We start from the raw sequence: 72,089 nt of genomic DNA on the forward strand, positions 1-72,089 counted from the left end.
ACACAAACCGTCATTATGGGGGAAAAAAGAAATGCATATGATGCCGCTTTTAAGCTAAAGGCAGTCGATGTTGATGACATTGTGTTGCGGCACCCTTTTCTTTATTTCGTGGTCCCGTCTACTCGTGTCGCTCGCAAGTTTAATGTAATTTAGCGCTTCGTGCATGAATAAGATGAGCATGAACAGACCCTCATCATGGAAAATGCCAGAAGAAATGGATAAAAACGACGATGAAAGAGATATTGAGAAAGTGTGTGGCGAAGGATATCTAACGCTATTCCAATCGGAAATTGAGGAGGAAGACTTCGACGGTTTCAGTGCACAGGAGGAAGATGAAGACGATGAAGCTCTTTTTTTTACTTTTACTTTAACCAGCCCTGTTAGTGCTCTGCTACCGTGTTGCTGCTGTGTTACCGCCGCGTCTCAGTGACTTTTACCGGTATGTTTTATTTAATCAAACCCTATTAGTGCTGTGTTACTTCCGTGTTGCTGCGGTATTACTGCTGCGTCACAGGCAGTGTTTGGAAAGAAATGTTAAGGTATGTTATTAAAACTTTAAAAAAGCTTTCTGTGTCCAGTATTTCTTTGTTGATAACTCAGGTGCACACTCCCGTGTTGCTGCGATACTACTGCTGCGTCACAGGCAATGTTTAGAAAGACATGTTAAAGCATGTTATTGAAACTTCAAAAAGGATTTCTGTGTACTGTCTTTCTTTGTAAAAAACTCGTGTGCACGTGCGGCTTATGTAAGAAAAAAAATAAATTATCCCCGAATTTTAGCTGGTGCGGCTTATTCACCGGTGTAGCTTATACACCGGAAATTACGGTATTCAATATCGGCTTGGCAAATCGGGCTTCATCTCCCCGACGCGGAGTTTATTTCTTTGTATGAAAAAATAGTTTTTGCTGGCACACTTTTGAAAAGTAAATCAAAAAGTTCACAAGTGCCTGCTTTTTTCTTCACTCACTTTTGTTGAACTTTTGCCGGGCTTCTCAAAATGCTTTAGACGTCACAGCAGTTTCCATAGCGTAGTAGTCATCGTGTTCTTCTCAGCTGGAAACACCCCCTCTTTGAGACTGAGTGGAAACAACATTTTCTAAATATATTTGTCAGTGCTGTCTGCTTTGCAAAGTGTGCCAGGGACACTTCGGCAAGCAGGAGCCAGAAGGTCTCTGAGTCAGCAACAGCCAGGTGTGCGACACTCCGCTACAATGGTCACCTGACCACATGTCGGACGAACCAGGCTCTAATCTGTGTTTGCATTTTTTTTTTCCTTCAACTGTCAAGCCAACTCTTTACTTCTTGGCTTGGCTAGCTGATTGCAGACCCACTCCAGAGCTGCCTCCAGTTAATCCAACCAAGAAGACATTCAGTGAGTGCATCTTATCAGAGCCTCATGCAGCGCTTTAGCACAATCCTAGCTGCTACCTGGAGCTTTTGCAAAAATGCATGAAAATGGAAAAATATGGGGTTTTTTTGTTTTTTGTGTTTTTTAAATATGGTTTTTAGATGGTAATCATGACACAAACATTCTTATTCTGTAGAAAATGTATGTAGTTGTGAATATATTAAAAATACTGAATATCAGAATGGCGCAAAATTGCGTCATACCAAGCGACACAGCACAGGCGAGTTGTAAACAAACAGGTGTTTGAGTGACGGGCCATGGATTCTAAAGGCAAAAAGAGAAAGATTGCTGATAAGAACAGAGGGTTTAAGAAAGAATGGACTCAACCATTTGCTTTCATTGCCAATGCTGAAGGATTGCCTGAATATTTGATTTGCAATGAGAAGTTGTCAAATATGACAAAAAGAGCAATTTGGAGTGACATTTTCAGCTAAAGCATGCTAAATTTGCTTCTGATCACCCAGTTGGAACTGAGAGGAAAGGTGCAATTTGAGGAACGAAAAAACTGTTTCAAGAAGAGGATTGCATCTCCAAACTCTACTACTGCTGCAAGTTTTGTTGCAGCCCGGTAGATAATAAAGCGCGGAATGTCATGCGGTCACGTTTATTTTCCGGATTTCTGTCTTGTCGGTGTCGTAACTTCACTTCCTGTTTTATTTTGTCATCCCTTCAGTTTCAGTTCGTGGTCCCTTCCTCTGTTTCTGTTGTCTTGTATTCCCTGATCCCAATTGTGTGCACCTGTGTGGTTGACGCTAATTGTCAGCACCTGTGTCCCAGCCCTTTTGTGTGTATTTAGTCCGTGTCTTCCCCTTGTCTTGTGCCAGTGTGTCTTGCCTCGTCCCGACCACCAGCGATTCCTTGCCGTCCTAAGTCCTAGTAAGATTCCTCTTTTCTGTCTCGCCACAGAGCGACGCTTTTTGTTAGTGCCTTGTTCTCCCTAGCTCTTTTTGTCTTGCCCGAGTGCGACGCCTACACTGCCATCATCCAGTCTGTCCTCTGCACCTCCATCACTGTCTGTGATGGAAATGATATACTTTTTATCATTGGATTCTATGTAACTACTTTTGTGTGCAAGAATCTGGCCTCGTGAAAATGACTTGGGGGCATATGGCCGGCTAATGACTGGAGTCATTAGCCACGCTATACAATAAGCCCCATAGTTAGCTAGACATGTTCAGATCATGAGATTGTCATGGGATGGCTGAAGCAGACAGAGGTCTCATTTAAGTTGAAGTCATGAGTACGACACCGGGATGTATTCCCAGGGCCACTAAAGACTACGTTTTTGTTAAGCTAATAGTCATGAGACGTCCAATACTGCTCCGTCCACGAGAGTATCCCCTTTGTTCTGTGGTAATGAGATATAACTTTGGAATGTATTTCCTGCCTGTGAACCTACCCGATCATGTACACTTGCCCAATTGTTTCTTTCTCAATAAAAAGGTCGGCAAAACTCAGAGCAAAGCGCGAATCTCAGCCACACTTGCTGTGTCCGGGATCCGCCCTTCTGCGCAGGAGAAAACGCTAAGCCAAGAAAGACCTACAGTCTCCGAGATTGATTTCAGATAAATGTTGTCAACCCAACATTTTTGGGGGCTCGTCCGGGATTTCCTGAAAATCTGCTCGCTGATCCGAAGAGTGTTGAAGACGCCGAATCCGTGCACGGCAGAGGTCACAGGACGCCTGAAGGAAAGCCCTGGGGAACAATGTTCATCCACCAGGCCGGCGTCCGGTTCAGCACCTCTCGGCAGCGAGGATTGACGGAAACTTCAAAAGAAATCTCTCGGAGACTCGGTGAGACCTTTTTGTTGGCTGCGTGGTTGGGGTATTTTAATCCCCAGAAAAAGGGTACCTGGGTAAGGACGGCGGAGTCCTTGTTGTGAATTCCAAGTGATAGGAATTCGGTCTACAGATGGAACTTGTAGACGGAAATACACCTCGTTGTGTTAAGAAAATTCCGCGGTGTGAATGTGTGTGAATGGTAGCACGTATCACTCGCTATTGTGCTGCATGTAACATGGTGGGAAGAAATGGCAAATTTCTGTGGAATTCCTCACCAGAAAACTGGTCAAAGCAGGAATTACCACAGAAAGTTGTTATTGCACTAAAGAAACATTCCATCTTTAGAAATCCCTATGATTTAAATGTTGAACTAAATTGATTACAATGGGGGGGCCGTCAAAGTGTTACTGACAATGTATCAGGGGATGAGAAGTATACGTTAAATAAGTTACCAAACTTGAGGCTGCAAGTATGATTGTCAGACAATGAAGCTATAGTGCGTAGGCGCACTGTTAGGCGTGGCTCAAGAAGAGGAGCCTGAGGCAGAAGCTCCTTCTGCTCCTATGCAAAACATGCATCTAATTTAAAAGACCTGAACCCCCCCCCATATGATAGCAAAATATATTATGGTCAGTCAATAAGAACTCCTGTACAAACAAGAAGCATGACCAAGGCTGTTAAATTTCCCCAAAGTATAAATGACGCTGATGTATGCGAATGATACAGTTGTCAAACCTTATTGAAAGGCCAGTAATGTGAGAAAAAATAAATAAAAATAGTAAAACCAAAACATCAAATAGAGGAAGACGTTTGCGCAGCATTGTTTGTTGATGTTGTTTGTGCACTGTGTTTTGTTGTGGGCCTTTGTGTTGTCCTTGTGTTCTCTGTGTGTTTATGTGTGTCTATGTGTTAAAATTTTGAAATTGGCTAAAATAGTGTGCAAGGAAAGTTACTAGACTGGGGTCTATTCGATTTGCACTGCAAGAAAAAATAAAATAAAAAAGGAGACATTAAAACTGGAAAATGCACTTTTTGGAGAAATTGGGGTAAATACTAAATAAATATGAATATCCATAATAAAAAATGAATAAATACTTAGGAGATGCAACAGAATGATGTTCGAGCAGAATTGAATCAGTTGAAACATGTAGAACTTAGAGGTGAAATATGAATTTTGTAAAATTTTGCAGAAATTTTAATCAATCTTTTATTCGCCAAGTTTGAGCATGCCATACAAAGAAGTAATAAGTTAACGTGAAAATATGAATTTTTTAATTTTGCAATTTCGGGAATGTTTAAAAACTTTCCCAGTGTGATTTAAATGGGCTGAATGATGTGAATTTCAAACTGGGACAATGTAAAGGTGAAATGTAGAATTTGCCTTTAAGAATGAGTGGAAGGAAAATTGCCCTAAATTTGCAAATTTTGTGGAAATGAAAAGCTTATGGAATTAATTGAATGCAAGCATCTCTTGAGTGAATTTTTGGAATATGTCAAAATCGGAATGAGTGGGTTGTTTTACCAAGAACCTTGAGATAGGACAGATTCAAATGAGGACTGTGAATTAAAAATGATGTAGTATGACTGTGTGGACAGCTTGAAGAGAGCTTGAGGAGAGTGAGAACAGTGCATGCGTGCGTGCCTGTGTGTGTGTGCGCGTGTGTGAGATGCAAATGAGCAGGAATGAATGACAAGATTTGACTTAAAAAGAAAAAAAAAGATACAGCTTGACTGGTTGACGTTGTTGGAGACTACTATGTGAAAAGTAGTAGAACAACTTTGAAGAAAGAATGATTTTGAGCATATTTAATGCTAAGAAAAGAAAATAGGGCTTATTTCACAGTGGTTGACTGATTATCATGAATTGAATGGCTCGTTTTAGGCTTTCATCTAAAAGTCAAGTCAAGTTTATTTGTATAGCCCTAAATCACAAACAGTCTCAAAGGGCTCCATATAGAGAAAAATTCAAGTTTTCGTCTACAATGATGATAATTGCTTTTGAAACAAAGGAAGTGTAAGGATGAGATTCCTTTCTCCTCATGCAACATTTAGGCCAGAGAGGAAGTGAAGTCAAGTAACAGAAGTTAGGATGGGTAAAAACCAGAAGCAAACTATCTTGGTTTACTCTCAGCGAAAGGGAGAGCAGGGAACAGGTTATATTAGACACACCACGACCTGTCACGAAGAACAACTGATGTTTTTTTTTGTCATTACTGCAGAGTTTGGGCTCCATGCTATGCTGAAATTGCTAAGCCACTAACAGGAGTGGCTCATGGACAGCCGTTAGCAGTCAAAGATACATTCGCATGGACACCAAAAGTAGAAGAAGGATTGACAAGGTTGAAAATGATATTAGTTCAAACAACAAAGGGTGTGATAATGGATAAGGTGCTATTGACGATGTCAATAACAAAACTGTTTTGCCAAAATGACTTTTAAGGCAACGCCTGTTGTGTCACTTATGTGACAACAGGGGGGAGATGAGTTATTAGTTACCTATTAGTTACCTTTGGTTTAGATTCTTAAAAAAAAAAAAAAAAAAAATTTTTAAGCATGCCCTGTTTGTGTGAAACATGATCCACACAGGAACCTAAAAGAAACTCTATATGAAAATTCGAAGATTCGAATAGTGGAGCCTAACAGGAACATGGAAAAAGTGAACAGCTGAGAAATGGCCTTCGATGTACTGGCAGTGAATTATAAATTCAGGACAGTTCAGTAATATCTGTAAAGTGAGCATAACACCATTAATACTGAGGTCAAAATAGAGATGATACTAGGCAAAATTTGGAAACTAGATCAGAAATTGAAGGCTCAAATCAGGAAAGGTGGAAAGGTAATAGAGAGAATGGCATAAAATCAAAGTTAGGAAAACAAAAGATAGATAGTAGCCTGGAAATAGGAGGAGTTTCTGGAAATTACAGTATAATTGAGAGAAATCACAGTTAAGACTTGCAATTTAAGTTTAGGGTAATCTGTCAATTTAAAATGGTTCAAATGAGGTCCATCACAATACATCCGAGCGCTCATGAAGGAAAGGCGCTGTCCTTCTCAGGTAGATTAGATTATTGATAATAGTAGAATTTGAAGTTTGATTAACAGAAGGCACTATGGAATTTATGTCAAATTGGAAGATGATAATTAAGTTTGGTACCCCAGTCTGTTTTTTCAGTATCCATCAGTGACTCTGAAACTCGATCCCGAGACTCCACCGACAGCTGAGAACATCAAGAAAAATGGTGCATGGCTCTAAGGCACCTTTGACCTTTGCAAGAGCAAAGAAGGACTAAATTTGTGCTTTGGGGGGAGCACAACGCTTCTGGAGGAGAACGACATCCTCGGCGGCGGAGTACAAAGAGTGAATGGACTCACAAGATGAGAATGGACTCAGTTGAAAATGGACTCATCCAAGAGTGAGGGATGAGTTGACTCTGAGACTACAACCAAAGATAACAACCTGACAATGAGGTGCGGCGAAAGACACACAAGACCTGAAAGATGCATCAAGACGTTATCAAACTTGGTGGAGCTTGGGTCAGAGTGGATGGAAGCTTGCTTGGGCACTGAGTTTGACACAACTGAGGAGTCTTGCTAAAAGATAAACAAATAAGGAACAAATTGTGTAGTGTTACGAAGAAAGAAGAAGTATCATAGTCAGAGGATAAATTTGGATGAAACAGATAGGCTAAAATTGTAAGAAATAAGAGTAGAATCACATTTAGCCCATCCAGCTTAACAATTAGACATTTAGTCATTAACAGTTCGGAGAAGGAAAAATAGGGCATTAGGATCTACTAGGATGCAGTCAAAAGGTGATTAGATTATTCAATGGAGGTAATTAATAAAGTAGAAGTTAATCACACCTCATAGGGAAATTCTGGTGTCAAAACAAAAAGTTTGATAAGATCAAGGAATAACAGCCATGAAAACTTTTGACAGTTAAGAATAACACTGCATGAGACTCACACCAAGTGACAGTGAACGCGATGACAAATGTGATAGGACTCGGAAAACAAATGCCTTAACATGGCAAAGTGAAAATAATGTAGTGGAGTGGACTGTTGGAGGAAGACTTTTGAGTATCTTTACCCAGGTGCTCGATCAGAACGATGGATTAGGACAAGATTATTTAAGGACCTACTGAGGCTGCTTCTTTCCCCATGCTCACCCATGAACATGCTCAGCAGTACAAATGACTGAATTTTTAGGCATTTAATTGGCAATTTTACAGTAAAGGTCCGGTACGAATGTACGAAATATTCACTTGGGAAGAACATCCAGAAATGAAGGGTTTACCGTTAATATTCGCTGATTGCCTGTTCACTTACACATACTAAATTTGTTTGTTGTTGTATGAGTGATAGATGCAAATGGATTGGCGCTTGTGTGGTTACGAATATGTGTGTGTGTGTGTTGAGGGCAGTATGAAAGGCCAAAGTATTTTGTGGTTGGTATGAAAGGGTCACAGTTGAGGGTGAGATTCCTCTCACCTGAGACGGGAACACCCAAGCGTGATGACTAACAGCCGATGGTTAATCAAAGGCACCATGAACAACAAAAATAGTTCATGGAGAAGGCCGAATTCAGCAACACGGATGGACAAGACAGGACTGATATCGAACACTAGGACGATGGACATATGACATGACGAACCTGAACTCACCCGACAAGGTGACAGACTATGTAGATGACAACCATACATATGGAACTTAAGCTTGCTTGTGGCAAGTGCGAGCTTGGCTTTGTTTCTGTGTGTCACTTGACTTATTGCAGCGTCAACCGACAGCCAAGGAGCAGATTGCTGGTTGTTTTATAACTTGTATTACTTTTGCAGGTTGTCGATTGCAGTCTTGGAAAGTTTATGTTGAATTCACGTGAAAATGTTAACCCTAACCCTTTTGATTTTTATGATGATTGATGATTTTCAGGACGGAATCCCCGTGCGCCATGATTCATGGTGTGTCTATTTTCATTCAGTAGATACTCGATGCCTGTGTAGTTTTGTGAGCACAAGTGTCCGTTGTTGGTATTGCCGAGTGTGAGGTGCACAGTCAATTTTCAGGAACTTGGGGATGACGATCCTGGATGACTGCAAGATTCGACAGGACTGGCTGCAAGACGTGATGATGTGGTAGGACGTTTGCCGGTTCCTTTTTAAAATACCTAATGACACATTGGCCGAATGTGTCAAAGGGGGGTGGAGTTACGTTTGAGTGCGTAAGTAGATACATATAAAATTTAATTGTGACATTCAATGCTTTTTTGGATTCACTTGTTTTGGAGGCTTTAACAGGACGTGCCAGAATTCAACAGGCAGCAGTCACAGGAGAAATCGTGCGAGACTGACAGCACGATGAGAAATAAGGAAGATAATTCATAACTCCTGGGGGGAGTGTTGTTGTTTGTTTGTTTGTTTTAGGTTCACGCGGGCCTCTGGATCGTAGGAGTAGATGCAGGGACGCTTGGAGGTTCTATTGAACACTCCGATGAGACAACGACCACCAATCACCCCCGTGCCCCGAACAACCACAAAGGAGAAGAATTGTTTGCTGACGACTGGTTATGGAGATGTCGATTACTAGGGAACTCCTGAACGCTGACCGGGGCCTGGGAAGAGACTCTGAGGACGGTGAAGTGGACATAAGGATCTTGGATGGACAGCAGGCCCTGGGCAGTGATCCCAGAGCAATTCATCGACAGACACATACATATGCAAGGGGGGCAAAACTAAGAGCATTTCAACTTTGCGGTATGCTGTGATATTGTGTCAATATTATGTCCTTCATTACTTTATCAAATGACCACATGCGGCATTATTTTAATTAGTCACATGACTAAAAGGCTGACATCAGCATCTGCTGTCCAGAATATCATGTTGGCCCAGTGTGAACAAGATGAATGGGACCGCCTTGCATAAATCGCCTACCTGTCTATTTTTCTTGACGATCCAGAACAAAATACATTCCATTATAACGAACATAGCCAAAGCCGGATGAAGGGCTGTAGTTCTGATAAACTCTGGAATGTAAACTTTCATGCTTTTTGATGGTACTATACTATATTGTGTAAGCATATACTCATTTATACACATATGTAGTTATTAGTTGATGTTTTGTTTTCCATGAATTCCAATGTTAAACAGGGGGGAATGATGGAAATGATATACTTTTTATCATTGGATTCTATGTAACTACTTTTGTGTGCAAGAATCTGGCCTCGTGAAAATGACTTGGGGGCATATGGCCGGCTAATGACTGGAGTCATTAGCCACGCTATACAATAAGCCCCATAGTTAGCTAGACATGTTCAGATCATGAGATCGTCATGGGATGGCTGAAGCAGACAGAGGTCTCATTTAAGTTGAAGTCATGAGTACGACACCGGGATGTATTCCCAGGGCCACTAAAGACTACGTTTTTGTTAAGCTAATAGTCATGAGACGTCCAATACTGCTCCGTCCACGAGAGTATCCCCTTTGTTCTGTGGTAATGAGATATAACTTTGGAATGTATTTCCTGCCTGTGAACCTACCCGATCATGTACACTTGCCCAATTGTTTCTTTCTCAATAAAAAGGTCGGCAAAACTCAGAGCAAAGCGCGAATCTCAGCCACACTTGCTGTGTCCGGGATCCGCCCTTCTGCGCAGGAGAAAACGCTAAGCCAAGAAAGACCTACAGTCTCCGAGATTGATTTCAGATAAATGTTGTCAACCCAACAGTCTGGTTTGGATCGGCCTACAAACAAGACAAGCACAGACTGCAACGGACAATAAGGACTGCAGAAAAGATAATTGGAATCAACCTCCCATCTATCCGAGACTTGTACCTGTCCAGGACCAGGAAACGTGCAAGTAACATCTCAACAGACCCTTCGCACCCAGGTTGCAGCCTGTTTGAACTACTCCCCTCCGGATGCCGTTATAGAGCTCTGTACACTAAAACCAGCAGACACAGAGACAGCTTCTTCCCCCAGGCTGTCGCTCTGATGAACTCACACCACTCTTAGAGTCTCAGAGTCATTACTGTGCAATAACATCCCGCTTTCCACACCTTTTTGTCTACACTGTTTGTACTATGTGTCCTCTCTGCATCCATTGCAGCCTGGTCATCCTAGAAGAGGGACCCTCCCATCTGTGGTCTCTTCTCAAGGTTTCTCATTTCCCCTAGCTGGAGTTTTGAGTTTTTCCTTGCCCTCTTGGGAGTTTAAGATCAGTTTAGGATCAGGGGATGTTTGAGAATATCTTTCATTTTTCACATGTCCTGAGTGTTGTTGTTAGTCACCTAATTGTTGAACAGAGGCTGTGATTTACCGAAGTCAAATTCCTTGTTTGGCACGCTCAAACATGGCGAATAAAAAACTCTTGAATCTTGAATCTTGAAGAAGAAATTGATACCACTAAAAGGCCAAACACGGGGGGAGGACATCTGCGAGGCTGTGCTGCAGTGTTTAAATGACAGCGATACACACTGGCCATCTGATTTCAGACCCTACAGACGGCACACCAAGTTTGAGAGGGTCGCAAAAGTTTGTGACCTTACGACAGAAAGCATTGGATCGAAATTTGTTTGCATTCCATTGCATAGTGCACCAAGAGGCGCTGTGTGCGTAAACATTCCCACCAGATTGTATGGAGGTAATGAACCTTGTCATCCAAATTGTGAAGAAAACAATCGCAAAAGCATTAAACCACCACCAGTTCCGTGAATTGCTAGATGAAGTTGAGAGCGAATATGCCGATCTCCTGCTGCTCAACAAAGTCTGCTGGGTATCCAGAGGCAACGTCTTGCGTCGCTTTGTTGCTTTGTATTTGTAGCCTACTTAATAATTTTAATAGTAGGCATACAGGTCATGTATTGACAGTCTATATTGCCTTATAAAAAGTTTTTAGATTTTTGCCGCTCTAGACAGGTATGTTTTTTTTGGGGGGGGTGGGTCAACATGGCTTTTTGAACATTTTGGGTTGCCGACCACTGGCCTAACACGTGAACGATCCCCAGTTTGAGACTGGGTGGAAAAAGCTTCTTCTACTATTTCTTGTCATTGTTGGTTCCTATGCAAAGTCCATGACACATTAAAACGATTTTGCGCTGCAATTATGTTGTGGTACCTGATTTGAGACTGGGTGAAAATTGGCTTCTTTCACTAATTCAGATGGAACCATGCTGAGTCTGATACATTCCATTTGGTAGTTCTTAGCCGTGTCTAAATTCAAAGTCAAAAGTCAAAGTCTGCTTTATTGTCAATTTCTTCACATGTCAAGACACACAAAGAGATCGAAATTACGTTCCCACTATCCCACGGTGACAAGACATAGTACACAATATACATACAAGTAAACAATGAATAAATAAGAGTGATGATGTCATGCTGTCATGTGTCGTCCTGGTCACTTCCTGTTTTATTGTGTAATTTTCCTCTCGTTCCAGTCGGTGTGTCCTTCCCCTGTGCGTCCGGTCACGTGACTCCCTGATTCCAAGTGTGTGCACCTGCGCCAATGACCAACTGTCTTCACTTGTGTTCCCCTCCTGTGTCCATATAACCCGCGCCTTTCCCTGTGTCCAGTGCCAGTGCGTCTTGCCTTGCTCAGAACACTAGCGATCACGAAACCCTCGAGTTCCACGTAGAAGCCTTCTTTGAACGACTTTGATCACCTATGTTAACTTGGTTACATAGTTATCTTCGTTATAGTCTTTCCCTCGGTTCGAGGCGCTTTGATTTCCCCTTTTTCTCTCTCGGTTCGAGGCGCCTTAGTTTCCCCCTTTTTTCCCTCATATTGAGGCGCTTTTTGTTACTACTGCCATTGGAGAAAATAAACACATCTTTGGACTTTGGAAACTCTGCATTCGAGTCCTCTCCCTGCTCCGCGCCTGACAGATGAATAAATAATAAATAAGCAAATAATATAATAAATACGAGGAGCAAAATTGGAGCAAGTGTGCATACAGCAGACAGTCAGAATATAGCGCAAAAATACAGGACGCTACGCAGAAGGGGGGAGAGAGTTCAGGATCCTAACGGCCTGAAGTATGAAGCTGTTGGTGAGTCTGGTGGTGCGGGAGCGCAGGCTCCTGTACCTCTTCCCAGAGGGCAGAAGATCAAACAATGAGTGAACGGGGTGACTCACACCACTCACAATCGTGGTTGCCTTGCGGGTGAGATGGGAGGTGTAAATGTCCTTCAGGGAGGGGAATGAAGCACCATTAATCTTACCAGCCGTGTTCACTATGCGCTGCAGGGCCTTCATGTTGTATTCAGTGTAGCTACCACCCGAAACATCACGTGTCACACAAATGCAGCCTGTAAATGATGCGCATGTGACATTGGCCTGTCGAAAATGGCAGAGAACGGGAGACAGCTGTGTTTCAAAGTAGGCCTCATTCGATAGTTGAATCCGAGACCTCTCCTACCCTAAGCGAGAATCATGCCCCTCGACCAACGAGCCCTGTATCAAATTAGCTGACGCCGTTACATTCCGATTGGTAGCGAATATGACATTGACCTGAGGACTGCATTTCGGTGATTAACGAATTTTGATAAATATCATGGCGTGGGTTTTCTCCGGGCACTCCGGTTTCCTCCCACATTCCAAAAACATGCTTGGTAGGCCGATTGAAGACTCCAAATTGTCCCTAGGTGTGAGTGTGAGTGCGATTGGTTGTCTGTCTCTGTGTGCCCTGCGATTGGCTGGCAACCAGTTCAGGGTGTCCCCCGCCTACTGCCTGATGACGGCTGGGATAGGCTCCAGCACGCCCGCGACCCCCGTGGGGACTAAGCGGTTCAGAAAATGGATGGATGGATCATGGCCAGTTTGCGCGTATTCTTTCAGGGTCATAATTGTATGTCTACCGCTGCCTCGTGGCAGCCAGGCCTAAAAAAAGATGAAATAAAGTGGATATTAAAACATAGGTGGACGTAATGTCTGGAAGCTTGTGTTTAACAGAAGACTGTTTGGCAACAATGAACAATGGACAAATTCAGCAAGGTAATTTAATTAGGCCGTGACCCAGATATGTTCCGGGGATGCTGCGGCCACAACGCTACACGATCATGCAATAGCATACAATGAGTTTAGGGTCTTTTTTTAGGATCTGCAGCCAGGACACCCAGGCATACAATGAAAGAATGTTAAAATGTTGGTGGAACTATCAGACTTCCAAAGACTTGAGATGAGACAACATTGGAAAAACTTGACAGTGTCCTTAAGTCACTTCAATGCATAAGTTTCAAGTGCACATAGCTAATGTTGACCAAAATGTGCCATATAAGGTAGCGAGGAATTGAAACTAGAATCTTCTGTTCCGTAGTCAGATGCATTATCCATTGTGTCCATTGCCCAGGAATAGGTTGTACCTTCCAAGCTTGTGTGTAATACTTTTGCAAACATGATTCAACCGGAGTTGCTGGGGCCGCAACGCAGAGTACTTATCACTATACGATCATGGCTTATATGTGGAAGCATAAAATGAGTTCAAAACCTTTAGGATCTTCAACCAGGACACCTAGGCAGACCATGAAAGAATGTTGATGTCAAAATGTTGGTGGAATTATCCAACTGCGCAGATCCGATAATCCCAAAGATTTGGGGTGAGACAACATTGAAAAAACGTTTTTCTTTGTTGACAGTGTCACTTCTTTTGTGGCTTACCTCTTCATCATTTCACATCTAAAGTATCGTATCATATTACCTTGCGGGTTATACCACACCGTACATACCATATCATGTCGCCCATACAACTCATGCATGAGATGCAGTGGCTGAGATATTCAGGCGATGTGTTGCTACCCGATTGTGGTCTCCACTCATCATTTCATATCACATCCTCGCCGGATTTTCAATATCTTCACATCGAAAGTATCTTGGCACAACGTACATAATGTGATGTGTCAACACAAATTGTCCAAGAAGAGGCGGCCGAGAGTTTAAGGTGATGGATTGATAATCCGCTGTGCTCTGCACGCATGGATTCCCATCCTCGTCGAAGGGTGGTTTTGAATCTGGAATCTGGCTTGTATTTGACTCTACATAGTAATATTTATATGCTCTTTGGCGGCTTGGTGGTACACTGGTTAGCACGTCCACTTCACAGTTAGGAAAGTGCGGGTTCGATTCCACCAACAGCTGTTGCATGTTGTTGATGATGTCTATTGCTGGGTCAGGAAAACTAAGATGTGGAGTAACGGTTTGTTCTTTATTGGCAAGATCTTGGAATTGTTTAATGGCGGTCAATGCACACGGCACTTCAGCAGATGTAACAACATCCCCCATCTCCAGGTCAAGCTATTATACTGTCCGGAAAAGGCGGGAAAGCGTCACCTGACTATTTTGTATCTATGTTTATGAGAGTCACTGTCCTGTGTGTGTGTGTGTGTGTGTGTGTGTGTGCGCGCGTGCGTGCGCGCGCGTGCGTGCGCGCGTGTGTGTAAGTGTGAGTACGTGTGTGTGTGTCTATTCCATGGTGTAATGGTTAGCACTCTGGACTCTGAATCCAGTGATCCGAGTTTTAAGTTTCAGTGGTACCTCAAATAATTGGTCAAATAGTATTTGATAAAGTAATCACATGTTCTCCGAGTTACAATGTCAACTGGTGGAACTTACTTTAGATCTTGGATGGTTCGAAAGCTAATGCTCTTCTAGATTACCGTATAATGTTGGCATGGTGTGATTGTGAGCACTCTGAATCTAGCAATACAAGCTCAGGTCTTGGTGGAACTTACAATTTGTAGTCATTTGTCTGGAACAAAAATTTGGAAATTCCAATCCAGTACATTGTGTACAGCACTATGAGTGTGTAATCACTGCTTCCACTAATTTTGTCAGTTTAGTAAAATGAGCGCCTTAGAGAGTGCATTGTGCTTAGAAAAATGATGCCCCTCCTTCTGTCACTGCCAGGGTTCCATAGTGTAATGGTAAGTACTCTGGACACTGAATCCAGCATTCTGAGTTCAAGTCTTGGTGGGACCTCAAATATATTGTCATATAGCTGGGTAGAAATTGTGAAATGGTTGCTTGTGTGCTGCCCCATGAAAGCCTATGCTTCTATACACCTGAGGGTTCCTTGAACACTCAACTCTGAAACCAGTGATCCCAGCTCAAGTCTCGGTTGGACCTCAACCCTTTGGTCATACACGGTCATATGCAAAAGTTTCATTCGTATGCAAAATCAATTTCAAGATTTTCCTTTATAAATCATTGGCTGTTCAGATCAGCAATATCAGTTAAATATATCATATAACGGACAGAGACAAAGATATTTGAAAAGTGAAATGAAGTTCATGGGAGTTACAGATTTGTCAAGAAGAATGGTCCAATATACCTTCAACCAGAATCCACACTCACATTAGAAGCAGCTATAGAAGCTTTAGGAAGTATCTAGAGCAGTGTTTCTTAACCTTGTTGGCGGTACCAAACCCCAGCAGTTTCATATGCGCATTCACCAAACCCCTCTTTAGTGATTTTTTTTTTTTTTTTCAAGACAGAGATGTTTTTACTGGTGCACAAAATGAGCCGTGCATAAACATCACCTTGTTCAAAGAATAAAACAAACACAATGCATGAATTCACAACAAATGACATACCAGCAAATCAGTGTGACTTCTGCTTTTGCCTTTGCGAGACCAGTTCAGATATGTGGATATATAAATCAAGTGTGTTCGGACCTCTGCAGTGGAGGCTCTGTCGAACCCCTGAAAACCACTCACCGAACCCCCAGGGTTTGACCGAACCCAGGTTAAGAACCACTGGTCTAGAGGCTGTTATTTCTGCAAAAGGAGGATCTACTAAATTTATGTACCTGCCTACCTTTGTTGAAATAATGATTGCACACTGTCTGCAAATCCAATAAACTTCTTTTCACTTCTCAAATATCACTGTCGCCATCCACCGTGTATGGATTCGGGCTAGCCCCCAAGATTAAATTGGGCTAGTTGATCAACAGCAATGTTTTAAAGAAGGGTTCGTCTGGGAGTTGAACCCAGGACCTCCCACACCCAAAGCGAGAATCATACCCTTAGACCAACGAACAAGAATGAGGGCTTGCGGACCATGTTACATTCCGTGTAACGTTGGCCTGTCAAACGCTCCACATAATGATAGACAACAGTGTTTGCAAGAGGAGCTTGTCCGGGAGCTAAACCCAGGCAATCATGCACCCAAAGCAAGAATCATGCAAGAATCATTCCCCTGTACCAATGAGCCCCATAGTCGACCAGCTGACCCCGTTACATTCCGATTGGTAGCCCATGTGACATGGACCTGAAGACTGAATGTCAGTGATTAATGGAATAAATGGAATCTGGTTGGCCTAATGCTCCTAATTCCCTAACTTCAAGCCCTAACGCTAACTCTAAAACCCTAATAATAACCAAACCCTAATAATTAACCCCTAACCTGCTAACTCGCTAACGGTAACCCCCTCACATTTAACCCTAACCTTCAATGCTCCCCCTAAAGGTAGTGCCCTCTAAACTTGAAGGCAGGCATATATGAACCAGACCAGCAGATTGTCCCATTTCAGTACTGTTTTAGAAACCTTTACAGATGGTTAAAATCCACATAATAGGTATATGCGCATGTGTTCCGTGAGCGTTCTCCTTTCTGTCCCCTCCCTTTCCTTTCTTCCGCCAAGCAGTGCATCTTGCCCCAACACAGGGCATGTTCCTCGTTAGTATCGTGAATAGTATCTCTGCTTGTTGCGTGAAAGACCGGGGTTCGCTTTTCAACCCAAGTGCGTTAACCTATGTTTGCAGCAGAGTTATTATATAGCTGCATTGGTTGTGCGTGCGTCTGAACTTGAGTGACCTGTAAGTTTTTCAAATTGAACTGAAACTTTCATCTGTAGCCACCTTCTACTAAATCAGTGGTCCCCAACCTCTTTTGTGCCACGGACCGGTTACGTGTCAGAAATATTTTCGTGGACCGGCCTTTATATAAATAAATAACACATTTATACACCGTATGTTTCGGACTATAAGTCGAGTTTTTTTTTCATACTTTGGGTGGGAGGGCGACTTTTACTCAGGAGCGACTTATATGTGAATTTTTTCACAAATTTTTACTTTATCATTAACACTTTACTTATTTACTAGTATAGTTGATCACTTCACATGTTATTTTCACTTTTTAACCGCATGAGGGGGCACTATGGCTGTGGAATAATTGGAGCCTCACTGACAATGAGTTCCATTTACTGACTTCCGAAGTCGGGAGATTTAGTGATTTGGAGTTATACAGATTATTCGATAAACTTGTTATTTATTTTATAGTTATTTGATATGTAGTTTATTTAGAGTAGCAACGTGTATGTTGTTAGACTTCAGTAGTTTCCGATTTTTTAGGGAGGCCGTGAAGGCAGCAGGGCGTGGGGGGGGCGGAAAGAGCGATCCTGGGCGCTTGCGTGTGTTGGCTCACATGTTGAGCTCTTGATTTGTGAAATAAAGAGCCGGCCTGTTACCAAACCCACGTCTTGCCTGGTACTTCTGTAACGCTACGATATAGTTATATATGTAGATCTGTGGAATAATTGGAGCCGCCAACTGAAAATGAGGCTGACATCAGCGCCGCACGTAGGTCCGGAATCGACAGCTGTTTATTTTGGGGTTTTTTTTACACATAGGATGAATATTCCGGTGGATTTAATGATTTGGAGTGACACGGATGGTTTGTTAAAATTGATGTTTATATTACATTTATTTGATATATCTAGTCTGACGTCCGTGGCACACGTATTCTTTCCGGCGTCAATTTTTTTTTCTTTTTTTTTTTCTCAAGTGACACGGAAGACGAAGATTCTGATGGATTTATTGATTTGGAGTGACATGCATGGTTCGATAAAATAGTTGTTTATATTTTTGTTATTTCATACATAGTTTATATATTGTTATATGGGCCTGTAGCAAAATTTGAACTGCAACGCGCCGCTGACATCGGACTTGTTGACTTGACTTAAATCACTGACATTCAGTCTTCAGGTCCATGTCACATGGGCTACCAATCGGAATATAATGGGGTCAGCTGGTCTAGTATGGGGCTCATTGGTGCAGGGGAATGATTCTTGCCTAGGGTTCTTTGATTACCCGGGTAAAACTCCCGGACGGGCTCTTCTTTGAAACACTGTTGTCTATCGTTGTGTGGAGTGTTTGACAGGCCAATGTTACACAGAATGTAACATGGTCTGCAAGCTTTCTTTGAGGCTCGTTGGTCTAGGGCATGGGTGTCAAACTCATTTTTGTCGCGGGCCACATTGTAGTCAAAGTTTCCCTCGACGGGCCATTATGACTGTCAACCCAAATAAATAAACGCCTCATATTATATACAGTATAAGCTACAAAACAAACTGACAAATAATTGCTTTTTCAAATCAGACTCGTGGAAACTTTTCACATATTTCAAAAATAATTTTAAGAAGATTCTTAAAAGTTCCGACAATTTGCAATGTTAGTATGACATAGATTTAATGCGCAATTTGTCGTTGCGGGCCACAGAAAATGATACGGTGGGCCATAACTGGCCCCCGGGCCTCGAGTTTGACACCAGTGGTCTAGGGGTATGAATCTTGCTTTGGGTGTGAGAGGTCTGGGGTTTAACTCCCAGATGATCCCTTCGTTAAAACATTGCTGTTGATCAACTAGCCCCATTTCATCTGAGGTGCATGTCACATGGGCTGTCAATTGAAACGAAACGGGTTGTGTTCATTTACCTTGGGTCTCTTGAATCTGTTGTTTCGATTCTCATCACTTGAATCTGCCGTCATGTGTCATCCATTGCGCCACTCACCCTACAAGACTGTATCGACTGTAAACTTGTGTGGAAAACTGTCATTGTCCAAAGGAAGGCTGTTTAGCAACAGTGACCAGCAGACAAATTCAACAAGGTCATTTGATTATACCATAACCCGGATTCGAATCGAACATTAACCACTACACGATCATGGCCTGTATGCAGTAGCGTTAATAAGATGCACATGTTGGCCATGATCGTATAGTGGTTAGTACTCTGCGTTGTGGCCGCAGCAACCCCGGTTCGAATCCGGGTCATGGCACACTCCAATTACTGTGTGGAATTTGTCCCTTTCTTAATATTGCTAAACAGCCATCTTTTGGACAATGACGATTTTCCACACGTTTGCGGTCGATAGCCTTAACTTGTAGGGCGAGTGGCGCAATGGATAAAGCATCATGGCGTATTCAAATAATGTCACCCATTTTTTATTTTATTTTTTCATTTTTGCAAAAGTTTACAAGCCACATATTCCCGTGGGGCTCGTGGAGCAATGGATAACGAACGCATCTGTCTACAGATCAGAAGATTCCAGGACTCCTGGCCAGCTCACATGCCATTTTGTGGTCAACATTAGCTATGTGTAATTTCTGTGAACTATTGGGTTGAAGTAACTCACAGACACTGTCAACCAATAGTCTTTCCAATTTTGTCTCATCTCGAGACTTAGGGATCATCGGATCTGCGTAGTTATTGGATAGTTCCACCAACATTTTAACATCAACAATCTTTCATGGTCTGCTTGAGTGTCGTGGCTGAAGATCCTAGAGAAAAGACCCTAAACATGCAACTGCATGTTGGCCATAATATAGCATTGAGGCGGCTGCAACCCCAGTTTGAATCTGGTTAATAGCCGAATGAACTTGTTGCAGTTATTTTTTATTCACCCTCAACAGTCTTACGTTGGACCATGACAAATTTACATACACGCAAGCTTACAGAAAATGACAACTTCCCGTGGGGCTAGTGGCTCGTTCCTTGCTCTGAACGGACAGCCAAAACGATTCCTAACACTTACTAATCAAGTCCTAACCAATTCCTGTGTGTGTATGGGGGAGGGGGGGGGGGGGGCAAAGGAACCAATCAGATGGCCCGAATCCATGCATGGCCGATGACGGCAGTGATCAACACAGTGATATTTGAGAATTGAAATGAAGTTTATAGGATTTGCAGACAGTGGACAATCATTATTTAAACAAAAGTAGGCAGGCGCATACATTTGGAAACCCCAACAGAAAAATGACATCAATATTTAGTAGTTCCTCCTTTTGCAGAAATAACAGCCTCTGAACCAGTGGTTCTTAACCTGGATTCGGTCAAACTCTAGGGGTTCGGTGAGTCGGTCTCAGGGGTTTAGCAGAGCCTCCCTCCACTGCGGAGGTCCGAACACACATGATTTATAAATTCGTGATAACGCATATCTGAACTGGTCTCGCAAAGGCAACAGCAGAAGTACTACTGATTTGCTGGTATATCATTTGTCGTGAATTCATGCATTGTGTTGGTTTTATTCTTTCAACAAGGTGGTGTCCATGCACTTCTGCATAAGTTCCGCTCTAGTCTTCTGGCCCAACTCTTTCGTACATATGATGACCATGGAAAGTTCTTTGCGAATGATCAATCTTTGCCTTTCATGTTCATCGGGACTACCCTTTTAATAGGTACCTACACTGTGTATTTGGATAGAGACTGCTGAAAGGGGACACATATATGCGTCGTGAACTACATGCATTACTGCGGGTGAAGAAGAGTGAACAAATAAGTCAGCAGACAAGCTTGCCGATTTATTAGTGCCCAGAAGAGCAGCACTCTGTTCCGTACTGTAACCTGCTAGGTTTGTTCCCGGTTCTTTATCTTTAATGCTCGATATGCTAACAGCAATTACCAAGAGGCAGCCTTCACAGTTTAACTCTTTAATGTATGCCAGAATGATCGATGCACAGCTGTGGAGCCCTTTCTGCCAGATGCGAAAGAAGGTCCCTCTCTCAGCGCCAAGGTTCCTGCTCTTATACTACTCTGGGCCGCCTTCCTGCAAGGAGGCGACTCTGCCTAATCTGTATGATAACGTGTGACCTTGTCGTCTTAACTGAGAGCGAATTCTACATATGTGCAAAGGGTGTCATAGAGAAGAGAAAGCTAATAAAGCAAGAGAAGGGTTGCAGCGATATAACGGCATAGCTCAAGCTACCCAGCTAAACACATGTGCCAAAGAGGCCTATTCTAACAAACCGTTGGTGAGAATGGCTAGAGATAGACTCTTATTGTTCCTCCCCACGGAAATCTTTAGTAAAAGGCGAACGATTTATTCGATCTGAAGAGAAAAAAGAATGAGCTGATAATCTGGGTGAAAACGGGCCACCCCACTGCTGGTCTCACCAAATTCACAGGGGGTCTCACACTCAAATTGCAGCAACCATTCCTTCTAATACAAACAATAGACGTTCATAGATTTACTATACTTAGAAGGCCTCAACCTAAATAGAAGGTTTAAACGAACGAGTATTTTGTGTTCATTAATGTCTTTTTTACTTAAAACATTGTTGGCGCACAGGATTGTAGGTACCTGATCGAACACATTCTTTCAAACAGCGATTGGGCGTCTATTTTGAGTATTGAAGGTAAAAACAGTTGTATGTCTTGGTACGTGTACTTTTGATATCAGAGAATGGGAAATGATCCCATCTCTGTGTTTTATTTGAAAACATGTGATTTCATAACGACACAAATCGGGAAAGAAAATACGATCGTAATTTCTCAAATGATTTCTCAAATTTCAGAAGTGCTCTATATCTCTCGTGTCGCAAATAATTGAGGCTTTTGTCGTTGCAGTGGAGGTGAATTTGGAGTGTAATTCACCTCCACTGCGACGGTGGCGTTCGAGATTTGACATTTGAATATAAATCTGTCCGTTACATTCCGATTGGTAGCGAATATGACATGGACCTGAGGACTGCATTTTAGTGATGAACGAATTCTGAGCGACTTCTACATATGTGCAAAGGGTGTCATAGAGAAGAGAAAGCTAATAAAGCAAGAGAAGGGTTGCAGCGATATAACGGCATAGCTCAAGCTACCCAGCTAATCACATGTGCCAAAGAGGCCTATTCTAACAAACCGTTGCTGAGAATGGGTAGACGGGGAAGCCTGTAAGTGAGTCCGTCACTCGCATACTCCATCGCTTCTCGGCCTTTTGGCTAAAATCAAGTGTAGTCTCGGTTCTTGGGTTTGAGGGATTAAGAGAGCTGATCATAGAAGAGAGAATTTTAACCATAAAAGTGGTGCCAAAGAGGCCTATTCTAACAAACCGTTGGTGAGAATGGGTAGAGATAGACTCTTATTGTTCCTCCCCACGGAAATCTTTAGTAAAAGGCGAAAGATTTATTCCATCTGAAAAGAAAGAGAGATCTGATAATCTGGGTCAAAACGGGCCACGTCACTGCTGGTCTCACCAAATTCACAGGCGGTCTCACACTCAAATTGTAGCAACCAGTCCTTCTAATACAAACAATAGACGTTGATAGATTTACTATACTTACAAGGACTCAACCTAAATAGAAGGTTTAAACAAGTATTTTGTTTTCATTAATGTCTTTTTTACTTTAAACATCTTTGGCGCACAGGATTGTAGGTACCTGATCAAACCTTCTTTCAAACAGCGTCACCTATCGATTGGGCGTCTATTATGAGTATTGAAGGTAAAAACAGTTGTATGTCTTGGTACGTGTACTTTTGGTATGAGAGAATGGGAAATGATCCCATCTCTGTGTTTTATTTGAAAACGTGTGATTTCATAACTTTATTCAAATCAGGGAACAAAATACGATCGTAATTTCTCAAATGATTTCTCAAATTTCAGAAGTGCTCTATATCTCTCGTGTCGCAAATAATTGAGGCTTTTCTCGTTGCTGGCATGGTTTGGAGTGTAATTTACCTCCACTGTGATGGTGGCGTTCGATATTTGACATTTGAATATAAATCTGTCAATTTACTTTAGAAAGTAAATGTTGTTTTCTAGAAATCTATACTGAGATGTATGAGGAACAACAATCGGGCGTATTCTTAAAAAGACAGACCTACAGCCGACAAAAAGGTTTTGATACGTTCATATCATATGACGAGTCAGGAACGTGGTAATTCCATATTATTTTGCATTGACTAATTTGGTTAATACAGTTTAGCAAGCAAATGCACAGTTCCATAGTACAGTTAATAACATGCTCAAAAGCATTCAGTGTGTCACAGCACCGCAGACCTAAACTCCATGTACGTACGACTGCGTGTGATTTTTGTTTTAATCAAAAAGACCAGGGGAGAGCGCGAACGCAGTCCACGACTGTTGTGTTTATACGGAGTAGAGATGAACGCGAATGCAACTTCTTTATTCAGCAACTTTTTATTTTCTCCCCACTCATGTCTTACATAGCAGTACAATGCCCCTGGCGCACCACAGAGCCCCCAACTGTCAACATTATTTGAGACCTCCAATAACAAACTATATAATATTATAGTTTCAACATACGATAATACCACATCTCCCTTTTTCCAGGGATCATAGGGTAGACTGCCTTTGTCTCGTCAGACCTTAGAGCAGTGGTTCTTAACCTGGGTTCGATCGAACCCTAGGGGTTAGGTGAGTCGGCTTCAGGGGTTCGGCAGAGCTGGTATGTCATTGCCCCGCCCCCGCCCCGCGACCCCCCCCCCCCCCCCCCCCCGCCCACGGATGGCTGAACACACCTGAATATCGTGTAAATTCGTGATAACGCATATCTGAACTGTTCTTGCAAAGGCAACAGCAGAAGTCACACTGATTTGCTGGTATGTCATCCCCCCCTATATAGAGGGGTTCGGTGAATGTGCACATGAAACTGATGGGGTTCGTTTAACTCGCCCCCCAAAGAGGGGTTTGTTGAATGCACATATGGACCTGATGGGGTTCGGTACCTCCAAAAAGGTTAAGAACCACTGCCTTAGAGGATTATTCTGCCTCTTGTGTAGAAAGGTCTGTTCCTAACTTTTGCCAAGGTCTTTCAGGGCACCCTGATGGCACGAGTGCCTCTTTTGGGTTGTGTCGCTCTTGTATGCATGTCCTGCAGTTCAGTACCATTTTGTTCACTTGCTGGCTGAGTCCCGGCCACCACACAGATTGACGTGCACGTGATTTACATTCCAGGACACCTAAGTGTCCTTCGTGTAATTTGAACAGCACGTCGTTCCTCATTGCGGAAGGTATTACCAGTCGTGTGTCCTTTAGCATCTTTCACTGTTAATGTGGCTCGCTCCGGCCAGTCATTTTTTAGCGCTGGTTCCTGTTTTGCATGTGCTGGCCATCCTTCCATGCACATGGTCATGACACGCGAGCAGACACTGTCGGCTTTCAACTGCTCTTTCAGGTTTTCTGTATATGATGAGCTGACAGGTAGACTCTCAGTGACACAGTCCACAAATATGTTTGTGCTCTCCATCAGCTCCTGGTCATCAGTGGACATGCGTCATTTTACAGGTTGCACGTGAAAGTGTGTCTGCTGTCCAAAGCGACTTTCCTGGTACGTGCACGATGGAGTATGAGTAGCGCATCACCCTCATCCTGAAACCCTGGATTCTCTGTGGCAAAAGATCCAGTGCTTGGGCTCCAAGCAGGATGAGAAGGGGTTTATGGTCGGTCTCCAGGCAAAACTCCTTTCCAATGAGGAAATCCCGAAACCGTTCACAGGCCCATGTGAGGCCCATGTGAGGCCCAGAGCTTCCTTCTCCACCTGTGTGTATCGTTGCTCAGTTGGAGTGAGTGACCGTGATGCGTAAGACACAAGCTTCCATCCTTCCCCTCATTTCTGAAGAATTACGCCCCCCAACCCATATGATGATGCATCAGCAGATACTTTGGTGTCTCTGCCCGGGTCATACATAGCCAGCACCGGAGGAGAGGACAGAGCTTTCTTTAGGTCTTCAAATGCTGCTTTTGTCCTTTTGGGGCACGACCACCATGCCGGCACACCAATCAGTTGGCTCCTTCACCCGACTAATGACGCCCAGAGCTTCCATGCGCTGGAGCTCTCTCTTGACTTCACCCACCAGTGGTAGTGGAATCCTCCTGGTTTTTTTTACTGAATATGGCACGGCACCTGGCTTGACCTTTATGGTGTATGTTTGTTGTAGCTAACCCAGACCGCTGCGCAACTTGGGGTAACTTGCCTTGAAAGTCTCCATGTCTATGCTGTCGACTCGGATAAGCAAGCCAAGAAATGTGCTCTGGTTTTGATCAATATATCAGTGTTTTTTTTTCATTTGCCGTTCTCATCCCTGATGTTTAGATCTGCTTCAAAATGAGGCTTGTCATCTTTCTGTGGCAACTGTGATTTTTTTCTGTGGCTCATCACCTGACACCTACCCACAGTTTGCGGTGTATTTGTCTCCCTAGACTCAATATATATATTTGTGTGTGTATATATAAACAGTGATCTCCAAGAACCACCATCATTTGTTTTTTTTTTTAACAACGATTACTTCTAGAACATTCCTTGAAAATAATACGTCCTCATCAGTGAGTTGTTTTAGAACAGGCCTGTCGGCTACTCATGTGGTAGTTGGGGGCTGCCTTTTGCCGATGGGCACAACTGTAGTGAATGCAAACTTCCTGTGTTGCAGAGAAGAACCAGCGGACACATATAGTCATTGCTTTTCTTTTTGTACCTTTAATCAGAAATCTGCTATTGGCTGTAATGAAGATTTGGCACACAAAACGTACCTATATTCCTGGACTTGGACTCTGACTCGGGGACTCGGACTCGGTCGGACTCTGTCATTTTTGCCGGACTCGGACTCAGACTCGGTGCTGATTTTGACCGAGTCCACCGAGTCCGACAATAAAAAAATCACGTTCAATTTTATTTTCATCATGCTGCTCAGAATGCGAGTAGGAATACTGTCCACAGCCCTGCTTACGATCAATGCGGCCACGTTGAGTTGCACTTAGGCTAATGTTTACATTATGTACCAATGTCAAGGACGATTATGTCACCCAGCTTATATCATTGATGTGTTTCGATAGTTGTGGGGTCGTCACTAATTATTTGTGTTTAGATAAATGTCTGAGCTATAATGGTGTAATTAATGATTAAAAAATATTATCTTACATGTCCCGTGTTTCAGAATGGTTATTTAATTGGACAAGAGTGTTTTCAAGCGTTTTGCCTCATGCCAATGGCACTCAGGGCTAAGGGTGGGCTTCAATGACCATTTTTGTAAAGCCACGCATTTAATACCATGTCAAATAATATATTAGAGTGTAGGTTATGTTCCAATGTATCCACTTCTATCGGTTAAATTGTCAACCGTACATTTATGACTATGCCTCGAGTGATCTACGTTATGAACTAGCACAACTCCGGTGGGGCAGGGAAAATGTTATCGATCCGACGTCCGATTGGAACGTCGCCTCACTTTTACGTCCGCCCTCTCAGCAAGGGATCCTATATAAGCCGAACCAGCCAGTGTGAAAGCAGTTGCGTTCGTTCTGATAGATTTTGATCTAAATTAGCCTTGACTAAAGACGAAGCAGTCACATGAATTAACGGAAAAAATTGACAGCCGGACTGGGACCCGGACTCGGACTCGGTGGTCAAGAGGCCGGACTCGGTGCAAAAATCCGACCGAGTCCACAGCCCTGGCTCAAACCTCATTGAATAAAGTACATAAGCAGACAAGTATATTCACATATTAAATAAATAAAAGAAACATTTTAAACATATAATTATACCTACACACCAAATCAATAAAGAAGACATAACTAGACATTTTTGATAAGTGGTAATGAGAAAGGTTTTTATAACTTTATGATCTGATATATATATTTCTGAGCACTTTGAAATAACAAATGTTTTTTGATATATTGCCTGAATAGCTTAATGACCCTTAAGGAACTGTTCAATGCATGCCTGATGATTTTCTAAATCACGGACACTGCCAAAGTCGTCTAAAAATGTTCAGTACTTGATTGTATCTTATGTTTTGACTAATTCTAGACACCAGTTTTCGATTACTACTGAACGTTCTGGACAGAGGGAAATATTTTGCCTAACAAAGAAAAGATATGGTTGAAAGCATGATTAAACTAAGAATATGATGACGTAAGCAAGTACATGGAGATCAAAAGAACAAACAAACAAAAACATGGTAAGTGGTGAGTACAAACTTTGCATGGTCAGGGAACATTAATAAATAGGTAGATGATGTCACAGCCAAAAGCTCACATAATTCCGTACAAAATGACAAAATTGAAAGAATGATGAATGGATGAGGTGGAACAGTATATGTGCAAGAATGTTTACAGGAAGGTCACTTGGAGATAAAACCAGCAGGTGCCAGAGGGAGACAGCCAAGCCAAAGACGATCGTCAAGGCTGAAAGACGGAAAGGACAACAACAGCCCCCACAAATCGAATCTCCCATAATCAGCACCCAACCCCACGGAACCAGCTCTCACCGAACCAGCACCCACTCCCATGGAATCAAACTCTCCTGTGAACTTGCCCCACCCCAAAGACTCATCACCCATCAAACTCGGCCCACACTGGCCGACTGAATATAAGCTGACCAAAGAACCTTGAAAGTGGCCTTTTCTGAATGGAGACTTTGCGCTCTTGAAAGGCCCAGCGCTGTATTGTACTTTCCTGAAGACAGAGCTTTCTGAACAAGAATTGTGATTGAACTCAACCAACCTGTGTAAGTCTAATTTCTGCTTCAGTGTCTTAGCATTTTCCTAAATCTGAAGAAATCAAACGAGCACACAGTGAGTAAATTGGATAACTGGTGATTGGCAATGACTTTTGCCGTGAGGCGCAGATAGTGCGCTCCCTAAATTGTGGACAAAATCCAACAGGTGCATGAACTCAATCTGTTCTTCAACAGATTTGATTCCGCCTCCCCCCCACCCCTTCACCTCGCTCCGCATCTTTTTCTACCACCTTCGACACTCCAGCCCCCCCGCCAGCTCACCAACCCCCTCCCCCGGAGTCACTCTTCTGTCTCCTGTCTCCACTCCATCACCCCGGTCTTCCGACATCCCCCTCTTCTTTACAGATCTTCAGGTTCACTTCAGAAAGATCAAAGCAGGGAAGACCCCGGGCCCAGACGGCATCTGGCCGAGACTGCTCAGGGATTGTGCGGACCAGCTGAGTGGTGTGGTCAGGTACCTGTTCAACCTAAGCCTGAGCCTGAACAAGGTCCCAGTACTGTGGAAGACCTCCTGCGTGGTCCCTGTACCAAAGGTGCCATGCCCCAAGGAGCCTAACCACTTCAGGCCTATTGCCTTGACTTCCCACCTGATGAAGACTATGAAGAGGATCATCCTGGGTCACCTGCGTTCACTAGTGGGAGCGCAGCTGGACCCCCTGCAGTTTGCTTACCTGCCTGGTGTTGGGGTGGACAATGCATTGATTTATTTACTGCACAGAACACTGCTTCACCTGGAGGACAACAGGAGCACTGGGAAGATCATGTTCTTTGTTTTCTTCAGCGCTTTTAACACCATCCAGCCGTCACTGCTTAGGGTGAAGATGGAGAAGGCGGGTGTGGACCAGTGCCTGACTGCATGGACAACGGACTTCCTCACCGACCGGCCGCAGTTTGTGAGGTTACATCGCAGTGAGTCCGACGTGGTGCACTGCAGCACTGGTGTCCCCCAGGGTAGGGTGCTCCTTTCCTTTTCACCCTGTTCACGTCAGACTTTACCCACGACACCGCACACTGCCAAATCCAGAAGTTCTCCGACGACATGGCCATTGTTTGAAATGTCGCAGAGGGGAACGATCTGGAATATAGGTTGGTCATCAAGGACTTTGTCAGCTGGTGTGAGCTCAACCAGCATCAGGTGAACAACACCAGCAAGACGAAGGGGTTGATTGTGAGCTTCGGGAGGACAGCACCCATCTTCACTCCAATGAACATCCAGGGATCGGACAGTGAGGTAGTGGAGAACTACAAATTCCTGGGTGTTCGCCTTAACAACAAACTGGACTGGACTGGACTGATCACACCCATATCCTGTACAAAAAGGGCCAGAGTCGCCTCCATCTGCTGAGGAGACTGAGGTCCTTCGGTGTGTGCAGGGCTCTCCTCCGGACCTTCTATGACTCTATGGTGGCCTCGGCCATCATCTACGCTGTGGTCTGCTGGGGTGGGGGCAGTAGTGACCGGGACAGGGGGGGACTGAATAAGATGCTCAGAAGAGCGAGCTCTGTTCTGGGCTGTCCCCTGGACTCCATTGAGGTTGTGGGTGAGAGGAGGACGTTGATTAAGCTTAAATCCATCATGGACAACACCTCTCACCACCTCCATGAGAGTGTGCGGTTCCTGAGCAGCTCCTTTAGCGGCAGACTTTTGCACCCTCGGTGTAGGAAGGAACGGTTCCTCAGGTCCTTCATTCCCTCTGCTGTCAGACTTTACAACATGCATGCCGCCTGATAAAATGAATGTGTTTCGTCTCTACTAGCAGCACTTGTGTTTATCCTTGTCTGTTATTTACCCTTTTTTGTAATTCTGGCACTTGTTTTATTCTTGCACTCGTATTATTATTGCACTGATATGCGCTGCTGTGACAAGTGAATTTCCTTGCTGTGGGATGAATAAAGTTCAATCAATCAGTCAAGAGTTGGTTCAGACTGAAGTCAAGTTTTTGATTTCAAAGCATGACACGTTAAATTGACTATGAAAGGGATCGTCTGATCCGAAGTCAGGTGCCTTATCCATTAGGCCACATCGCCATGTGAAATACTCCATGTTTTCAGTGTGGCCTTGATAAGACTGTTTAACGGTTCCCAACAAGCAAGGATGCCCAATGTGGGAACCGAACCCACGGCCCTGAGTTTAAGAGTCGCATGTTCTCCCCACTGAGCTAACCAGGCTTTTCGACCTTGGAATTGTTTCATTTTTTCATTTTTTTTGAATGGGTTAGGGGAAATAGAGAAATGTTTTAAGTGTGGCCTCTGAAACACATCTATTGATAAGACTAAAGAATCAAAGGTTCCCGACAAGTGTGGGCTGCCCAATATGGGGATAGAACCCACAACCCTGAGATTAAGACTTGCATGCTCTACCACCTGAGCTAACCAGGCTTCTCCTAATAAGAACTGTTTCATTCTTTCACTTTTTTTAATGGGTTTGGTTCATGAAAACCAGAAGCCACGTTTTAAATCTGGCCTCTGAAACACATTCGTTGATAAGACTAAACATTTAAAGGTTCCCAACAAGTGGCAGCTGTCCAATGTTGTCTCTAGTTGGAAACCCCAGCCCGAGTTGGAAACCCTAATTGGAAACCCTTGCCCCAGTTGGAATTCCTAGTTTGAAACCCTACCCGGAGTTGGAACCCTAGTTGGAAACCCTAGCCCTAGTTGGAAATGCTAGCTCTAGTGTGCAATAGAGAAAGCATTTTTTCTTTTGGTTTTTGTCACTTTGTTGCACTGAAAATGGAGATTGGGGGGGAGTCAGCACAACAAAAAAGAAATCAGAAACCAAAACCTTTCTGACAGTATAGAAAAGAATAATAAATAATACATAGAATAAGGTTTACTGTCTGTGAAGTTGAGTTTAATTGGCCAGTGGTTGAATCAATTTTACAGTAAAATAGCTCTGTAAAACCAACTATTCATGGCCTCGGTAGCGCAGGCGGTAGCGCGTCAGTCTAGTAAACTGAAAGTCGTGAGTTCAACCCTCACACGGGGCTATGTCTTATTTAGTCCTAACCCTAACTCGAGCCCTTGTTGGAAACCCTAGCCCCAGTTGGAAACCCAACTTTGAGAATGGTCAGACAGAAGTACCTTTTTCTTTTGATGAAGTTCAGTTTGATGGAAATGGCCGGTGGTTGAATCAATTTTACAGTAAAATAGAATTTTAAGACAGGTGCCACAAATTCTCGTTGGCGCAGGCGGTAGCGCGTCAGTGTCGTAATCTGAAAGTCGAGAGTTTGATCCTCACACGGTGCATGATTTATATATATTCCAACCCTAAATCTAGCCCTACCTGTAAACCCTAGTCCTAGTTGGAAATCCTAGCCCTAGCCTAGTTAAGTTTGATCAAAATGGGCGGTGGTTGAATCAATTTTACAGTAAAAAACAATTGCACAAATTGCAAATGCATAGCCTCGTTCGCGGAAGTGGTAGTGTGTCAGTCTCATAATCTGGAGGTCGTAAATTCGACCCTCACACAGGGCACACTTTTATATAGTCCTAACTCTAGCCCGAATTGGAAACCCTCATCCTCGTTGGAAGCCCCAGTTGGAAACCCTGGCCACAATTTGAAACCTTAGTTGGCTTCCCTAACCCGAGTTGGAAACCCTAGTTTCAGAATGCTCAGACTAAAAGTCACTTTATCTTTCTGTGAAGTTCAGTTTGATTGAAATGGCCGGTGGTTGGATCAATTTTACAGTAAAAAAGAATTGTAAAACTGTAAATGCACAGCCTCATTAATGCAGGTGCTAGCATGCCAGTCTCACAATCTAAAGGTCAAGAGTTCGGTCCTCAGGTGGGGCAGACTTTTTATATACCTAGTCCAAACTAGCCCTAACCCTAACTCTAGCCCTAGTTGGAAACCCTAGTCCTAGTTGGAAACCTTAGTTGAAAACCCTATTTTCAGTAGGGAGCAGGTTGCTCAGACTAAAATAACTTTTTCTTCTTTTAAGGGGTAGGGCAGCAAAGTAAGCAGGGATTGTGAATATCAGCAAGCACAGGTTGCTCAACTGGAGTCAAGAGAAACAAATTAAAAATTGTACATCAGATGAAAAATGTGCCTCTTTCTTTTGGCTTTTGTCACTGACATTTGGGGTCACCACAACAAAGATCAAAACAGCACAAAAACAGTTTACCTATATTTTGTCACGTCTCGCCCCCAACTGCTCCACTATGTGTCTGTCTTGGTTTCTGTCTGTGTGCTCGCCCCTCCCCTCCTGTGTGCCCATGATCAGTGTGATTGTTCCCACCTGCCTCTCGTTACCTGTCGTGTATAAAAGTCCTGTCTGCCCCTCTCTCCCTGTCGGATCATTGGTTTTGGTTTTGGTTGCTGTCGTTCGGTGTTGGCGTGCTGTCTTGGTGCCGTCGTGTCCTGCTGTCTTCTTGTTTCACGTCCTGGTCAGTCAAGTTATTGTTTAGGTCATGTCAGTTTACCGAGTCTGTATTTTGAGTTGCTTCGGTGGACCCTGGTCCGGGCTGCACTTGGTCGTCCTGCTCCATGCTCCACACCCGACCGTGACATATTTTCCTCTTTCAATTTGATGATACACTAGACATGAATACCTGTTTAGATTTGAAATCTTATCCATTAGGCCAGATAGCCATACAGGAAATTCTGACAAGTGATAGCAGTGCAATGATTTTTGAGCATATACAGTAAATCTACAGCCTAGATTCAAGTGGAGTTAACTGACTGGATCAGAAGATTAAGGGGTTCAAGTCCCTTCGTTGTCAATTTAATGAATGTCAAGAGGAAAGTAGTGGATAATGTGTCTAACATTAAATAATAGTTTTTATTTTGTTTCTGCATTACCCAATACATCTCCTTCACATTGTGACACATTCTCCCATTATCTGTCTGTGTTAGGTAGAGAAAAAGATTTTAAAGGAAAGGTAAGTATTGTTGTGTTGTGTTTTGTTGTATTGTGTGTTGTCATTACCGTATTTTCTGGACTATAAGCCACGTTTATTTTCATAGTTTGGGTGGGGGGGCGACTTATACTGAGGAGCAACTTATACGTGATTTTTTGTCACAAATTTTCAAAATAAAAAAAAAAACGAAAAATGGATAAACGAACCGTGATGTAGCAAGGGATTACTGTAGTTTGAACTGCAAGTGACATCAGCGGCGCGGCGGTTGTTTACTTAAAGGACAAAGGATTCGATCACGGGATGACGAAGATGACGAAGGGCCCCATGTACTACCGGCATCTTTAGTGGCTTTGCTTGTAAGTGACACAGAGGACGGAGAGTTTTTTTTTCCCAATGATCATCACACACACATCTGGGTGTGGTGAGATTTGTCCTCTGCATTCAACCCATCCCCGTGTGATTTTGATCCATCCCCTGGGGGAGAGGGGAGCAGTGAGCAGCAGCGGTGCCGCGCTCGGGAATCATTTGGTGATCTAACACCCAATTCCACCCCTTAATGTTGAGTGCCAAGCAGGGAGGCAATTGGTCCCATTTTTATAGGTATGACCCGGCCGGGGTTTGAACCCACAACCTTCCAGTCTCAGGGCGGACACTCTACCACTAGTTTGAAGGATTTAATGATTTGGAGTGACACAGAAGGTTTGAAAAACTATTATATGTTTCACGCACACCCGGTCCTATTCTATGGAGCTCTCTTCGACCTCTGTGGCTGGAAGTGCCACCTCCAGGGATGGAAGTCCACGCTGCCACACGCCTGGAAGTCGATGCCGGTGCTTGGGGCTGTGTGGCGGTGAACTGTTTATGTTATTGTTATTTGATATAGTTGTCATTTTCAAAACTTGTTCAGGAAAAAAAATATTATTCAGTGGTAATGTTGGACGTTTTCAATAAATACAAATTCATACAGTTTTAGGGTTCTCAGGTTAAAAAAGGCAATGCATGCACGGGGGCCCCCAGGGCTGCGTGCTTAGTCCATTGCTCTTCACCCTGCTGACGCATGACTGCACTGCGACCTACAGCGACAACCGCATAGTGAAGTTTGCTGACGACACGACTCTGGTGGGTCTCATCACGAAGGGCGACGAGACTCGGTACAGGTCGGAAGTTGACCTTCTGACCATGTGGTGCAGGGACAACAACCTCCTGCTGAACGTCAATAAGACCAAGGAAATCGTTGTTGACTTCCGGAAGGGTCACACAACACACCTGCCGCTGATCATCGACGGTGCTGTGGTGGAGTGGGTGAGCTGCACCAAGTTCCTGGGGGTGCACATCAGTGAGGACCTCTCCTGGTCCGCAAACACCTCGTCACTGGCAAAGAAAGCTCAGCGCCGCCTGTACTTCCTGCGGAAGCTCAGGCGTGCATGTGCTCCTCAGGCAGTCCTGTCTACATTCTACCGTGGCACCATTGAGAGCGTCCTCACCAGTTGCATCGCTGTCTGGGGTGGTAACTGCACTGAACAGAACTTGAAGGCCCTGCAGCGCATAGTGAATACGGCTGGTAAGATTATTGGTGCTTCGCTCCCCTCCCTGAAGGACATTTACACCTCCCATCTCGCCCGCAAGGCAACCTCGATTGCCAGAGATGTGAGTCACCCGGCTCACTCTTTGTTTGACCTTCTGCCCTCTGGGAAGAGGTATAGGAGCCTGCGCTCCCGCACCACCAGACTCGCCAACAGCTTCTTTCTCCAGGCTGTTAGGGCCCTGAACTCGCTACCCCCTTCTGCGTAGCGTGCGGCACTGTTGCGCTATTTTCTGGAATGTCTGCTGTACGCACACTTGCTCCTTTTTTTGCTCCTCTTATTTATTTATTTATTTGTTGTGTTATTTATTCATTATTTATTCAGCACGCTTTTGTTATACTTGTTTACTTGTTTGTCTGTTGTGGGCCATGTCTTGTCACCATGGGATAGGGGGGAACGAAATTTCGGTTTCTTTGTATGTCTTCGGCATGTGGACAAATTGACAATAAAGCTGACTTTGACTTTGACTTTGACTTAAACAGTTCTACGAATCCTGTTTCATCCACTGAGTGTGTATGTGTGCCACACGTTTTTAGCAATTAAGCCCGTGACTGAAAATGCCGTGTGCGGTAAAGACGTCGGCCCATGATCAAGAAGGTGGTTCACCCCATGTGAGGCTCAGCCATTGCACTACGGTTGTGCTGACCTCTGCAAATTCCCCTACTGTGTGAATCTTGACTCTATTATTTCTGGTAGTGGGGGACTGTGTTCGCGCTCTCCTCTGGTCTTTCTGATGAAAACAAAAATTAAGCGCAGTAGTATGCACATGGAGTTTAAGTCTGCGATGCTGTGACACACTGAACGCTTTTGATTATGTAATTAACTGTACTCTGGAACTGTGTGTCAGGGTTCTCCAGATTATTCTTATCGTATGATTATGTTGGAATGCAGCCTGTAATAAATAACCTAGCTAGATTAGTTTTATGCTTATGTTGGAATGCAACCTGTGATAAATCACCTAGCGTGTCCCATCCTACACAAAGTCGTAAAACACCCCTTGCTATGTTTTGACTAGAGGTCAAGGGCTTTCTCTATTCAGTCCACTCTTACCCCCACCCTGTTTCTCTTAATAAAAATGCTCTTGCAGGAGGCGAGAGTCAGACCTCCATTCGAACATCGCTGTACGCACAGCGACGAATGGACTCTCCACCTGCAGGTGTCTAAAGGGACTTACTCGTCTCCCGTGTGGTTCTTGCAAAATAAGTTGGACTGAGCGAATCTCTAACACTGTGCATTTGCTCGTTAAACTGTATTCACCAAATTAGCAAATGCAAAATAATATGTAATTACCACGTTCCTGACTCGTCATATGATATGAACGTATCAAAACCTTTTTGTCGGCTGTAGGTCTGTCTTTTTAAGAATGCGCCCGATTGTTGTTCCTCATACATCACAAGTATGGATTTCTAGAAAACAACTTTTACTTTCTAAAGTAAAATGACAGAAATATTTTCTAATGTCAAATATCAAACGCCACCAACGCAGTGGAGGTGAATTACACTCCAAACCATGCCAGCAACGTCAAAAGCCTCAATTATTTGCGACACAAGGGAGACATAGAGCATTTCCGAAGTTTGAAAAATCATTTGAGAAATTACGATCGTATTTTGTTTCCCGATTTGTGTTGAATAAAGTTATGAAATTACAAATTTTCAAATAAAACACAGGGATGGGATCATTTCCCGTTCTCTCAGACCAAAAGTACACGTACCAAGACATACAACTGTTTTTACCATCAATAATCAAAATAGACGCCCAATATAATTGAAAGAACGAGCGCCATCAGTGTTCGATCAGATACCTACAATCCTGTGCGCCAACAATGTTTAAAGTAAGTGAGACATTAATGAACACAAAATACTCGTTTAAACATTCTATTTTGCTTGAGTCCTTGTAAGTATAGTAAATCCATCAACTTCTATTGTTTGTATTAGAAGGAATGGTTGCTGCAATTTGAGTGTGAGACCGCCTGTGAATTTAGTGAGACCAGCAGTGGGGTGGCCCGTTTTGACTCAGATTTTCAGATCACTCGTTTCTCTTCAGATCGAATAAATCTTTCGCCTTTTACTAAAGATTTCTGTGGAGAGGAACAATAAAGAGTATACCATTTCCGTGGAGAGGAACAATAAGAGTATATCTCAATTTGTTGATGCTCTGCGAAAGAATATCAATATTGCAACGGATAGCCGCCTATATCATACTCCGTGCAACAATCATACGTTCACATAATTTATACCGGCACGTGTGAACATGTTCACATAAACAGAGAAATTATGCCGAGTGCAGACAGACAATCACGTTTAAAACCTCGTTTATCATCCATCCATTTATCCATCCTATTCCGCTTATCCGGGTTGGGTCGAGGGGGAGACAGCTTTAGGAGGGACTCCCAGGCTTCCCTCTCCCCAGCCACTTCATCCAACTCAACCCGGGGAATCCCAAGGCGTTCCCAGGCCAGCCGAGAGACATAGTCTTTCCAGCACGTCCTGGATCGCCCGCGAGGTCTCCTACCGGTGGGACATGTCCGGAACACTTCCAAAGGGAGGCGTCCAGGAGGCATCCTGATGAGATGCCTGAGCCACCTCATCTGGCTCCTCTCACCGTAGAAGAGCAGCGGCTCTACTCCGAGTCCCTCCCGGATGACCAAGCTTCTCAAGGGAGAGCCCGGACACCCTGCAGAGGAAACTCATTTCGGCCGCTTGTATTCTGGATCTCGTTCTTTCGGTCACGACCCAAAGCTCGTGACCATAGTTGAGGGTAGGAGCGTAGATCGACCGGTAAATTGAGAGCTTTGCCTTTTTTCTCAGCTCTCTCTTCACCACGACGGATTAGTACAGAGTTCGCATTACTGCCGACGCTGCACCAAACCGCCTGTCGATCTCGCGCTCCATCCTGCTCTCACTCGTGAACAAGACCCAAAGATACTTGAACTCCTCCACTTGGGGCAGGATCTCATCCCCGATCCGGAGAGGGCATCCCACCCTTTTCCGACCGAGGACCATGGCCTCGGATTTGGAGGTGCTGACCCTCATCCCGACCACTTCACACTCGGCTGCGAACCACCCCAGTGAGAGCTGGAGATCACGGCTTGAAGAAGCCAACAGCACCACGTCATCTGCAAAAAGCAGAGACGCAATGCTGAGGTCCCAGAACTGGACCCCCTCAACGCCTTGGCTGCGTGTAGAAATTCTGTCCATAACCATTATGAACAGAATCGGTGACAAAGGGCAGCCTTGGCAGAGTCCAGCCCTCACTGGGAAAGAATCTGACTTACTGCCAGAAATGCGGACCAAACTCTGGTATTGGTGATACAGGGACCAAACCGCCCTTATCAGTTGGCTCAGCACCCCGTACTCCCGAAGCACCCTCCACAAAACTTCCCGAAGGACACGATTGAACCCCTTCTCCAAGTCCACAAAACACATGTGGACAGGTTGGGCGAACTCCCATGCCCCCTCGAGGATCCTGCCCAGGGTGTAGAGCTGGTCCACTGTTCCATGGCCAGGACAAAAGCCACACTGCTCCTCCTTAATCCGAGGTTCGACCTCCCGACAGACCATCATCTCCAGCACCCCTGAATAGACCTTACCAGGGAGGCTGAGGAGTGTGATTCCCCTATAGTTGGAACACAACCTCCGGTCTCCCGTCTTAAAGAGGGGAACCACCACCCCAGTCTGCCAATCCAGAGGCACCGTCCCCGATGTCCACGCAATGCTGTAGAGGCGTGTCAGCCATGATAGTCCCACAACATCCAGAGCCTTTAAAAACTCTGGGCGGATCTCATCCACCCCCGGGGCCATGCCCCAGAGGACTTTTTTGATTACCTCAGTGAGTTCGACCCCAGAGATTGGAGAGTCCACCTCAGAGTCTCCAGGCCCTGTTTCCACAATGGAAGGCGTGTCGGTGGAATTGAGGAGGTCTTCAAAGTACTCTCCCCACCGACTCACGACGTCCCGTGTCGAGGTCAGCAGCACGTCATCTCCAGTGTAAACAGTGTTGACGGTGCACTGGTTCCCCCTCCTGAGACGCCGGATGGTGGACCAGAATTTCCTCGAAGCCATCCGGAAGTCATTCTCCATGGCCTCGCCAAACTCCTCCCACGCCCAGCTCGGGCTCCTTTTCAGTCAGAGAGGCGATATTCCATGTCCCAAGAGTCAGCTTCTGCAGCCAGGGATCGGTCCGCCAAGGTCCCTGCCTTTTTCCGCCGCCCATTTTGCACTGCACCCGACCCCTTTGGCCCCTCCGGCAGGTGGTGAGCCCATGGGAAGGGGGACCCATGTTTCCTTTTCGGGCTGTGCCCAGCCGGGCCCCGTGGGCGAAGGCCTGGCCACCAGACGCTCGCCTTCGAGCCCCACCTCCACGCCTGGCTCCAGATGTGGGGCCCGGTGACCCGCGTCCGGGCGAGGGAAAACAAAATCCATTTATGTTTTTCTTCATAAGGGGCTTGTGAGAGCCGTGCTTTGTCTGGCCCTTCACCTAGGATCCGTTTGCCATGGATGACCCTACCAGGGGCATGAAGCCCCAGACAAGATGGCTGCTAGGATCATTGGGGCGTGCAAACCCCTCCTCCACGGTAAAGTGATGACTAACGAAGGGGCTTCGTTTATCAATGCAGTTTAACTTCTGGTGGGACCCATTTGAATTGGCACATGCCAGTCTATTGTAATTTGGCAAAAAATATTGTTTTTAAATAAAAAACAATAACCAACCCTGTCAATTGCACAAGCACTCCTCTTTACTGTTCACAAGCACAATCACAAGTACAAGTCGTCTTCATCCATAAGCACATGAGTCTTTCCTTGTTAAAACACAGCAGCCCTACAAAAAATGTTCCATCAACCTTTAGTGTCTTAATAGACAATGATGGTATTTATTTAAATATTGAAACAAAATATCTACCTCCTTCAATGTTACACGTGAATGCACATACAGAGAGAAGTTTTATTCATTTTGATAAGGCTACATGAAGCAAAATATAAAGGTGAATACACACTGTTTTCGTGCACCATTTTAGCCCAATTCCATCATTTCCTTGTCTGTCTGTGCCTCCTTACCAGCAAATTTCTGGAAGTCCACTTGGCGTCTTTGATGGCAGCAAAAGTGAGCCACTGCTTTGTAAAGTCTTCTTGCTTGATTTTCAACGGGCTCACCCCATAGAGTACAAGGTTCAAGATTCAAGATTCAAGAGTTTTTTATTCGCCATGTTTGAGCGTGCCAAACAAGGAATTTGACTTCGGTAAATCACAGCCTCTGTTCAACATTTAGGTGACTAACAACAACATGTGAAAAATGAAAGATATTCTCAAACATCCCCTGATCTTAAACTGATCTTAAACTCCCAAGAGGGCAAGGAAAAACTCATAACTCCAGCTAGGGGAAATGAGAAACCTTGAGAAGAGACCACAGATGGGAGGGTCCCTCTTCGAGGATGACCAGGCTGCAATGGATGCAGAGAGGACACATAGTACAAACAGTGTAAACAAAAAAGGTGTGGAAAGCGGGATGTTATTGCACAGTAATGACTCTGAGACTCTAAGAGTGGTGTGAGTTCATCAGAGCGACAGCCTGGGGGAAGAAGCTGTCTCTGTGTCTGCTGGTTTTAGTGTACAGAGCTCTATAACGGCGTCCAGAGGGGAGTAGTTCAAACAGGCTGCAACCTGGGTGCGAAGGGTCTGTTGAGATGTTGATGTCTGCATTCAACACTTCCCTTGCCGGGAACTGCAGGTCGCCCACAGGTATACGGCAGCCATGAACTACCTGAGCAGGTGCCACACTGACTCCTGGGCGCCACAGCCAGGTCGGGGGCACGTTGAGAGCGCTGATATGCCCCGGGAGTGCATAACGGACCTGACTGGGAGGCCATCATGGGCCACCATCCACGACAGGTCCCAACAAGTTTGTTTCGAGAGGGCGGGGTGGTTGACGTTGTGCCAAACTGTTGTGGGCTCGCCGAATGCGGGTCCGAGCACTGGACAAACCACTTCCCGCTGTACGACAGAGATCATAGATCTGTGACTTGTTAAAATGTCACTATTTTCTTGCTCTAATTTAAAGTTCTTCAAAAACTTTTTGGTGAAGAAATAAGAAGGTGGCGCGTTAAAAGACACAGGAATTCATTGGTCGATGGGTATTAGCTTTAGTTTCCGGAGGTATGTGTCACGTCTCGCCCTGCTCCACTATGTGTCTGTCTTGGTTTCTGTCTGTGTGCTCGCCCCTCCCCTCCTGTGTGCCCATGATCAGTGTGATTGTTCCCACCTGCCTCTCGTTACCTGTCGTGTATAAAAGTCCTGTCTGCCCCTCTCTCCCTGTCGGATCATTGGTTTTGGTCATTGGTTTTGGTCATTGGTTTTGGTTCCTGTCGTTCGGTGTGTCGTCCTGTCTTGGTGCCGTCATGTCCTGCTGTCTTCTTGTTCCACGTCCCGGTCAGTCAGTCAAGTTATTGTTTAAGTCATGTCAGTTTACCGAGTCTGTATTTTGAGTTGCTTCAATAAACCCTGGTCCGAGCTGCACTTGGTCGTCCTGCTCCATGCTCCACCACCCGACCGTGACAGTATGAGCCCATCCAGAATCGTGTCATTGCTTGGCTTTTCGATGCATTTGGTGTAACGAGCGCGCTTCGCAGGTGCAGGGCAACATATCTGCTTCCGAGGAAGAGTTTTAAGTTCGGGACTCCTTCTCCTCTGTTTTTTTTTCTTTTTCTTCATGGTGTCCCTCTTCAGTCCCTCTGACTTGGATTTCCAGGTGAAGTAAAAAATGGCTCGGTCCAATTCTAAAAGCAACTTACTTGCTGGGATGAAAACAGAACTGATTAGTAAAAGCAAGGGTAAAATCACCACTTTTATGGTTAAAATTCTCTCTTCTACGGTCAGCTCTCTTAATCCCCCAAACCCAAGAACAGATACTACACTTTATCTTAGCCAAAAGGCAGAGAAGCGATGGAGTATGCGAGTGAGGGACTCGCTTACAGGCTTCCCCGTCTACCCATTCTCACCAACGGTTTGTTAGAATAGGCCTCTTTGGCACATGTGATTAGCTAGGGAGCTTGAGCTATGCCATTATATCGCTGTAACACTTCTCTTGCTTTATTAGCTTTCTCTACTCTATGAAACCCTTTGCACATATGTAGAAGTCGCTCTCGGTTAAGATGACAAGGTCACACATTATCACACAGGCTAGGCAGTCGCCTCCTTGCAGGAAGGCGGCCAGAGTAGTATAAGAGCAGGAACCTTGGCGCTGGGAGAGGAACCTTCTTCTGCATCTCGCAGAAAGGGCTCCACAGCTGTGCATCAATCATTTTGGCATACATTAAATAGTTAAACTGTGAAGGCTTTCTCTTGGTAATTACTGTTAGCATATCGAGCATTAAAGATAAAGAACTGGGAACAAACCTAACAGGTTACAGTACGGAACAGAGTGCTGCTCTAATGGGCACTAAAAAATCGGCAAACTTGTCTGATGACTTATTTGTTCACTCTTCTTCATCCGCAGTAATGCATGTAGTAGTTCACGAGGCATATATGTGTCCCCTTTGACCAGTCTCTATCCAAATACACAGTGTAGATACCTATTAAAATGGTAGACCCGATGAACATGAAAGGCAAATGAGAATTTGCCAAGAACTTTCCAGGGTCATCATATGTACAACGGCTGCGCCAAAAGGAGTCAGGCCAGAAGAATAGAGCGGAACTAACACAAGATTTGAACGCACGCCTTAGTAGAGACTGAGAGCCTAAATCCAGCGCTTCAGCGACACTACCTACCAACTGCAGTTTCAACATTGAATTTTGTTGACATTTCTAATAAAATGTGAAAGTGGATAAAAAGTTGGTTTCTCCACCAGCATCCAGGTTAGTGCTGCCCGACTGAGCTTTGTTCATAATGTAATGAGTGACAGTCAGAATCCAGTTACGAGTTGGAACCGAATGCTTGTTAGCCGATTAGAGGACTTGATGAATTGCTAGCACTGAGCAGCAGAGTGGCGCAGCGGGAGCGTGCTGGGCCCATAACCCAGAGGTGGATAGATCAAAACCATCCTCTGCTGTTTGTCTGGTTTGGACCTTCTTTCAAGTCATGCTTTTGAGAAAAAATGTCGTGCGCATTATCTTTTCCACACGTTGGTTGTGCTGCACCTGGAGGCAGGGCTCGAAGGCGAGCGTCTGGTGGCCGGGCCTTCGCCCATGGGGCCCGGCCGGGCACAACCCGAAAAGGAAACGTTGGTCCCCCTTCCCATGGGCTCACCACCTGTGCGAGGGGCCAAAGGGGTCGAGTGCAGTGTGAGCTGGGCGGTGGCCAAAGGCAGGGACCTTGGCGGTCTGATCCCCGGCTGCAGAAGCTAGCTCTTGGGACATGGAATATCACCTCTCTGGCTGGAAAGGAGCCCGAGCTGGTGTGCGAGGCAGAAAAATTCTGACTAGATATAGTCGGACTAGCCTCCACGCACAGTTTGGGTTCCGGTAGAAGCCCTCTCGAGAGGGGCTAGACTCTCTTCCACTCTGGAGTTGCCCACGGTGAGATGTGTCGAGCAGATGTGGTGGGTATACTTATTGCCCCCCCGGCTGGGCGTCTGCACATTGGGGTTCACCCCGGTGAACGAGAGGGTAGCTTCCCTCCGCCTTCAGGTGGGGGGACGGGTCCTGACTGTTGTTTGTGTCTATGCCCACCCTTCTTGGAGTCCCTGGAGGAAGTGCTGGAGAGCGCTCCTTCTGGGGACTCCATCGTTCTACTGGGTGACTTCAATGCTCACGTGGGCAATGGCACCAGGACTTTGTAGTTGTGTCATCAGATTTGCGGCCGCATGTTTTGGACACTCGGGAGAAAAGAGGGGCGGAGCTGTCAACTGATCACCACCTGTTGGTGGGTTGGCTCCGATGGTGGGGGAAGATGCTGGTCCGACCTGGAAGACCCAAACACTCTGTGAGGGTCTGCTGGGAACGTCTGGCAGAATCTCCTGTCAGGAAGAGCTTCAACTCCCACCTCCGGCAGAGCTTTTCCCACGTCCCGGGGGAGGCGGGGGTCATTGAATTTATATAACTCGACCTCTACGTTTTAAGCTTGATGAGCCAAAATATCAGATCTTGCTCTTGTTTCCTACCGTTTTAGCCTATTTGTTTTATCCAAATCTGTTCAATCTCTGATTATAATCTGTAGCCCTACGTATTTTTCAAATTTTTATTTATTTATTTATCAAATCTCCTCAGTTCTGTCAAACTCAGTGCACAATGAACCTCCCTTCCACTTTGAACCAAGCTTCACCAAATTTGGGAACGCCGTAGCAAGGAGTGCGATTTGGTTGTCGGACACTCCAAGTCCATATCTTTTTGCCGCACTTCACCCTCTCAAGTTGGTGTTCTTTTGTTGTTGCTTCAGAGCGACCCCATCCATCACTCTTGAATGAGTCCATTGTTCAAATGAGTCAATTTTCATCATTGTGAGTTCCTCCGCTTTTCACTGTCTTTTCTCGTCCCCGAGGATGTTGTCTGTCCTCCGGAGTGTACTTGTCCTCCTCCAAGCACAACAGCAGTCTTTTCTTGTCCTTCGTCAAAGGTCAAAGGTGCTTCAGAGCCAGGCACCATTTTGTAGTTGTTCACGGCTGCAGGCGAAGTCTCGGATTGGGTTTCAGGGACTCTGACACTGAGAATGACAGGCTGGGACATCAAACTTGTAAGACTATTTCCAAATGTAGCTGCTTCCATCAATTTGCTGGTAACGTTTATTTACCAAACTTCAAATTCTCCTAATAACAGCGGTCTCGGTTTTATATCGTAAATCCTGCAACTCATCCTATTTTTGAGCTACATTTTATCTATAGTTCCAATTTAATCGGACAGTATGTTGTCTTCAGTATCATTATTGAAAATCAACTCATCGAGGTCTGCTTTCCACATCAAGCCCTGATCTGTATGTCTTGACCTCTCACATGTTATTGTCATGCTTGCTCAAAAATGTGACTTAGAGTATGGTGCTGTGAATTCTCAATCTCCCCAATGAAATTGGATCCCACCTCGTAGTTCTTATCGTTCTCATGTTCCTGTTAGCCTGCAATTGTCCAAATCAAAAATGTTTTCTTTTAACTGTCTTTCTTTTGAACCTCTAAATCTCTCGTGTTGCTAACCTATCTACACCAGAACAAAAAAATTACCACAATATAACACCAAATGTATTCGAAAATTCATTGTCATAACGTGTTGTATTATTACTATCTTCCACTATCTGTCCTACTCACTCCCCCCTTTTTGAGGCTTGGCAACGCCCATGCCTCACACCTTGACAAACTTTTTGGGAGAATGCGTTCTTTACTACATACGATTCCATCATCATTTAAGTTGACTTTCTTTCCAAAACGCTTCTCAATTTCTCAGTTCACACATCTTCTGCATGTGTTACTGGTTCTCCAGTTTTTTTTCTTCTAGTTAATTATCAATCCAAAAGCTATGTGTTTCTTTCTAACATTCAACCTGCTCAAAATCACTCTTTCATCGAAGTCGCTCTACTAATTTTCTATAGTAGTCGCCAACGACTTCAACCATTCAACCTGTAATTTCTTTTCATTCAGGCTATCATTCATCAATGTTCATTTGCATCTCACACGCAGTCTCCAAAAAGGAGTCTTTCTATCACATTGGTCCCAATTCATCCAAGCTCACCACACAACATTCATATATCATTTTCAACTCAGGTTTCCTGGTAGAACAATCCACCAATTCAAAAAAACTTAACTAAAACAAACAATTGGCAAATTAATCTGAATTTCTTTTCTTTGTTTTTAAATTTGAAGAACTCAATCTCTCAGATTTAGCTTGCATTTAAAAGTTTGCATAATCTTATAACACAACCAATCAATTATTCCTATTAAATGTAGCATTGCAAAATCTTAAATTCACAATTTAGCTTCTCCCAATTCCTGAAAGCATGTTCTGTTGTTTTGTTAACTCCGAATTTCTCATGAGGGCTTGACACTAACATGCACTAGTGTGGATTAGTTTCTGTTCGCAAACAGATTTCTCTCTTTTTCTTTCATTTTTATCTGTCAAAATTGTTTCTGTTCTGCGGTGTAAATTGAATAGACCACAGTCTAGCAAATTTTTTTATACTAAAACTTTAGCCAATGTTCATCATTTTAACATATACGCACACACATGCACAGCTCTCGCATGCAAAAGGTAGTTCCCAGCACCAATGATTCGTCACAGCCTGGCCATTTCCTGTGGTCGATCATGAGCTGGTCCCTCCCATGCACACGAGGACAGCACATTCTACTTTTATTTATTTATCTTCTAGAAGCAAGTTGCATTTCTTTACCACTTGATTTGCATATTTTAACTTCAGTGTAACACAATTTGATCCCTATTCATTTGTAATTGGGCCTACAAACAGCATTGTCATACTTCTTGTGTGGACAGGGGCTCTAACAATCTAAAACGATTTTTGATAACCTGACAATGACATGTTTTGCTGTCATATGGGAGAGGTTTCAGATCTTTTAAATTTCGATACATGATTTGCATAGGACCGGAAACTCCTCTTGCCCCTTGCTTGAGCCGCGGCTTGAGCTGCGGCCTTGCACCTGCTCACAGGGGCCTTATTGTCTCCTGGTCTGACAAACACTTGTGACCGCATCAGTTTTCATCTTTCTAGCTTTTGTCTCTAGAATTCGTTCTCATCTCTTTGTGAAGATTTCAACCACACTCTAGCACTTCTACCACTTCAGCATGTATTCCATACAATTAAGAAATCTACTTGCCATGAACTTCTCGTTTTAAAGAAGAGCAGAGCAAGAGATTTACCGTTCTTTTTTCCCATCTTAATTTCAGTAGTTTAAGGTTTTACATTTTTTTTTCAATTTTTTTTCTTTGAGGATCCTCAATGCAGGTTTAAATTGACCTTTCGACAGATTACTAGCCTGTTTTATTGCCGTGGATCAACGCTAGAACTGCTTCTTAGTCAATTTATCCTACCAGTCACACACTCAATCACGCAAGTTATCCCTGCCTACGCGAAGTCCTCCTTTTAAAAAAAAAAGGAGCTGCTTCATCCAGTGAGGGGACTCTACAACACCCCCCACCTTCCCTGGGAACTAAAGACAAAAGTCCTTGTCCCCAGCCCTGCCAACGCGAAGTCCTCCTTTTTTTTTAAAAAAAGGAGCTGCTTCATCCAGTGAGGGGACTCTACAACACCCCCCACCTTCCCTGGGAACTAAAGACAAAAGTCCTTGTCCCCAGCCCTGCCAACGCGAGGTTGTACTCCCTAGAACAGTGGTCGTCAAATAATGATTCACGGAGGTACTGAGATTTTAAAACAGTTTGAGAACCACTGCTCCAAAAGAGACACCTCATCCAGAGGGGGACTCTACAACACCCCCTCCTTCCACAAAACTTATTCCTGTGCACTTCTTCCTTTTTACGCGTTTCACAAGCAACAACACAATCACACAACTTCAGGCCTTTAACTTACTTGTCCCCTGGTTCGTTGCACTGCCGGGTCCCGTCAATCCGCCTCTGTCAGACGAAGGCAGACCTAAGATGCTGGCCCAGCGAAGAATTCTCTTCCCAGGACTTTCTCTTCCAGGTCCTCCTAATGGACGCTGGCTTGTCGACAATGCAGCACGTCCTCCTTCGCCGGTCAGATGGTGGGTATGAGGATCCCGGGTTTCGGCACCAAAATGTTAGAGATTTGCTCACTCCAACTTATTTTGCAAGAACCACACAGGAGACAAGGCAAGTTCTTTTAGACACCTGCAGGTGGAGAGATCACTCGCTTCAGGAATGAAATCTGCCCTCCTTCCTGCACGTGGATATTTATTAAGAGAAACAGAGTGGGGATATGGGTAGGCTGGCTAAAGCCCTTGTCCTCTAGTCTAAACATGTCAGGGGATGTTTTACGACCTTGAGATAAGGAGGACAAGGTAAGGTATTTATTACCTGTTGCATTCCAACATAATCCTACGATAAAGATAACCTGGAAAACCCTAACACTAGTGCTGTGTTGCATTGGTGTGTGCATGAGGAGGCGGAGCTTCGCTACCGCCAGCTGACGCAAGAATATCAAGCGCTGCAACGAGCCTACGCGCTTCTCGCCCAGACCAGCGGAGGGGACTACGACGCCGAGAAGGAGATCAAGGTGGCGCCCCTTCCCGCAACCCCCGGCCGGGTCGCAGCCTCCCCGTTCTCACCCAGCCTCGGGTGTTCTCTGGTCTGAAAGGAGGAGGAGGAGCCTCCCTCCTCCTCCTTTCAGACCAGAGAAAAGCTGATGGTAGAAATGGGTCACTATCAAAGCAGAGTAGCAGATCTGGAGTCAGCGCTGAAGCAACAAGGACAGGTAAGCTCATCAATGAGCACACCTTTTTCTCAGACAAAATAGCTACATTCTTCAGTCACTCATTCGTCTGGCATTACTGGACCAACCCCCCCCTGAACGTGGCTGGGAAAATGCGGAGAAAAGCAAATGTCATTTTCCAGTCAAACAAAGAATTTGTGGATGAAAATGACACAACATTCCAAAGCTGTCCACGCGTTTGTCTCTTCTAGAATGTCAAGTGGGTGGAGGAGAAGCAGCTGCTGCGTCAGAGCAATCAGCAGTTGGCCGAAAAGGTGACGGAAAGAAAGGCGCTGGGCGGAGTCGCTTGGCGTCACACCCGTCGGGAAGCCCCGCAGATGAGGTCTGACTGTCTTTTCAGGTCAGGCGGATGGAGGCGGAAGAAGCGCGTCTGAAAGAGCACATCCAGGATATCCGAGACCAAAACGAACTGCTTGAGTTCCGCATCCTGGAGCTGGAGGTGGGAAGACTCGCACAAGCGTGTTGAGGCCAGAGATGTGACAGACGGACGGACGGACGGATGCATGCCTCTGCCTTTCAGGAGAGGGAATGGCGCTCCCCCGTCTTGAAGTTTCTGCAAGTCCGTTTCCCAGACAGCCTCAGCCCTTTGCAGATCTACTGCGAGGCCGAGGGCGTGAGCGTACGTAAGGCGTCCCTCGCAACCCTAACCTTAACCCGAGGTCCCAGAACACCTTACATTGCTCCTTGCGCCTTTCCCCCGGACATCGTCATCAGTGATCTGATGAAGAAGCTGGACATCCTGGGCGATAACGCCGTAAGTGTATGTCGAACTCCTTATGTTCGCACTCCACGAGACTCGGCGGCTCAAATGTGACTTTTGGAAGGCTTTGCGCTGAAAGAACCTTGTTGACGCTGTGCCTTTGGGCTCTTGCAGAATCTCACCAACGAGGAGCAGGTGGTCGTGATTCACGCCAGGACCCTTCTCACCCTAGCCGAGAAGGTAACGGGCACGTCCACGCACGCTCTCGCATTCTGCTTATGTGACAGCAGCCTTTCCTCAGTGGTTAGAATACATCAAAGTGACCAAGTCAGCACTTCAACAGTAGATGTTGGACATTGAAAGTGAGAAGGTAGACAGACACGCGACATCAGCCAAGGGGAACTCCGGCAATGTGCCCCAACAATTCTGACCTTGAGCTGTGCTAGGATATGTTCTGTAAGCAGAAGGGCTACCTGGATGAAGAGTTGGACTTCAGGAAGCGTTCCATGGACCAGGCTCATAAGGTAAGCCGCCCTCAAATCTCCCGCCGGACCACTGATGGACGAGGATTGCGGCCCAGAGGATCCTGGAGCTGGAGGCCATATTGTACGAGGCGCTACCGCAGCGGGACTGGCCCGCCACGGACGGCGAAAAAGCCAGCCACGCTGGCGTGAATGAAGTGCTGACGGCGGATCAGAGAGAAGAGCTTAGAAGCGCGGTGGACCAATGGAAGCGAGCCCTGATGTGCGAGTTAAGGGAGCGCGACGCTTGCATCCTCCAAGAGAGAATGGATCTGCTGCACAGCACGCAACAGGTAAGGGCCCAAAGCCAGCCCGGCACTTACTTGCACGCTTACTGGCTTTTGAAGGCCGCTTTCCATTTCTCCGTCCTAGAGGAACAAAGAGCTGAAAGAATTCATCGAAGCTCAGAAGAGACAAATCAAACAATTGGAGGAGAAGTTTCTGTTTCTCTTTCTATTCTTCCCCTTGGCCTTCATTCTGTGGCCCTAACACCAGCTGGTGAGTGAGCTCCAGCGGCACCGCACTCGACACTTCCGATACACCGCCAGCCGGTCTCAGACGTTGGCAGACGCTCCGATGCCGACGTATACCCCCCGCCACAGTGACAGAGGCACCGCGTCACACCGGCGCTCATCCAATCAGAAGGCAGGAAAGGCAAATTCACATGCAGGGCACTCTTGAACCAGAAGAGAGCACCACAAAAAACGGTTGTTGCCCCAAACGCGCACTAAAAAGGGTCAGAATAACAAGAGTCCCACCGGCCAGCCGGGGCCACCCGTCCATCCATTTCTTCAGGGGGGAAAAAAATTGGAGTCACCGGTGAGTACATTTTGCATTTAGCTCTGCTTTTCTGCTTCTGTCTTCAAGTGTGTGGCATCCTGCGACCAAAGATTCAGCCAACCCCAAAGCGGTTGACCTCAACGTCCCACCACCATGCCGACCAGAGCAGGTGACGTGATGCTTTGGACATCCTTCCGTCTCAGATGCCCAAAAGTACTCTTTGCCACATCTGCGGCAATACGGTGTCTTTTCAAAGGTGCAAATAAATCCAGCGTGGGCGGAACACGCACGTCTTCGTTTTTTCCCGCTTTGTTTGTGGGGGGGGGGGGGGGGGGGGGGGGGTTGTGCGTGTTGGCTTCACTTGAGTTCAATTTGGTATTTTGGTCAAAAGCGCATGTGGTGAAATTCCACAAAGTAGGATGGGCAAACACATTCCAGTAAACTATTAGTGTCAATTGGGCTCTCGAAATGGCAGGGAAAAGATGCACAGCAAAACGGAAATATGTAGATGAACACAGGACGTTTTTATCAGAGTGGGAAAGTTTCTATTTTTTGTTGAACGTGATGGCAAACCATTCTGCCTGATATGTCAGACCTCAGCGCATTTCAAAGATTCAAATCTTCAGCGCCATGCACTTCAGCTCACTCCATGGCTAACATTGATCAGGCGTCGAACCCGCAACATCATGCTTAAGAGGTGGACATGCTAACCAGTGCGCCATTATGTCAACGCATAATAACTAAGTCTACTGATCAAAACAGCGGTTACTATATGACGTCGCTACGTCGTGGTCAAGTGACGCAGACAAGACATCAATGGACGGACCTTCCTCCGAAATTAGAATCCGTGGGCAGAGTTAACTTGTTTAAAAGGGAGTGGGCAGAAGAAATATTTAATTTATTTAAATCTATTTTGAGTGCACACCATTATGCCAATGCATAACAACTGTAAATCTACTAAATGGAATGTCTGCTGTACGCGCACTTGCTCCTTTTTTTTCTGCTCCTCTTACTTATTTATTTATTGTTGTGTTATTTATTCATTATTTATTCAGCACGCTTTTGTTATACTTGTTTACTTGTTTGTCTGTTGTGAGCCATGTCTTGTCACCGTGGGATAGGGGGGAACGAAATTTCGGTTTCTTTATGTGTCTTTGGCATGTGGAGAAATTGACAATAAAGCTGACTTTGACTTTGACTTTGAAAACAAAACAGCGGTTGCTATATGACATCTGCCACGTTGTGGTCACGTGACAGACGTGACGTCGATGGGCGAAACTTCCGCCGGAATTCAAATCCGCGGGGAGAGTTAACTTGTTTAAAAGGGAGTGGGCAGAAGAATTATTTAATTTATTCAAATCCATTTGGAGTGTGCGCCATTATGTCAATGCATAACAACTGTAAGTCTACTAAACAAAACAGCGGTTGCTATATGACGTCTGCCACGTCGTGGTCACGTGACGCGGATGTGACGTCGACGCCTACTTTACATCCCACCGATCACAGGAGCCCTCGGCTGCATAACCGCGCCCCCTTCCCAACCAATCGGATTTGCTATACGCGAAAACGACGCCAATGGGCGGGCTCTTCCGCCAGAATTTAAATCCGTGGGCGTGGCTCGCAACAGGAAGTAGGAAAATGTTGACAAAGACACAGCGGATGGTAACATACGACTAACGAGAGAAATATTTTTATTTTCTGCTTGCAACTGGACCGTCCAGAGTGTACACGGTAAGTACAACTCATCGTTTTTAAAAAGAAGTACTTTTGTTGCCCTGAAAAGCGAGTGAGTGTGGCGTTTGGGGGGAACGTCGAATTTCGACGATTATTTCGACTGGTCAACGGTTGTAAATGATTGCGTTGATTAAAAACTTTATTTAACTCTACTCTTAACTTTGCCGTTTCAGATATGCGGGTATTACACCGCGGAAATGACGTCAATAGGCTGAACTGTCACCAAAATTCAAATCTGTGGGCGCAATGGCCTTGAGCGAGACAACGGATACAAACACGACGACTATCAACAGAAATATCTTTATTTTCTGCTTGCAAGTGGACCGTCTAGAGCACATATGTCAGAGTCAAGGCCCGCGGGCCACATCCGGCCCGCGAGAAGGTTTTGTACGGCCCCTGGGATGATCTTGATTTATTATTAGAACCGGCCCGCAGACCGCAGCAAGCCGGCAGCCCACAGATCTTTCACACGCACCAATACTATATTTTCCCACAATGCAACGCTGAAGCACCGAGCAGTAGGTTGCTTGATTTCAGTGTTTATTAGCAAAGCAGTCGTCAGCATAACTGTAAAATTAACCCTCAGATACCCATCATAAATGGCAAAAAGGAAGGTGGACAATGAGAACCGGGGGTTTCAAACAAGGTGGGAGTCGGAGTATATGTTCGCGGAGGTAGCTGGAAAATCTGTGTGTCTTCTGTGTGGAGAAAGTGTGGCGGTACTGAAAGAGTATTATCTGAGACATTATGAAACGAAACACGCGGACAAAAACAAGAATATAGACATGGAACAAAGGCTACAGAAGGCCGAGGAATTAAAACGAGGCCTCAAATCTCGACAGGCTCTGTTCTAAAAAGCCAAAACACAAGGCTAGGCTGCTGTCAAGGCCAGTTTTATTTTGGCAGAAGAGATCGCTAAATTAGCCCGGCCATTTAAGGAGGGGGATTTCATCAAAAACTGTCTGATTAAAGTTTGTGTTTTTACTCAGTTCAAGTTTAAAAGTTAAAGTTTAATATTTTTTTCACTGCATGTTACTTATCCTTGAGGAAAGTGTTGTTTTTGATTAACAGATTTCTGCACTTTATTTTATTGTATTTCAATCCAATTATATTTTTAAAATATTTCAGTTGAGTGGATAATAGAAAATTGCTATTATTTTTTTCTTTGAAGTAAATTTAGCTCACTTTTGCTAAAATAGAAAATATAGGTTACTGGTGGTGCCTTGAATAATACAGGTTTCTTTCATTTAATGTTCATGTTATGGGGATTTTTATATAAAGGAAATTTGTCTTTTCTGTCTGTTGAAAAATAAAGATTATTGACAAAGCAATAAGAAAATATTGCTTTATTAATCTGATCATATTGGAATATATTTGTTAGGTTTTCAGTAGGTTCAATTAGGTTCACTGGACTACATGCGTCATTTAAAAAAAAAATTCAATGAACATTCGATCAGTCCGGCCCTCGGCTTGTAGCTAAATTTTTTATTGGGCCCTCCGTCCATTTGACTTTGACACCCCTGGTCTAGAGCGTACACGGTAAGTACAACTCATTGTGTTTAAAAATATTTACGTTTGTGTAGTTTGCGTTGCGTTACATCTGTGAATGTTGGTTGAGGCTAAATGTTAATGTTCAATTTCCTTCCTTTAGGTTCCACGGTGTTTGTTGGCTGTAAGTTTTCCACTGCAAGAAGAGGCTCGTATCATTGACCAGGAGCGAGCTACAAGTATCATTGACCAGGAGCGAGCTACAATGGTGAGTAGCCATAACATTCATGTTAAACACTTCCTATTTCATGTCTAACAGTACTTGATTTAACAAATAACCATAAATAAATACAGTGTGGGCACTGAAGTTAACATATGTGATTATACTGCCTAATCCGTCACCGAGTATATTGTTGCAAAGTAATAAAAGATCCAAAGTTGTAATTCAGAATAGTTTTCAAAAGAAGGCCATTAGAATTATATACAAGTCTGATTACCCTGAACAAAATAACAAGCTATTAATTAAATCACAAATACTTCAACTCAAAGATTTGGTAGATTATCAGACAAATAATGTCTAACAGTAATTGATTTAACACATCACGATAAGTAGATTGAGTGTGGGCACTCTCAAGTTAACATATGTGATTATACTGCCTAATCTGTTACAGAGTATGTTGTTGCCAAGTAATGTAGAATAGATCCAAAGTAGTAATCCAGAATAGTTTTGAAAAGGCCATTAGAATAATAAACAAATCTGATTACCTTGAACATAGTAACAAGCTAAGTGTTTAATATGTCCTATGAAGTCAAAATTGGGCACCATCATGTGGTGAAATTTGGAATTGCATCACATCCAATTTTGCCTGGGAACAAACAGATTAAATAAATCTTAGTTTTGAATAAGCCACTCCTTCTCAAACAAGTAAACTCTGCCCATTTTGCGCAGTAGATGTTCTGTTAATATCTAGTATTTATACAAAGTCATAATTTAAATTGCTTTCAACCTTCATTCATCGGTTCAACCAACATTACTCGCTCTTATTACCAATTTGTATCGATTTAACTAAGCGTTTAATACTTCCTATCAGGTCTCAAGTCAAGATTTGGCAAAATACAATTTCAGCAAATCCAATTTTGCCAGGGAACAAAAATAGATTAAATAAACTAAATAAGTCTTCTTCCCATTAAATACATCAGAAAAGTTTGTCTTGTAACCAGTCCTCTTCAAACAAGTAAAGTCTGCCCATTTTGTGCCGTAGATTTTGTGTCTATGCCTAGTATTTATAAAAAATCATAATTTAAACGACTTCTTTCCTTCATTCACTTTGGAAATTTGGAATTGCAGCAAATCGAATTTTGCCAGGGAACAAAAATAGATCAATTAAACTAAATAAGTCTTCTTCCCATTGAATAAATTAAAGAAGTCTGTCTTGTAACCAGTCATTTTCAAACAAGTAAAGTCTGCCCATTTTGTGCCGTAGATTTTGTGTTTATGCCTAGTATTTATACAAAATCATAATTTAAAGGATTTCATTCCTTCATTCACTTTGGAAATTTGGAATTGCAGCACATCAAATTTTGCCTGGGAAGAAAAGTAGATTAAATAAATTTAATAAGTCTTACTACTTCCCATTAAATAAATTAAATACGTCTTACTTGTTCCCACTCCTTTTCAAAAAAGTAGTTTAAAACGAGGGCCCTTCACTCAACCTTTAACCCTATTTATTCACCTTCTAGGCTAAGTGTTAAAGGCTAAATGTTAAAGGCTAAGTGTTAGAGGCTAAGTGCCAGAGGCTAGGCGCCAGAGGCGAGTTTTTGTGGGCTGAAGTTTTAGTAGGGTTAGTGTGAATACAATCCAAAAGAATACAACAGAATACAATACAATAGAATATAATACATAGATTAAATTCAATAGCTCTTACTACTTCCCATTAAATAAATTAAATACGTCTTACTTGTTCCCAATCCTTTTCAAAAAAGTTGTTTAAAACGAGGGCCCTTCACTCAACCTTTAACCTCAACCCCGCACGTCACATTGTGTTGTATCTGTGAATGTTGGTTGTGGCCAAATGATAGTTTTCTTTCATTCGTTTAGGTTCCACGGTGTTTGTTGGCTATATGTTTTCCACTGTCAGAAGGATGAAAATACAAAGTACAACGCTTGGACGTGGGCAAAGACGTCACCGGTGAGTCCTTCCTGTTAAGGATCGGACAGTACAGCCAAGTGCGGGACGACGGACTTTATTGGAAGGGGATGAGGGGAACAGCCGGCGCTGGAGCGGCGATCGGGCTGGAGAGGACAAACGGTTCTGCGGGGGTTTCGAATAGTCAAGCGAGTCAAGTTTCTCCGGGACTGATGAGCGAAGCAGCATCAAGGGACAGACTGGCACTCGGTTCTGCGCTTGCGGCGCTGATATAGCGCTGTCCATGAATCCGTGGCAGGTGACGGTGATTCCACTGACAGGGGGGGGCGTGGTCCCGTCGCAGGTGGCACCAGCACGTGACAGAACCCCCCCCACAAGGGACGGCTCCCGACGTCCCCAGGAACCGAAAACAACAAAACAACAAAAAAAAAAAAAAAAGGAAGGCAATACCCCGGGCGGCCAGGTGGAGGGGTCAGCACACCGCTGAAACGTCCGACATCTCGCCAGACGCAGGCTCGACGGGCGCGGGGGCAGAAGAACCCGGTACCGGTGGGCAAGACCTCCCCGGACCCTCACCCCTGGTCCCCTCGTCCCTCCTCGGGCGCCCGCGCCGAGGACCCGGTTGGTCCGGATGACAGCGATGGAACTCCGTGATGAGCGAACGGTCGAGTATCCAGCGGCTCGGAACCCAGGAGCGGTGCGCGTCGTCATAACCCTCCCAGTCCATGAGATATTGTAGGCCCCGACCACGCCGCCGCGATCGGAGCAGGGAGCGGACAGCGTAAGCCGGGCCCCCATCGACGAGCTGGGGCGGCGGCGGCGGAACGGGCGCCGGCGCCAACGCGCTCTCATGGATGGGCCGCACACGGGACACGTGGAACGTGGGATGAACCTTCATGGAGTCTGGAAGGAGCAGACGGACTGCGGCCGGGCCAATCACCTTCTGGATAGGGAACGGTCCAACAAAGCGGGGCGCCAGTTTGCGGGATCCCGCTCGCAGCGGCAAATCCCGCGTCGAGAGCCACACACGCTGCCCCACTCTGTACTCCGGAGCCGGCGTCCGGTGCTTGTTCGCCTGGCGGGCGTAGCCTGAAACAGAGCGGAGAAGAGTGACCCGGCCCCTCGCCCAGGCACGATGACAACGGCGGACACAAGCCTGGGCCGACGGGCACGCCGCACCACGCTCCTGGTGGGCGAACAAGGGTTGCTGGTACCCGAAGACGCAGTGGAAAGGCGAAAGTCCCGTGGCCGAGGTGGGAAGGGAATTGTGAGCATACTCTACCCAGGAAAGCTGTTGAACCCACCCGCGCTGGTCCCCGGCGGCCATGCATCGGAGAGCCCTGCCCAGTTCCTGGTTCAGGCGCTCCGCTTGACCGTTGGACTGAGGGTGAAACCCCGAGGAGAGGCTGGCCGTGGCGTCGAGGAGTCGGCAGAACTCCATCCAGAAGGTGGACGCGAATTGAGGTCCTCGGTCTGACACGATGTCTTGTGGAAGACCGTGGTGACGAAACACCTCCCGCACCATGATGGACGCCGTCTGCTTCGCAGATGGGAGCTTAGGCAGAGGGATGAAATGCGTCATCTTGCTAAAACGGTCTACCACCGTGAGGACCACCGTGTTTCCCTCTGAGGGGGGGAGGCCTGTGACAAAGTCAATTGACAGGTGAGACCAGGGACGCTGGCGAACCGGCAAGGGTTGAAGCAGCCCGGCCGGAGGACGAGTAGACGTCTTTTAGCGGTTACAGATTGAGCAGGCTCTGACGTAATCGCTGGTGTCCACTTGCCAGGTGGGCCACCAGAAACGCTGTGCCACCACGTACCTCGTGCGTGCAGCGCCGGGATGACAGGCCAGGCGTGAGTCGTGCGCCCATTGCAGCACGGCCAATCGCAGGCCTTCAGGGACGAACAGGCGACCCTCCGGGCAGTTGCTGGGGCCGGGTTGATCGCGTGATGCGGTTTCCACTTGGCGTTCGATCTCCCATGTGAGAGCCGCCACCCGAACCGAGCTCGGGAGGATAGTGGGAGGCGGACCCTGTCCCTCCTCCCCACCAGGAAACAAACGCGACAGGGCGTCCGCCTTCGCGTTACGGGAACCCGGTCTGTAGGAAAGAGAGAACTCAAACCGGTCAAAGAACAGAGCCCACCGTGCTTGTCTCGCGTTCAGTCTCTTGGCCGCTCTCAGATACTCCAAGTTGCGGTGGTCGGTCCAGACAATGAACGGAGTGGTGGCGCCCTCCAGCCAATGTCGCCACTCCTCCAAAGCAAACTTGACGGCGAGCAGCTCACGATTACCGATGTCATACTTCCTTTCTGAGGCTGACAAACGGCGAGAAAAGAAGGCACACGGATGGAGACGATCGTCTTGGCGGCTACGTTGAGACAACACCGCCTCGACACCCACGTCCGAGGCGTCCACTTCGACCACGAACTGTCTGTCGGGATCGGGAACTCTGAGGATGGGAGCGGATGTGAACCTCCTCTTAAGCTCCTGAAATGCCTGTTCCCCCCGTTCTGTCCATTTGTATGGGGAGGCGGGGCTGGTAAGGGCGGTGAGTGGCGCGGCCACCGTGCTGTATCCACGGATAAAACGTCGCTAAAAGTTCGCGAAACCTAAGAATTGTTGCAGCCGCTTGCGTGTCTCGGGAACAGGCCATGACGTGACCGCCTCCACCTTCCCAGGGTCCATTTCGATGGATCCCTCACGCACCACGTAGCTGAGGAATTTGACAGAGGAGGCGTGGAACTCGCACTTCTCTGCCTTCACGTAGAGCGAATTCTCTAGGAGGCGTCGCAGCACCGCCCAAACATGCTTGATGTGCTCAGGAAGCGAGCGGGAGAAGATGAGGATGTCGTCCAAATAAACGAACACAAATTTGTCCAGCATGTCTCGTAACACGTCGTTTATCAGGGACTGGAAAACTGCTGGGGCGTTGGTGAGCCCAAACGGAACCACCAAGTACTCGTAGTGTCCGCTCGGGGTGTTGAAAGCCGTCTTCCACTCGTCTCCCTCCCGGATGCGGATCAGGTGGTAGGCGTTGCGAAGATCCAGCTTTGTGAAGATGGTGGCACCCTGAAGGCTCTCAAAGGCGGAAGAAAGAAGAGGCAGAGGGTATCGGTTCTTTACGGTGATCTCGTTTATTCCCCGGTAGTCGATACACGGGCGGAGCGTGCCCTCCTTCTTCTTCACGAAGAAAAACCCCGCTCCCGCAGGTGAAGAGGACGGCCGTATGATACCGGCTGCCAGGGACTCCCGGATGTATTCCTCCATAGCCCGGCGCTCAGGAGCGGACAGGGAGTAGACGCGTCCCTTGGGAGGGAAGGTGCCGGGCAACAGGTCGATGGCGCAATCGTAGGACCGGTGTGGAGGAAGAGAAGCGGCCCTGGCTTTACTTAAAACCTCCTTGAGTTCGTGATAAACTGCTGGGACATTGGAGATGTCGGGACTGTACCTGGGCAGGGCTCTGCCGAGTGGGCTGGTGGCCGCCTTCAGGCACACTCGATGGCAGCGTTCGCTCCACTGCCGTACCACCCCCACCTCCCAGTCCAGCACCGGGTTGTGCTGCCGCAACCAAGGGTGCCCCAGGATGAGCTGCTGTCCTAGGAGGGAAAGAAGAAAAAAATGGATGGTCTCGTGGTGATTGCCGGAGAGCATTACCTTAACCGGTTCCGTCACGAAAGCCACCTCGCCAATCAGACGGCCATCAATGGCACGCGCGGGAATGGACGGGCTCAGCGGGAGGAAGCCGACACCCCACTGACGCGCCAGGCTAATGTCCATGATGTTCCCCTCCGCGCCGGAATCCACCAAGGCCGCCACGTTCTGGTCGCCCGCCGCAAGCTGGACACGTGCCTGTAGCGTGAGCGTGCTGGGACTGGGAGAGCCGGTGCTGGTCGAGCTCACGCGGATCCCCCGACGCCGCGTGAGCTCCGGCCTTTTAACGGGCACCCCGCCACCCGATGGCCCCCCTCCCCACAGTAAAAACACAAGCCCAGCGAAAGGCGTCGACGGTGCTCCTCCGAGGGAACCCGAGCCCCTCCCAGATCCATGGGCTCGGCGGGTGGTGTGGTTGACGGGTCCCCAGCAGACGGAGGAATGTGGCCACGCGGATTCCGCGGGGACCTCCTCTCCCGATCGCGCCGCCGCGTCCGGATCCGCCGGTCTACTCGGGCCGCCAAGTCCATCGCGCCCTTCAGGGTTCGCAGGCGATCGTAAGACACCAGTTCGTCTTTCATATACTCGGCGAGGCCGTTTAGGAATGTGCTAACGAGCGCTGGCACGTTCCATCCGTTGCTGCCGGCCAACGTCTGGAACTTAAGGGCGTACTCCGCGACCGATCGGCTACCTTGACGCAGCGTCGCCAGTTCCTCGGCGGCGTCTTCGGCGGCGGATCCCAGGTCGAACAGGCAGAGCAATTCCTCTGCGAAGGCGTCGAAGGAATCGCATGCCGGGGCCATCCTTTCATACTCTGCCAAACCCCATAGCCGCGCCTCGCTCGTGAGGTGGGTTAGAACGAACCCGACCTTGGCTGATTCTGACGCAAACGTGATGGGCTGGAGGCTGAACATTATGCGACAGTTGGTCACAAACGCCCTCACGTGCTTGGGATCGCCGTTGAACTTCTCGATGTTGCCGAGGCGGGGCTCCGGGACGTCCACGAGCCTCCTGGCCTCGGCAGACGGGCGGTGCTGGGGTGCTGTGACAGCCGGGGACGCAGCCACCGACAGTCTCTGGAGGGCTTGGGCCATCTCCTGCTGCTGCAGCTGTTGTTGCTGACCAACCTCGATCAGGTTCCGGATGTCGGCGGACAGGCTGCTGATGGCGGTCTCGGCTCGCTCCAGTCGGCTCAATGCCGTCTCGTCGTTCGCTGACTGCATAGTGTTGGCCAGTCTGTACTGTTAAGGATCGGACAGTACAGCCAAGTGCGTGACGACGGACTTTATTGGAAGGGGATGATGGGAACAGCCGGCGCTGGAGCGGCGATCGGGCTGGAGAGGACAAACGGTTCTGCGGGGGTTTCGAATAGTCAAGCGAGTCAAGTTTCTCCGGGACTGATGAGCGAAGCAGCATCAAGGGACAGACTGGCACTCGGTTCTGCGCTTGCGGCGCTGATATAGCGCTGTCCATGAACCCGTGGCAGGTGACGGTGATTCCACTGACAGGGGGGGCGTGGTCCCGTCGCAGGTGGCACCAGCACGTGACACTTGCTTCCTATTTATTTACCTTCTAGGTGCTAGAGGCTAAGTGTTAGAGGCTAAGTGTTAGAGGCTAAGTGTTAAAGGCAACACAATCCGAACAACACAACACAATACGAACAACTCAACACAATACGAACAACACAATATGAACAACACAACACAATACGAACAACACAACACAATACGAACAACACAACACAATATGAACAACACAACACAATACGAACAACACAACACATTACTAACAACACAACACAATACGGACAACACAACGATACTGCACTGAACAACATGATACCGCACTGAACAACATGATACCGCACTGAACAACACCATCCCGCACTGAACAACACCATGCCGCACTGAACAACACCATGCCGCACTGAATTACACCATGCCGCACTGAACTACACCATGCCGCACTTAACAACACCATGCCGCACTTAACAACACCATGCTGCACTGAACAACACCATGCCGCACTGAACAGCACCATGCCGCACTGAACAACACCATGCCGCACTGAACAACACCATGCCGCACTGAACTACACCATGCCTTACTGAACAACACCATGCTGCACTTAACAACACCATGCCGCACTGAACAACACCATGCAGCACTGAACTACACCATGCCGTACTGAACAACACGACGCCGCACTGAACAACACGACGCCGCACAGAACAACACGACGCCGCACAAACAGTTTTAGATAATATTATGTCGCAGTCATGTGACGCGGACATGACGTCAATAGGCGGAACTCACGGCAAAAGTATAATCCGTGGGCGTGACTTGCAACAGGAAGTAGGAAAGCGGCAATGCTGGCAAACAAGACACAGCGGTTAGTAACACGACGACTAACAAGACAAATATTTTTGTTTTCAGCTTGCAACTTGACCGTCTAGAGCGTACAGGTAATTACAACTCATTGTTTTGAAAAATATGTTTTTTTTGTGTAGCCCTGAAAAGCGAGGGAGTGTGGCGTTTGGGAGGAACGTCGAACTCGGCGTCTGCTTCCAGCCACAGACGCCAAATTTCGACGATTATTTCGACTGGTCAACGGTTGTAAATGATTGCGTTGATTAAAAACGTTAACTCTACTCTTAACTTTGCCGTTTCAGATATGCGGGTATTACACCGCGGAAATGACGTCAATAGGCTGAACGCTCGCCAAAATTCAAATCTGTGGGCGCAATGGCCTTGAGCGAGACAACAGATACAAACACGACGATTATCAACAGAAATATCTTTATTTTCTGCTTGCAAGTGGACCGTCTAGAGCGTACACGGTAAGTACAACTCATTGTGTTTAAAAATATTTACGTTTGTGAATGTTGGTTGAGGCTAAATGTTAATGTTTAATTTCATTCCTTTAGGTTCCATGGTGTTTGTTGGCTGTATGTTTTCCACTGCAAGAAGAGGCTCGTATCATTGACCAGCAGGAGCTACAATGGTGAGTACCCCTTTCGTCGTCCATTTATGTGAAACACTTCCTATTTCACGTCTAACAGTACTCGATTTAACAAATAACCATAAATAAATACAGTGTGGGCAGTCAAGTTAACATATGTGATTATCCTGCCTAATATGTTTATCACAAATATGTCACTAATCACTAAAATGTTTGTTTATCACAACACCTTTGGACCTTCAGCAATCGATTATTTCCCTTCATCTACATAGAGACAGAACGATGGTGTCATAAACATCTCATTCATTTCACCAAATAACTTCACGCAGGTGGATAACGGCCGTCTCGGTCACGCTATGTTGCGTGATGCAGTTTTGAAGAACTAAATGCATTTATTCAATGAATAAGTCAAGCTAGATCTATGTTTACGATGTTGTAAGTTACGGTACCGATTGAAGTTGAGTCCGAAGCCAGTGGAAAACAGCACTGCGTTTGTGCTCTCCAGGTACAAATGTTGTGATCTCTGACTGACGACCGGGCGAGACTCGAGTAAGAGGTGTCCAAACGAGCTCCGGCAGGGCGGGCCAAGGCGGAGTGAACGGGCGCCCTTCAGGCCGCCAATGACGAGCTGAGAGCCAAACTGATGGACGTCCAGTTAGAACTTCAGCAGGAGAAGAACAAGGTGAAAACCTCAACAGACAGACACTGCCTGCCTCCAGTGGCAGAGTTTACTTGTTTGAGAAGGAGTGGCTTATTCAAAACTAAGATTTATTTAATCTGTGTGTTCCCAGGCAAAATTGGATGTGATGCAATTCCAAATTTCACCACATGATGGTGCCCAATTTTGACTTCATAGGACATATTAAACACTTAGCTTGTTATTATGTTCAAGGTAATCATATTTGTTTATTATTCTAATGGCCTTTTCAAAACTATTCTGGATTACTACTTTGGATCTATTCTACATTACTCGGCAACAACATACTCTGTAACAGATTAGGCAGTATAATCACATATGTTAACTTGAGAGTGCCCACACTCAATCTACTTATCGTGATGTGTTAAATCAATTACTGTTAGACATTATTTGTCTGATAATCTACCAAATCTTTGAATTGAAGAATTTGTGATTTAATTAATGGCTTGCTATTATGTTCAGGGTAATCAGACTTGTATATAATTCTAATGGCCTTCTTTTGAAAACTATTCTGAATTACAACTTTGGATCTTATATTACTTTGCAACAATATACTCGGTGACAGATTAGGCAGTATAATCACATATGTTAACTTCAGTGCCCACACTGTATTTATTTATGGTTATTTGTTAAATCAAGTACTGTTAGACATGAAATAGGAAGTGTTTAAGATAAATGTTATGGTTACTCACAATTGTAGATTGCTCCTGGTCAATGATACGAGCCTCTTCTTGCAGTGGAAAACTTGCAGCCAACAAACACCGTGGAACCTAAAGGAATGAAATTAAACATTAACACTTCGCCTCGACCAATATTCACACGTACAACGCAACGCGGCTACACTTCTGCTAGGGTTAGCGCCTCAGCTACACGTTGCTATTACCGTGAACGCTAGCTACATCGACAACTTTAGTCAAACTACACAAACGTAAATCTCCTTAAACACAATGAGTGTTACTTACCGTGTACGCTCTAGACGGTCCAGTTGCAAGCAGAAAATAAAGATATTTCTGTTGATAATCATCGTTGCTCAGTGGCTCACGGCCATCGCGCCAACAGATTTGAATTTTGGCGGAAGTTCCGCCAATTACGTCATATCCGCGGCACATGACTGCGACGTAATACCCGCTTATCTGAAACGGCAGTTAAAAGTAGAGTTACATCAAGTTTTCTTGGAACCTAAACGAATGAAAGAAAACTATCATTTGGCCACAACCAACATTCACAGATACAACACAATGTGACGTGCGGGGTTGAGGTTAAAGGTTGAGTGAAGGGCCCTCGTTTTAAACTACTTTTTTGAAAAGGAGTGGGAACAAGTAAGACATATTTAATTTATTTAATGGGAAGTAGTAAGACTTATTAAATTTATTTAATCTACTTTTCTTCCCAGGCAAAATTTTATGTGCTGCAATTCCAAATTTCCAAAGTGAATGAAGGAATGAAGTCCTTTAAATTATGATTTTGTATAAATACTAGGCATAAACACAAAATCTACGGCACAAAATGGGCAGACTTTACTTGTTTGAAAAGGACTGGTTACAAGACATACTTTTATAATTTATTTAATGGGAAGAAGACTTATTTAGTTTAATTGATCTATTTTTGTTCCCTGGCAAAATTCGATTTGCTGCAATTCCAAATTTCCAAAGTGAATGAAGGAAAGAAGTCGTTTAAATTATGATTTTTTATAAATACTAGGCATAGACACAAAATCTACGGCACAAAATGGGCAGACTTTACTTGTTTGAAGAGGACTGGTTACAAGACAAACTTTTCTGATGTATTTAATGGGAAGAAGACTTATTTAGTTTATTTAATCTATTTTTGTTCCCTGGCAAAATTGGATTTGCTGAAATTGTATTTTGCCAAATCTTGACTTGAGACCTGATAGGAAGTATTAAACGCTTAGTTAAATCAATACAAATTGGTAATAAGAGCGAGTAATGTTGGTTGAACCGATGAATGAAGGTTGAAAGCAATTTAAATTATGACTTTGTATAAATACTAGATATTAACAGAACATCTACTGCGCAAAATGGGCAGAGTTTACTTGTTTGAGAAGGAGTGGCTTATTCAAAACTAAGATTTATTTAATCTGTTTGTTCCCAGGCAAAATTGGATGTGATGCAATTCCAAATTTCACCACATGATGGTGCCCAATTTTGACTTCATAGGACATATTAAACATATGTTAACTTGAGAGTGCCCACACTCAATCTACTTATCGTGATGTGTTAAATCAATTACTGTTAGACATTATTTGTCTGATAATCTACCAAATCTCTGAATTGAAGAATTTGTGATTTAATTAATAGCTTGTTATTATCTTCAGGGTAATCAGACTTGTATATAATTCTAATGGCCTTCTTTTGAAAACTATTCTGAATTACAACTTTGGATCTTATATTACTTTGCAACAATATACTCGGTGACGGATTAGGCAGTATAATCACATATGTTAACTTCAGTGCCCACACTGTATTTATTTATGTAAGGGAACGGACAGTACAGCCAAGTGCGTAGCGACGGACTTTATTGGAGAAGGGGATGATGGGAACAGCGGGCGCTGGAGCGGCGATCGGGCTGGAGAGGACAAACGATTCTGCGGGGGTTCCAAGTAGTCAAGCGGGTCCGTAGCTTCGGGACTGATGAGCAAGGCAGCATCAAGGGACAGACTGACACTCAGGTCTGCGCTGGCGGCGCTGATATAGTGCTGTCCATGAGCCCGTGGCAGGTGACGGCGATTCCATTGACAGGGGGGCGTGGTCCTGTCGCCGGTGGCACCAGCACGTGACAGAACCCCCCCCACAAGGGACGGCTCCCGACGTCCCCAGGAACCAAAAACAAAACAAAAAAAACAAAAAAGGAAGGCAATTCCCCGGGCGACCAGGTGGGGGGGTCAGCACACCGCCGAAACGTCCGACACCTCGCCAGACGCAGGATCGACGGACGCGGGAGCAGAAGACCCCGGTCCCGGCGGGCAAGACCTCCCCTCGTCCCTCCTCGGGCGCCCGCGCCGAGGACCCGGTTGGTCCGGATGGCAGCGATGGAACTCCGTGATGAGCGAACGGTCGAGTATCCAGCGGCTCGGAACCCAGGAGCGGTGCGCGTCGTCATAACCCTCCCAGTCCACGAGGTATTGGAGACCACGACCGCGCCGCCGCGATCGGAGCAGGGAGCGGACAGCGTAAGCCGGGCCCCCCTCAACGAGCTGGGGCGGCGGCGGCGGAACGGGCGCCGGCGCCAACGCGCTCTCATGGATGGGCCGCACACGGGACACGTGGAACGTGGGGTGAACCTTCATGGACTCTGGAAGGAGAAGACGGACTGCGGCCGGGCCAATCACCTTCTGAATAGGGAACGGTCCAACAAAGCGGGGCGCCAGTTTGCGGGATCCTGCTCGCAGCGGCAAATCCCGCGTCGAGAGCCACACACGCTGCCCCACTCTGTACTCCGGAGCCGGTGTCCGGTGCTTGTTCGCCTGGCGGGCGTAGCCTGAAACAGAGCGGAGAAGAGTGACCCGGGCCCTCGCCCAGGCGCGATGACAACGGCGGACACAAGCCTGGGCCGACGGGCACGCCGCACCACGCTCCTGGTGGGCGAACAAGGGTGGCTGGTACCCGAAGACGCAGTGGAAAGGCGAAAGTCCAGTAGCCGAGCTGGGGAGGGAATTGTGAGCGTACTCTACCCAGGGAAGCTGTTGGACCCACCCGCGCTGGTCCCCGGCGGCCATGCATCGGAGAGACCTGCCCAGTTCCTGGTTCAGGCGCTCCGCTTGACCGTTGGACTGAGGGTGAAACCCCGAGGAGAGGCTGGCCGTGGCGCCGAGGAGTCGGCAGAACTCCGTCCAGAAGGTGGAAGCGAATTGAGGTCCTCGGTCTGACACGATGTCCTGTGGGAGACCGTGGTGGCGAAACACCTCCCGCACCATGATGGACGCCGTCTGCTTCGCAGATGGGAGCTTAGGCAGAGGGATGAAATGCGTCATTTTGCTAAAACGGTCCACCACCGTGAGGACCACCGTGTTTCCCTCAGAGGGGGGGAGGCCCGTGACAAAGTCGATCGACAGGTGAGACCAGGGACGCTGGGGGACCGGCAAGGGTTGAAGCAGCCCGGCCGGAGGACGAGTAGACGTCTTGTAGCGGTTACAAATTGAGCAGGCTCTGACGTAATCGCTGGTGTCCACTTGCCAGGTGGGCCACCAGAAACGCTGTGCCACCACGTACCTCGTGCGTGCCGCGCCGGGATGACAGGCCAGGCGTGAGTCGTGCGCCCATTGCAGCACGGACGACCGCAGACCTTCAGGGACGAACAGGCGACCCTCCGGGCAGTTGCTGGGGCCGGGTTGATCGCGTGATGCGGCTTCCACTTGGCGTTTGATCTCCCATGTAAGAGCCGCCACCCGAACTGAGCTCGGGAGGATAGTGGGAGGCGGACCCTGTCCCTCCTCCCCCCCAGGAAACAAACGCGACAGGGCGTCCGCCTTCGCGTTACGGGAACCCGGTCTATAGGAAAGAGAGAACTCAAACCGGTCAAAGAACAGAGCCCACCGTGCTTGTCTTGCGTTCAGCCTCTTGGCCGATCGCAGATACTCCAAGTTGCGGTGGTCGGTCCAGACGATGAACGGAGTGGTGGCGCCCTCCAGCCAATGTCGCCACTCCTCCAAGGCCAACTTGACGGCGAGGAGCTCCCGATTCCCGATGTCATAGTTTCGTTCCGAGGCCGACAGACGGCGAGAAAAGAAGGCGCACGGGTGGAGGCGATCGTCTTGGTGGCTACGTTGAGACAGCACCGCCCCGACACCCACGTTCGAGGCGTCCACCTCTACCACGAACTGTCTGTCGGGATCGGGAACCCTGAGGATGGGAGCGGATGTGAACCTCCTCTTAAGCTCCTGAAATGCCCGTTCTGCCCGTTCCGTCCATTTGTACGGGGAGGCGGGGCTGGTAAGGGAGGTGAGGGGCGCGGCCACTGTGCTGTATCCACGGATAAAACGGCGATAAAAGTTTGCGAACCCTAAGAACTGTTGCAGTCGCTTGCGTGTTTCGGGAACAGGCCATGACGTGACCGCTTGCACCTTCCCAGGGTCCATCTCGATGGATCCCTCACGCACCACATAGCCGAGGAATTTGACAGAGGAGGCGTGGAACTCGCACTTCTCCGCCTTCACGTAGAGCGAATTCTCAAGGAGACGGCGCAGCACCGCCCGTACATGCTTGATGTGCTCAGGGAGCGAGCGTGAGAAAATGAGGATGTCGTCTAAATAAACGAACACAAATTTGTCCAGCATGTCTCGTAGCACGTCATTAATCAGTGACTGGAAAACCGCTGGGGCGTTGGTGAGCCCAAACGGAACCACCAAGTACTCGTAGTGTCCGCTCGGGGTGTTGAAAGCCGTCTTCCACTCGTCTCCCTCCCGGATGCGGATTAGGTGGTAGGCGTTGCGAAGATCCAGCTTGGTGAAAATGGTGGCTCCCTGAAGGCTCTCGAAGGCGGAAGACAGAAGAGGCAGAGGGTATCGGTTCTTCACAGTGATCTCGTTTAGTCCCCGGTAGTCGATACACGGGCGTAGCGTGCCCTCCCTCTTCTTCACGAAGAAGAACCCCGCTCCCGCAGGTGAAGAGGACGGTCGTATGATACCGGCTGCCAGGGACTCCCGGATGTATTCCTCCATAGCCCGGCGCTCAGGAGCGGACAGGGAGTAGACGCGTCCTTTGGGAGGGAAGGTGCCGGGTAACAGCTCGATAGCGCAGTCGTAGGACCGGTGTGGAGGAAGAGAAGTGGCCCTGGCTTTACTAAAAACCTCCTTGAGCTCGTGATAAAACGCTGGGACATTGGGGATGTCGGGACTGTACCTCGGCGGGGCTCTGCTGAGTGGGCTGGTGGCCGCCTTCAGGCACGCCTGATGGCAGCGTTCGCTCCACTGCCGAACAACCCCCACCTCCCAGTCCAGCACCGGGTTGTGCTGCCGCAACCAAGGGTGCCCCAGTATGAGCTGCTGTCCTGGGAGGGAGAGAAGAAAAAACTGGATGGTCTCGTGGTGATTGCCCGAGAGCAGTAACTTAATTGGTTCCGTCACGAAAGCCACCTCGCCGATCAGACGGCCATCAATGGCACGTGCGGGAATAGACGGGCTCAGAGGGAGGAAGCCGACACCCCACTTGCGTGCCAGGCTAATGTCCATGATGTTCCCCTCCGCGCCGGAATCCACCAAGGCCGCCACGTTCTGGTCGCCCGCCGCGAGCTGGACGCGTGCCTGTAGCGTGAGCGTGCTGGGGCTGGGAGAGCCGGTGCTGGTCGAGCTCACGCGGATCCCCCGACGCCGCGTGAGCTCCGGCCTCTTTAACGGGCACCCCGCTACCCGATGGCCCCCCTCCCCACAGTAAAAACACAAGCCCAGTGAGGGGCGTCGACGGTGCTCCTCCGAGGGAACCCGAGCCCCTCCCAGATCCATGGGCTCGGCGGGTGGTGTGGTTGGCGGGTCCCCAGCAGACGGAGGAATGTGACCACACGGGTTTCGCGGGGACCTCCTCTCCCGATCGCGCCGCCGCGTCTGGATCCGCCGGTCTACTCGGGCCGCCAAGTCCATCGCGCCCCTCAGGGTTCGCGGGCGATCGTACGCAACCAGTCCATCTTTCATGTACTCAGCGAGTCCGTTTAGGAAGGTGCTAACGAGCGCCGGCGTGTTCCATCCGCTGCTGCCGGCCAACGTCTGGAACTTAAGGGCGTACTCTGCGACCGATCGGCTACCTTGACGCAGCGTCGCCAGTTCCTCGGCGGCGTCCTCGGCGGCGGATCCCAGGTCGAACAGGCGGAGCAATTCCTCCGCGAAGGCGTCGAAGGAATCGCAAGCCGGGGCCATCCTTTCATATTCGGCCAGGCCCCACAGCCGCGCCTCGCCCGTGAGGTGGGTTAGGACGAACCCGACCTTGGCTGATTCCGACGAAAACGTGATTGGCTGGAGGCTGAACATTATGCGGCAGTTCGTCACGAATGCCCTCACGTGCTTGGGATCGCCGTTAAACTTCTCGATGTTGCCAAGGCGGGGCTCCGGGACGTCCACGAGCGTCCTGGCCTCGGCAGACGAGCGGCGCGGGGGTACCGTGACAGCCGGGGACGCAGCCACCGACAGTCTCTGGAGGGCTTGGGCCATCTCCTGCTGCTGTAGCTGTTGCTGCTGACCAACCTTGATCAGGTGCCGGATGTCGGCAGACAGGCTGCTGACGGCGGTCTCGGCTCGCTCCAGTCGACTCAATGCCGTCTCGTCGTTCGCTGGCTGCATAGCGTTGGTCAGTCTGTACTGTAAGGGAACGGACAGTACAGCCAAGTGCGTAGCGACGGACTTTATTGGAGAAGGGGATGATGGGAACAGCGGGCGCTGGAGCGGCGATCGGGCTGGAGAGGACAAACGATTCTGCGGGGGTTCCAAGTAGTCAAGCGGGTCCGTAGCTTCGGGACTGATGAGCAAGGCAGCATCAAGGGACAGACTGACACTCAGGTCTGCGCTGGCGGCGCTGATATAGTGCTGTCCATGAGCCCGTGGCAGGTGACGGCGATTCCATTGACAGGGGGGCGTGGTCCTGTCGCCGGTGGCACCAGCACGTGACAATTTATGGTTATTTGTTAAATCAAGTACTGTTAGACATGAAATAGGAAGTGTTTAACATAAATGTTATGGCTACTCACCATTGTAGCTCGCTCCTGGTCAATGATACTTGTAGCTCGCTCCTGGTCAATGATACGAGCCTCTTCTTGCAGTGGAAAACTTACAGCCAACAAACACCGTGGAACCTAAAGGAAGGAAATTAAACATTAACATTTAGCCTCAACCAACATTCACAGATGTAACGCAACGCAAACTACACAAACGTAAATATTTTTAAACACAATGAGTTGTACTTACCGTGTACGCTCTAGACGGTCCACTTGCAAGCAGAAAATAAAGATATTTCTGTTGATAGTCGTCGTTTATGTATCCGTTGTCTCGCTCAAGGCCATTGCGCCCACAGATTTGAATTTTGGCGACAGTTCAGCCTATTGACGTCATTTCCGCGGTGTAATACTTGCATATCTGAAACGGCAAAGTTAAGAGTAGAGTTAAATAAAGTTTTTAATCAACGCAATCATTTACAACCGTTGACCAGTCGAAATAATCGCCGAAATTCGACGTTCCCCCCAAACGCCACACTCACTCGCTTTTCAGGGCAACAAAAGTACTTCTTTTTAAAAACGATGAGTTGTACTTACCGTGTACGCTCTGGACGGTCCAGTTGCAAGCAGAAAATAAAAATATTTCTCTCGTTAGTCGTAAGTTACCATCCGCTGTGTCTTTGTCAACATCGCCATTTTCCTACTTCCTGTTGCAAGCCACGCCCACGGATTTAAATTCTGGCGGAAGAGCCCGCCCATTGGCGTCGTTTTCGTGTATAGCAAATCCGATTGGTTGGGAAGGGGGCGCGGTTATGCAGCCGAGGGGTCCTGTGATCGGTGGGATGTAAAGTAGGCGTCGACGTCACGTCCGCGTCACGTGACCACGACGTGGCAGACGTCATATAGCAACCGCTGTTTTGTTTAGTAGACTTACAGTTGTTATGCATTGACATAATGGCGCACACTCCAAATGGATTTGAATAAATTAAATAATTCTTCTGCCCACTCCCTTTTAAACAAGTTAACTCTCCCCGCGGATTTGAATTCCGGTGGAAGTTTCGCCCATCGACGTCACGTCTGTCACGTGACCACAACGTGGCAGATGTCATATAGCAACCGCTGTTTTGTTTAGTAGATTTACAGTTGTTATGCATTGGCATAATGGTGTGCACTCAAAATAGATTTAAATAAATTAAATATTTCTTCTGCCCACTCCCTTTTAAACAAGTTAACTCTGCCCACGGATTCTAATTTCGGAGGAAGGTCCGTCCATTGATGTCTTGTCTGCGTCACTTGACCACGACGTAGCGACGTCATATAGTAACCGCTGTTTTGATCAGTAGACTTAGTTATTATGCGTTGACATAATAAAGGACATTTACACCTCCCATGTCGCCCGCAAGGCAACCTCGATTGCCAAAGATGTGAGTCACCCGGCTCACTCTTTGTTTGACCTTCTGCCCTCTGGGAAGAGGTACAGAAGCCTGCGCTCCCGCACCACCAGACTCGCCAACAGCTTCTTTCTCCAGGCTGTTAGGGCCCTGAACTCGCTACCCCCTTCTGCGTAGCGTGCGGCACTGTTGCGCTATTTTCGGGAATGTCTGCTGTACGCGCACTTGCTCCTTTTTTTTTTCTGCTCCTCCTATTTATTTATTTATTTATTTATTTATTTATTTATTTATTTATTTATTTATTTATTTATTTATTTATTTATTGTTGTGTTATTTATTCATTATTTATTCAGCACGCTTTTGTTATACTTGTTTACTTGTTTGTCTGTTGTGAGCCATGTCTTGTCACCGTGGGATAGGGGGGGAACGAAATTTCGGTTTCTTTGTGTGTCTTTGGCATGTGGAGAAATTGACAATAAAGCTGACTTTGACTTTGACTTTGACTTTAATGGCGCACTGGTTAGCATGTCCACCTCTTAAGCATGATGTTGCGGGTTCGACGCCTGATCAATGTTAGCCATGGAGTGAGCTGAAGTGCATGGCGCTGAAGATTTGAATCTTTGAAATGCGCTGAGGTCTGACATAACAGGCAGAATGGTTTGCCATCACGTTCAACAAAAAATATAAACTTTCCCACTCTGATAAAAACGTCCTGTGTTCATCTACATATTTCCGTTTTGCTGTGCATCTTTTCTCTGCCATTTCGAGAGCCCAATTGACACTAATAGTTTACTGGAATGTGTTTGCCCATCCTACTTTGTGGAATTTCACCACATGCGCTTTAGACCAAAATACCAAATTGAACTCAAGTGAAGCCAACACGCACAACCACCCC

At 46.4% G+C, this 72,089-nt stretch overlaps 1 long non-coding RNA gene, 4 other non-coding genes and 3 pseudogenes across 5 annotated transcripts; 5 read left to right on the plus strand and 3 right to left on the minus strand.

Moving 5' to 3' along the window:
• The first annotated feature begins 19,157 nt into the window (after window positions 1-19,157).
• Window positions 19,158-19,229, plus strand: trnah-gug (transfer RNA histidin (anticodon GUG)). Its single transcript has one exon. It is a non-coding gene; the product is annotated as a tRNA-His (tRNA).
• Window positions 19,230-21,186: 1,957 nt separating this feature from the next.
• On the minus strand, window positions 21,187-21,298 carry LOC125986414 (U5 spliceosomal RNA). Its single transcript, XR_007487614.1, has one exon. It is a non-coding gene; the product is annotated as a U5 spliceosomal RNA (small nuclear RNA).
• A 964-nt stretch (window positions 21,299-22,262) lies between these two features.
• On the minus strand, window positions 22,263-22,372 carry LOC125986412 (U5 spliceosomal RNA). The gene has a single exon (XR_007487612.1). It is a non-coding gene; the product is annotated as a U5 spliceosomal RNA (small nuclear RNA).
• An 8,237-nt stretch (window positions 22,373-30,609) lies between these two features.
• Window positions 30,610-30,682, plus strand: trnat-agu (transfer RNA threonine (anticodon AGU)). The gene has a single exon. It is a non-coding gene; the product is annotated as a tRNA-Thr (tRNA).
• Window positions 30,683-34,709: 4,027 nt separating this feature from the next.
• On the plus strand, window positions 34,710-34,861 carry LOC125986399 (U1 spliceosomal RNA; annotated as a pseudogene).
• A 1,302-nt stretch (window positions 34,862-36,163) lies between these two features.
• LOC125986409 (U5 spliceosomal RNA) lies at window positions 36,164-36,248 on the plus strand (annotated as a pseudogene).
• Window positions 36,249-40,867: 4,619 nt separating this feature from the next.
• Window positions 40,868-41,075, minus strand: LOC125986406 (U2 spliceosomal RNA; annotated as a pseudogene).
• A 4,720-nt stretch (window positions 41,076-45,795) lies between these two features.
• LOC137839586 (uncharacterized) lies at window positions 45,796-47,910 on the plus strand. Its single transcript, XR_011085703.1, has 3 exons — window positions 45,796-47,452; window positions 47,662-47,724; window positions 47,811-47,910. It is a non-coding gene; the product is annotated as an uncharacterized lncRNA (long non-coding RNA).
• The last annotated feature ends 24,179 nt before the right edge of the window (window positions 47,911-72,089 follow it).

This window comes from Syngnathus scovelli, chromosome 18 (genome assembly GCF_024217435.2).
Source record: "Syngnathus scovelli strain Florida chromosome 18, RoL_Ssco_1.2, whole genome shotgun sequence".
NCBI lineage: Eukaryota > Metazoa > Chordata > Actinopteri > Syngnathiformes > Syngnathidae > Syngnathus > Syngnathus scovelli.